Here is a 72,089-nt window from a genome sequence, read left to right on the forward strand (position 1 = left end):
AGGCTCATGTGAGTGCACTAGAAGCTCATTTCTTTCTTTTTTTTTTTTTTTACTTTTTTCTTTTTTTTTCATCAGGTTTAAAAAAAGTCTGCTGTTTTCAAAAGACCTTGAAACATAAGTGTGAAAGATATGCGGACTAGAAACATATGCATTTTGCAAAGAATTGTTTTGTGTACCACTGCAAAGTTTTCACTAAGAAATCTATAACCAATAAAAACATCCTAAGAACTCACTCCCTCTCTTTTGAAGCACTGAGGAAACCAAGGCCCATTCTTGCTGAATATAAGTTGATTTATGCGAGTGAAGACAAATGGTTCTCAGTAAGCAATCATCAAATTCAAAGTGAAACTCTAGAGCTTTGAACCCACATGACCTGAAGCAGAAACTAGTGTTCACACCAACCTTTGCAAGACAAAACTGCTGAGTCTGTAAGAAATATCAGCCATTCATCTGAATACTCGGGAAGAATATTGTTTTGTGAATATCAGCAATATAAACTCGTTATTTTTAACTTATGAAATTTACAACTGCTTTATTTGGCATCTTCCCATCTCTTGCATTAATTTCATGTAATGAAGTGTTTTCTGAGAAATAGATTGATACCCATTCACCTAGTCAAAAGAAAAAGAAACTAACAGAGTGCATGTATGATTGCATTTTCTTACAAGAGGGTATGCAGGAATACAAATATTCTTTCTCGTACATATATATGGTAACAACTAAATCAGTTTCTGTACATAGATTCCATCAAAAGTAATCATGAAGCCATATATCCAGGTACTGGAAATTTAGTGATGATCAGTCTGTTCTATGAGAGGTAGGCTGATCAGATAAAACTGGTATTAATTTTTAATGGAATTATAAATTTGCTTACAGAGCATTTCTATGTATGTGTGATACATATGACTCACCCTCGTAATGTATTCTATTGCCAAATCTTTTGTACAAAGTCACTATACACCACTTTCCCATCTCCCTACTCCTCAGATTCTTCCAGTAGTCCTGTTACTATTTATTTTCTCCATTACAGGAGGTCCTTACCATCCTTGAAGCTGTATAAATGGCAGCTATGGCAGATTTCTATTTACCACCATTCCCCAAATCCTATTGTTTCTTTCATCTTTGTTTGGGAAAGAATGTCATTCAGGCATCAACATAGTAACCTCTATCTAGGTGAGGAACTTGTTTGGTCTCACAGTATTGATTTTTTCTTTTTTAACAAGTGAAAAAAAATTAGAGTTACTACAGATAGTCAAATATTAATCCACTTTGAAATCATTGAAGAAATATAAATGGATTGAAACTAGACTCATTGAGTCTGAAATAGACCAGCTAAAATGAGTCATAGATGTATGCTGTGATTTGCCAAGGAAAACAGAGCTTTCTGTTATACTCTATCCTTTTAAAGCATTTTAAGGTGAAAGCACAAGACTGATAGAACTTTCTTAGTGACTAAATTGAATTTCTTATAAGTATGTCCTGCTCTTCTTTGCACAGCTCTAGGAAAAAAAAAAAAAAAAGAAAAGAAAAGAAGTCTAACTTTGATTTATATTTTGGTTTCCAACCTTTGAGTTCTTGATCCCAGTTGAGGTGCTATCATTCCTGCTGGTTAAAAATGTAGTGAATTATCTTTCTAACCTGTATGGACACTTTGGTTGACCCTGGATTCTCTGTTTCTAACTATTGCTGCTGTTTCTTTACCTTATTTTTAGAAACCAAAGCATTTATGCACTGTACGAGTTTTTCTGTGTCTTGAGACTTTACTCATGTCAGGACTCGGTAGACACATTTCCTATCAAAGTTACTCCTTTATTCTTCCTGATGCCCAACCTCATTTTACCAAAGCTTTAGTGAGGCCGTGGTCAGCCTCCGTGATCCAAAACTAATGGAAATGTAGAATAGTAACATTCATGTCTGTAGAGCTTGAGGGCATGTAGCTAGCAATAAGGAGAGGCAGAGTGGTTCCTTCAAGCTCTTACCACCCATCAGTGTTACACAGGAGGTCTTGGGCTTCTGAGTGTGTGAAAATGACATTCAGCTTCCAAAGAATGCAGTTTATTTTCTCAAGTGAGGACTAGGTGTAAAAAAGTTGGGAGATACTATTTCTGTAACTACTGAGATCTGTTACAAGGAATTGTGGTCCCTTTCCCCTGAAAGAAGATTTAGGAAAGTGAGAAGTTGGAATCTGAGACCGGATAAAATCTTGTCTGAAATAAGGTGTTCATTTTTACTGATGATAACTATTAAATACAGAAGTGACTAATCACAGGATGTGCTAGATTTTATACACCTGAAATCTTTCAGGAAAGATTGAGTATGTTAGGGGTTGTGTCTTGTTCATGCAAAAGTTATAGGCAATATTATGAAGAAAATAAGATCAGAAACTCATAAGAGGCCCTTAGGGCTGTACAGGTATATGGCATAAATTTGTGAATGTTAGTGGTTTTATTCTAGGCTGAAACTTTTAAATTTAGTTTTCTGCTTTCTGTTACTAATGATGACATGTTTAATTCTACAGAAGCTGAATTCTGGCTGCAGTTAGATTGATGCAACTCCAGTAACTTCAGTGGAACTGCAGGATTTGATGCAAGGGCATTTCTGAGCTGGCTGAAAAAATTATTGCTACTTAATCAAAAGATTTACCTTGAGAAATTTGTTATCTCAAACATTTATTCTGTGGAGTGTGTACATTTTCTCTAGGGAAGAAAAAAAAAAAGGAAAGGAGCATTTAAAAATTACGCCTAATAGAGGAATACGTTTTGAAAGTATAAAAATGTCTCATTCAGCAGTCGAAGACAAATGTTTTGTTCCTAATAGTATAGCCCAAATTCACTCACTAAAGACTGATAAATTCTAAATAGCGCTTTGTTTGGGAAGGAGTTTGTATACTTCACTCTCATTCTTTCAGGTTGCTATCCACCATACTGAGCAAAATCCCACAACTTTACAGGTGGATCCACATTGCAGCTAGTGACACAGACAGATGACATATTTATTACCTTGTCAAAGCTTCCTCTGTTTATGGAAGACTCACCCAGCTAAACAAAACAGTCTGCTTCCCATTGGCTAATTGAGCTGGCCCCTGTTGAGAGTCTCAGCAAAGTGCTTGATGAGGCATAAAATGATGATTAATTAATTTACTGCTCAGTTGATCATCAAACTGAGAGGTTTATGATTCTCACAGCGGTCAACACTCTCTCTTCAGTGTGCAACAGCATGAGCAGCCTTCATTCTGGCCTGCTGCTGCCTTTGCTATGACCTGAGATATGGTGGCTTAACACAGAGAAAATGGTGAAAAATAAGAAAAACTTTCAAAAGGGAAGTACTTAGTAGTCTCTTTGTGAGAAGCTTGGTTGTGCCAAACTACTTCTCAGAGAGGGGCTTCTCTTATCTCAGTTTTAATGAAATCTACTTTGCTGGACATTATTTTCGTTCAGTGTGTTACACAATAACCTCCCTAAAAATCAATTTTGTTCTCTGATTACATGTATAAATGGCAGAATTGTAAAGAAGTTATGGAGATAGGGTTTTACAGTTGCTATACAGGTATAGGTGTGTTAGAAGAAATCAAAATGCCAGTACAAACACTCAGAAGGGCTTGCTATTGAAAAAAAACAAAGAGAGATTAATGTTAGTAATTAAAAATTCTTTAAATCCTCAGGGAACTACAAAGAATTATGAAGATTTGAAGATTTAAGAGATCACGTTCTGTGTATGGTGGGCAACACATTTAAAGAGCATTCAAAATCCACATTTTTTTTTGCATTTGCATGCATTTACATCTTGTGTGCAGTCACAAAGTGTTTCACATATTTTTGTGTGTATGTAAACTTTTAAATATTTGCATTATGGCAATATATTAGATGTTTTTTCTCTGAAATTTGTGTGTGGTGTCTGTTGTTTATTACCAAAGTGAAGGTAACAAAATTCTCCTTAGTCACAGTTACTTACTGAAGAACAGTGCCAGGTGAATCAATATACATATAAAAAAGTAATTGAATCCAGTTCATGTATAAGTTTTATATCGGTAGTTTGGTCTAAATTTGCATATCAGATTGGTGGCAGAAAACATGTTTACATAAGGACCTGAATGCCAATCTATACATGCTTAGAAATCACTTTTTTCTCTTCTTTAAGACTGTACCAATGTTGACAAATGTAATGAAAGACTCAAGTAACAGTCTTCATGTCTGAGCATTTAGGTGAGAAATAGTTTGTGTGTGTAGCAGGACCGAAGAGAGTGTCCATTTGCAAATAATATTTTTCACCAAATAGATATATCCACATATTAGAAGAGGTTCTGGTTATGAGGAACCCAGGCAGAAAGTTAAGTTTTTAAATGTAGAATCATAGAATCACAGAATCATAAAATGTCTTAGGTTGAAAGGGACCTCAAATATCATCTAATTTCAACCCCCAGCCATAGGCAGACTTGCCAAACACTAAATCAGGCTCTAGATCAGGCTGCTCAATGTCCTTCAGGGATGGGACATCCACAACTTCTCTGAACAAACAGTTCCAGCACCTCACCATACTGACAGTGAAAAATTTCCCCTTAACATCTAATTTAATTTTCCTCTCTTGTAGTTTAAAAGCATTCTCTCCTGTGTTATTATTACCTGCTACTGTTGACTGTTGATATTGCTCAGGTCATAAAGAAAGAGTTTTTGAAAACAAATTTCAAAACTACACTTCAGATAATGAGTTAGATTTACTGTCATCTGATGCAAGCTTCATGCTCTCTGATTTTTTTTTAGGTTTGTTAAAGTACTGTTGAAAGAATAACAAAATTTAGTAGCTTGCTCACACAAGAGTATAGGCAGCAGAAAAAGCAGACTTGGCTTTGTCATAGCCAGGCACTGGTGGTTGGATAGCTATATTTCTTTTGGACAACTTTATTCCACTGGTTTTTTGCTTTGTTTTGTTTTGGTTTTTTTTCTATTATCCATATAGAACTCTCTACTGTGTGAATGCTTTTTGCTTAAAAACTTTTCCATCTCTGATCTGTCTGATTTTTTCCCCACTCTTATACATTTCAGTGGTCTAAAATTCATCATTCTATAACTGTATCTGCTTTCTCTCATACTATTTTTTATGATCGTCTTCTGAAGGTCTGCATAAAAATGCATAGTGCTTTATTTTTATAGCTTCATAAAATGTAATGGAAAAAAAAAAACATTAGCTAATCTGGTTGACTACCTTTGAAACATGGGTTGTAGAATTTCACCTGGTTATCCCTACAATGAGCTGAATAATGTGTATTTAACTAAAGTGTATCTTCCAGATGGATATCTAGTTTTGATTTGAAGACATCAAAGGCTACTTCCCCGACAGTTTTGAATACATCAAAGAGCACTGAGCTTGTGGAAGATAAAAGAAAAATGAGCTAATTGCTTGGATGCTAAAGGGAAATTTACAGCAAATATTTTGGTCTTATTCTGGCTTTTAAAAATCTGGATTAGTGGAAAGATTACAAGTCATTATTACACATGTAAAAGTCCTCACATGATACAAAACAAAATTTTGAAAAAAAAAGAAAAAAGAAAAAAGGAAAAAAGCAAGTAAGATCTACCATAGTCTACCATTGGTAGCCTTTGTAAATTACAGGCTGAAGCAAAAGAAGAGGTACCCTTCCCTTCCCTTCCCTTCCCTTCCCTTCCCTTCCCTTCCCTTCCCTTCCCTTCCCTTCCCTTCCCTTCCCTTCCCTTCCCTTCCCTTCCCTTCCCTTCCCTTCCCTTCCCTTCCCTTCCCTTCCCTTCCCTTCCCTTCCCTTCCCTTCCCTTCCCTTCCCTTCCCTTCCCTTCCCTTCCCTTCCCTTCCCTTCCCTTCCCTTCCCTTCCCTTCCCTTCCCTTCCCTTCCCTTCCCTTCCCTTCCCTTCCCTCCCCTCCCCTCCCCTCCCCTCCCCTCCCCTCCCCTCCCCTCCCCTCCCCTCCCCTCAATTTTTACAAAATTGATCTCATATTTTAAGAAACATTGACTCTTACTTATGGGTCTGTTAAGGCTGTTACTGGAAGAAGACAAGGAAGCAGAAAAGAAAAAGGAAGCAGAAAATATATGGTTCTGTCTGATTTGGGAAGAACTGTGGTTAAATACACAAGTATAGTATGTTCTGTTTGAAAGGAGTATGTTCAGATCTTCTGAAGATCTGGAGAATAAATAAGTTGGGAATACAGTTGATCTTTGTCAAACATAATTTTTTCATTATATATTCATGAGTTGAACTACTGACTATGTCACATTCTTTTCTATTCCTTTAGTGACATTGAATCAGTTATAAAAGCATTCCATGAAACTAAAATCAAGGTGTGCAAAAAAGTGTAGGTTTTTTTTTTTTTTTTAAAGCCAAATATATTAATTGAAATAGATTTTTTGTCAGTAGCTAATATGTTTAAGTAGCATTTCATTTTGCATGGATTTTCTTGATTCAGATTCAATAGGAGGATCAGAATAGAAGTGACATAATTCAAAGCAAATCACTAGACCACTTTATCAACTTCTTTCCCCATTTTTATGAAACAGTCAGTCTTTGGACCAGGACATCACTTAGAAAGGTACACTGTAGTACAGAATTTTATTCCATCAGCAATTAATAAAACAAGTACAGATTCTAAGTAAATTATAACATCAGTTTTTCCCAAATATGAGTGTAGAGCTGGTTTAACAAGGGAATTATTTCTTAAAGAGATGACCACCTTACTGTGACAGATCAGGACAGCCTCACCAGTTAAGATGCATGATATATGAATCATAAATCTCTTTTTTTTTTTATACAAAAATGTTTTTTGCATGAACACTGGCATGTTTGAATGCACTAAAATACATTCATTATCAGCAATAGAAGAAATCATTCAAAAATATGCATATGCTTATTTTCAGGAAAGCACCTAGTTTCCTCATAGTACCAGAATGAGGATTATGTATGTATAACTATGAAAAAAACACCTCTATTTTCTGTCACCAGATTAAAAATCAGGTGCCAAAACTCTTTACATCCACAAAATAATTTATTTCCACATAGACTCTGCAAACAATCCCCATAAATTTCAGGGGAATTAATAGAGATTGCAAATTATGCCTGTGAAAGACTATCATCTACCATCAAAGACACTAACTTTTGTAGAAATAAATCTTAAATGGCTGATAAAAGCAAATAAAGTAAGAAAACAAATAACAATGTATATTGAAAAGAATAAATGTAGTGCTAAATGAACACTTATTGACCAATAACCTGCAACTAATGTAACTATGGATTTTTACTTTGGCTATTCATAGCTTTAAATAGCAGTCATTTGAAGCTGTAAAGACAGTAGAGTGAAGTGATGGTTAACAGAAATGTGTTTTATTAAAAGCTAAATTAAGTAAGACTAAATTGAAAGTAGATGAAAAAGCCTTCTTAGTTTAATATACCCTTGGCTGTTCATACTGTCCAGGCTTGATAGCATTTTAACACGTAACATAGGAAATGACAAAAAAATTTCTTTTTGCCATTGCCAGAATTTTTAACATCACAATTTTAGTTTGCTGTCACTTATAAATAACCTGTAAGCTGTCAGTGCGATGTAGTGAGTAAACAGGTGACCATCTAAATCCGTAAAATACTGAGGATCATACATTGTAAGATGTACAGTTTATGAGGACTATATTGGATTATTTACACTTATCTTACTATAGATATTTTGTCTTAAATAGAACATATATGGAGGCATAGAGTTTCCTGTCATTTATGTGAGAATATAAAGAAAATGTTAGTAGCTAAATTTCTGCAAAGATTTAAGGTAGATTTAGCTATTGGAAAGATCAATTAGAGCACATTGTCCAAGAACGGCTTTTCTAATATGACATAAACCACTGAGCACAAACACAAGCCAAATTACACATTTACTAGATCAAATTGCATTGCTTTTTTGTATCTGGTTAATAAGCTTGATTCAAATGTTGCAGGGCTGAATAATTATTATAAATATATGATCTCATTTACATGTGCAAGCCATGAAGGAAAACCCTGCATCATATGTGTTACTACATATCTCAGTACCAGATTTGGTATAATAAAATAAAAACAACAGTGCATTAATAGTATGATGATGGAGCCACATGTTGAAACAAACAGTGTATTTAAATGCAGTTTATGTTTAATTTCTTATTGATTGGAAGAGTAATGAGCTGAGAACAAAGATTTTATGTGATCATTTATTTTACATTTGTAACAAATAACTATTTTTTGTCAGAGAGACCAAATCTATAAGAATAATTTTGTCCCTGAAGCAGGTCTGGCTTACATTGAGGAACACATTTGGGATTTCAGCCCAGTGAAAGAGAGGTCAGTTTTTATTCTTATTATTTACTTTCTGTGCACCTGATCTGTTGATGCACAAAAAGTCCTGCTCACTCCTCAGTAGCATTTGGAGACAAAAAAATGTAAAGAACAGGCAAGAGGTTGATTTTATTTCCTATATTATTGGTGTTGGTTTCCACTATAATACAGTTATCAGGATTAATATCCATTCATGTAGCATATTAGGCTATAGCAACGGGTAATTTTTCACATCAACTATAATGTTCTCCTGAGGACATTAAATACATTGGAAGACTTAATATTTAGATATACTGTAATTCTAAATCTGAAGTTTGTTTTCAGAAAGTTGTGGCATTCCTTTGAGTAGACAGTGAACACCTGAACCACATATACTCTAGTGAATTGCTTGAAGAATCCCTTTTTGAAGGAGAATTCCTGGGGTGCATATGCTAATGTTAGAAGAAAGATTATCACTAGCATTGCTGTTTCTGTTGTACCTACAGTAGGTTTTTTGCATTTTCTGAGGGTGAAGAATGAGGTGTGATTTGAAAGGTACTTAAAGAGATTGATTCTTAGTACCGTTTACTATATGAAGGAAGAAAAAAGGAAGAAGTGTTTATGAAATTCTCATAAGGTAGAATGAGTTACCTGCCATTAGAAATTTTCTCCATGGAAACCAGAAACATGAAAAGAAACTATATGGAAAAGGTAGTGCATAATTATAATTTTGAAATGCACCAATGTTTTAATAAAACTATTATTTTTCTTTTTTTTCCCATCACATAGAGTAGAGCACAGCTTTCATAGAATTTCATAGAATGGCCTGGGTTGAAAAGGACTCCAATGATCATCTAGTTTCAGTGCTCCTGCCATTGGCAGCATAGTCAACCACTAGACCAGGCTGTCCAGAGACACATCCAGCCTTGCTTTGAATGCTTCTAGGGATGGGGCATCCACAACCTCTTTGGGCAACTTGTTCCAGAGTGTTACCACCCTCTGTGTGAAAAAATTCCTATTAATATCTAACATAAACCTCCCCAGTCTCAGTTTAAAACCATTCCCCCTTGTCCTATCACTGTCATCCTGTGTAAGAAGTTGGTTCCCTTCCTGCTTATAGGCTCTCTTCAAGTACTGTAAAGCCACAGCGAGTCTTTCCCTCAGCCTTCTCTTCTTCAAGCTAAACAAACCCTCAACCTTTCTTCATAGGAGAGGTTCTCCAGCCCTCTGGTCATCTTAATGGCCTTCTGCTGGATCTGTTCCAAGAGTTCTTCATCTTTCTTGTGCTTGGAGCCTCAGTCCTAGATAAAATACTACAGATGGAACTTCACAGGAGCTGAGTAGAGGCAGACAATCATCTCCCTCTCCCTGCTGGCCACTTCTCTTTCAATGCACCTTGTTGAACCTCATTAGGTTCATGTGGGCCCACTTCTCCAGCTAGTTCAAGTCCCTCTGGATGGCTTTCCTTCCCTCCGGTGTATCGACTGCGCCATTCAGCTTGATGTTGTCTGCACCTCTTCCTAGGTGCAATTGATTCTATCATCTATAGTTGATGAAGATGTTGAAGAGCACCGGTCCCAAGGCAAAGCCTTGGGGGACACCACATGTGACCTACTTCCACCCAGATATAGAGCCACTGTGACCAGCCACCCAGTTCTTAATCCATTAAACAGTTCATCTTGCAAATCCATACCTCTCCAATTTATAGAGAAGGATACAGTGAGGGACCATGTCAAAGGCTTTGCAGAAGTCCAAGTAGATGACATCTGTAACCCTTTCCTCTCCACCAATGCCGTCACTTCATCATAGCTTAAGAAGATGATGCAGTGATGCTGAATTTGTGCACTTTCAACTTAGTGAAGATTCTCATCTAAAAGTTTCTTAGTAAAAATTCAGAGATGGAAGGAAGGTGAAGAAAAAATCATCTAATCACTGTCAAATGGGCCATCATCATTCCTAATACAACAATGCAAAATTTAGGAATCAAAATTTATTTTAAGCTGTGTTACTGCATGTACGAAAATTAATTGATACAGTCACCAGATAAATGCTACATTTTGTAGCATTTGAAGGCCATATTTGGTGAAGAAGCAGCATCCTTTGAAGTCAAATACATCAAAAGAAAATTGAAAGAAAAAAAAAAGGAAAATAAAAGGAACAAAATCCAACGGGGAAACCTAAGCTTCAAATATGTTCTTTGCATTTTTATTCAAAGTGCAATGAAAATTAGTGATCTCTTTCATTAAGTCTATTTTCACCACTTACTATCTTAGGTACAGCTCCCCTAAAAAAAGTATATCTAGTGCTCTGCCTAGATTGCTCTTCCTTGCTGCACAGAGTGGAGCACCCAGAATACCTCTAAGAACTAATGGCATCACACAGGAATTTGTCCAGAGGGCAGTGCAGGAGATTTGCAGGACTGTAGTGTCTGAATCCTATTTAACTGCCCAATAATTTCTATGTTGAGAGGGCTGTATAACTCAAGATTCAGCAGATCAGGAACAAGAACTTGGCTCATCTCTTTCTGTATAAGTACTTTGTCCAGTAGGTTAAAATCTTTTTTTTTCTTTTTTTTTTTTTAACTCCATCCCACCAATTCTGATTTGTCTGTGCAAACATAGCATCTACCAGCATGATGATAGAATAACAGGAATCCCCACATGCAGTCAGTCATGGCTTTCACTTGAGAAATCTGTATTATGAACTGAAAAGATGGGCAGAGACTGGTAGCAAAAACTTGTTTGTTGGCTGACAGCAGTTGTGTAACAGGACATGACTGCCACTTTTAAATCTGTGGCAGACTTAAAACTTTGTGTGAATGAGCTCTCATATGCCTAATGTATAAGAAAATTCTTGGATGTGACTGGTGATAAATCAAACCCCAGGGAAGTTTGGGTTTTCAAGTATAATCTCCTGCATTACAGGCTATTTATTATTTAGTATAAACAATTTCTGATGAAGGTTGAGATAGAAAAAAATTCTGTGAATAGCTCTCTTTCTAAGAAACCAAATTCTATTAAGAAGAGAAATAATTTCCTGGCCATACAGAGCAGAAAAAAGACTCAGGTCCCAAGACTGATCTTGTCCCATAAGCATTCTTCTTTGGAAACATATTCTGCTGTAATTTCACTGAGTACTCTATATTCGCTTGCAGTAGTGTCTTGGAATCATGTTTTAGGCACCCATTACTCCATTTTTAACCTGATTGTGAACTCTGGTAGCTGGATTTCATGAGGCTACCAGGTAGCTAGATATTTGGCATCCCCAGTTTTGTACTATTGTTCTCAGCCAGTGTGCCTCCAAGAGTTACTCCCAAGGTGGTAGAGCTTGGAATAGCTCCTCTCAGAGCCTCTTCCAGTAGATACTTGTAAAGCAGGAAGCTGAGAGAAGAGTAATATCTTTTTTTACAAAGCAGTCTTTAATGCACAGATTTCTTTCATGGAGTATTTTCCTGTAGTGTGATCTTATTTGGCAATTACACCCACAGTGAAAAGGGAGCTTTCAAGAAAAAGAAAGAACAAACAGCTTTTAAAACTAAATACACATAGATTTAAATGACAAAAAAAAATAAAACTCAAGGTGAGCTTCCAGGCACCAGTCGGTGGGAGGTGGAGAAAAGGGATGCAGTGAGACATGGCAGTGATTGAAGAAGGGAAACTGAAAGGAATCATAGGGCACAGACTACCACACAAGCTTCTCAATAAGGCTCTGCAAAGCAGGTGTTGGCTTGCCCCCTCCCCACCAGCCCTCCTCAGCCATGAATGCTTTACTTGTCCTTTAAACATTCAAAAAGGGTGGAAGCCTGACATCTTTATATCCTTTCTCTGTGCGGAGATGATGGAAGTGAATGAAATGTATGTTTTGCTAGAATTTTAAAATTAATGTGAGAAAAACATTAAACCATGTTTTCTAAAGGTTTATCTCTCTTTTAATGTAAACAGTCTAATTATGCATAGCTGTGAATATATATCTATTCTGTCACGCCCTTATGGTGACAGAGAAGTCAGTCCAACACCATCCTCACTCATACAAACCTTCCACATGAGATTTGTTCACAATACAGTAGAGGTAATTTTATGATATTGTTACTGAAAGTGTATATTTAATATTCACAGTAATAAAAAGGCAATGAAATATACTCTACGTGAAGTTTATTCTAATCCTTAAAATGCCAAAGAACTGTCAAGTTTCTAAAAGTGCCTCTCAGGACTTTATTACTTAATAATTGAAGTAAAAAATGACTTTCCAGAAGAAGAATATTACCATAGCATCATAGTACTATAAATCCTAAAATCTTTCGTACTGGTGAAAGTATGTCTCTTAGAAAGACATTCTAATATGTGTGTATATATATATATATATATACCTACATGTCTCAGTGTAACCCAGAATCTATGAAAACTATAACACAAAGCTACGGTAATATGAAAGGAAGTAAACCTAGAGATAAAAAAGGATATTAATGGAAAACAACTTAGTAATGCTTCTCTTACTCTGCAGAAAGACTTCTAGCTTGAGTGCTTTCAAAGACCAAATCTATTGTAATGTAATATACAGAGGGAGGCATTTAGACTGTGCATTTAGACTGTGCGAACCAAGCTACTATTTTCTGTTGGCATCTATGAGAAGGAGGCAAAGAGATTCATGTGAACTGAATGGCATGCACTCATGGACAACAAAATGCAGTGAAAGTATTTCTAAATTGCCGAAGTATTTCTAGAGGGATAAATGTACAATAACACCCTATATCTATTGGAATTATTGTGATTATTTTTTTTTTCATTTTGTTCTGGTAAGTTTTAAAAAGATCACAGAATCTTTCTGTACAAATATTTACTTTTGTCCTGGTGCAGATCCATACAGATACATCTAGATGAAAATAAGGTTCTTGCTATACATTTTTTTGTTCCTGCAAACACTTCAGAAAATAAAGTAAGCAGCAAAAGTGTTTAGTTTAGGGAAATAACTCACAAGAGTACTGCCGATTTGCAGAAACAGGGTTTTTAATTGCAGTTATGCAGCTTGACAATCTGATTCTAGCATTTGAAGACGCACAATTAACTAACAGCAGGATCATCTCATCCTCCAGCCAGTCTGGTCAGTTGCCCAGAGATGCAAAATCACAGGGGTAATGTGCCTGGAGCACTTTCCAACACAGTTTCTGTTTCATTGGTTGTTAGCCAGTCACATACATAGAAGATGATTGACGATGTTTTTTCCTGATATCAAACGAACATGGGACAGGTCTGAGTGACCATCCTGCCACATTGGGTAGCTACATATCAGATAATCAGTGTTGGCAAAAAACAAAGTTCATATCAAAGAATGAAGTGATAATCAGAAAAGCACAAGTAAATTAATGGAATACTAGAGAAGGATTATTGTTGCTGAGGACGGTAAATCTAATGCAGAAAGCAGCTTCATAATGCATCATAAAAGCTTTCTAAGAGGTTTTACTTGTCAGGACAAAAATCATGACTGTATTTGCAGCAAAACTGAGAAGAATTCAGTTTTTTTATTAACTAATCCTGGAAATTAGTCACAAGGTTATCCTTGTCATTTGTTTTAGAAATCTATTAAAATATGTTGAGCTGATTATTCAGGTAGACATTGGTTCTTGCTATTGAAATCTCAACGTCAAAAAGAAGTAGGATGGCACATTTGTGAATTATAATAAGGCTGGCATCCAAAAGACATTGGAGGAGAATAATTATGGAATGTCTGTCATTTCTTCATAACAGTCTGTCTTTGATCAAAGTATATTGTAAAGAGAGATGTTCAGAAATTATCAAACAAAACAAAGTTTTGTCAAAAAATGCTTCATCCAATCTGAAGTCTTACAATTAAAACATCTTGGTTTCAGTGAGGTTTTAGCAAACTCAAGACAGAGTTCAAAGAGAACTTTGCCTGGATTCCTGCAGAGTCCGCCTGCACTACGGACATTGGAAACAGCCACTACAGGTCACATCAAAACTAAATTAAAGAGCGACTTTTGGGAAACTTGAAATCCCAGTTTTGGACCAGCTTTACTTGTAAGGGATTTTTACTGCTATTTAAAAAAGAAAACTTTGTATCTAAAAACTACAGCTCAAAAAGGTATCTTTTTATAGAACAGACTTTTAGATTCAAGAAGAACCATATGAACTATTTAAAATTGAAAGAACGTGATTAAAAATTGAAATGAATTTGCCCATAGTTATATGAATATATATTAAACATATATAACAAAAAATTAAGTTCTTAATGATAGAAATGCCTTTCAGCACTTCATTAGCTATGTTTTGTTCTGAAAACAAATATCAGATATAATATTCATTACCAAAGTGTGAAGTGAAAAATGATTGCATGCACACATAAAATGTGAGTAAAGTAGTTAAACACAACTATACTTAGAATCAGGGTCTATTCAAGAGAGAAGTGTCTAAAAACTTATAAGATAATTTTGCATATCACAGTTTACTTAAGTGATTTCAGCTATCACTTGCTGCCATTCACAAAGTGATTGAAGATTGTAATATACATGGACTATCTTTGTAAAAAATCCAAATTACTAGGTAGATTTTGAGAAATATAGAGTACATGGTAACAAAAACATCATTGAAATATGAAAAGAATAATTTCTTTTCAGAAAAGTAACTAGCAAATATCAAGCAAAAATTATTTATGTGTTTCCTTCCTCAGATCCTGATGGACTAGCAGACATGCTAACATATGCAAATAGGTATATTCGTAGACCATGTGAAGGGCATACGCATTTAAGCAGACATTGTAGCATTACCGTATTTTATAAGATATTTAACACAACTCTGTCTTTAAAGCTCATAAAAGTTTTTAAATCATTTTTGAAATACAGAATTCTTTCTGTTCTAAAAAAGAAAGAAACTGTGTGTGTTTTATTATCAACTTATTTGAAAGAAGACTCCTATTGAAAACTAAACACATTTCAGTTACATGCTGAAGTGATTGTGCTAAAGGGTTTTACTGTATAAATGGAGAACACACGCCAAAAACAATACAAACGTTTAGCTGCTGGCTTTAGCCAGTCTCATTCAGGGCAAATCATAATTGCTTTAGGACTTTCTGAATCCACTTTTGAATTCAAAGCTTCAGACAAATAATTGGATTTCCTGAAAACATGCTGAGCTATGTTGCTCTCCCTGTCTTGCTTTATGTCCTCAGGGCTGCAGTCTCTGCTTTATATCAAGCTGCACCTAGTAGGCTAATTGGAGGGATGGGTAGATCACTCTGCATTAACATGTCCATCTGTATTAAATAAAATCTCTTCAACAGTCTTTATCATCTTCAACAGAATTATCACTTCAGAGCTGAAGAAACAGGAAATCAAGCAAAAATGACTGTGCAATTTACCAATGGCTTGGGTGCCTTAGCCTGGTAGACTTATGATCCAAGCCAATTATATTCTAGCTGACTTATTTTTACAGTACTTTGACACTGTATACTTACTCCATGTGTCTCACTGACTGCAGGGCAGCTCTAAATATGCTCTGGGCTATCTGCCTAGACATTTCTTGCTTTAGGTAAAGTACAGTTGAAATACCATTTGAGTTTGATCTGCAAGGCTTGTAAATATGTAATATCAAAGATTAAGCCCTTCAGTTTCCCAGCATTGTGACAAGTGTACAAAGGAAGTTATATTAACAAATGAAATGTTGCTTTTTTATTGTTGTTAACATTTATAGCATGTTGTTAGCCAGTGGATGACCCCCCTATCCCACACACATATATATCATTTTGAAAAAGAGTAACCAAGCCACAGTGACTGCTGATAAAAAAACCCCTCAGTTGCCTATGAAATCTCTAGGGTCAACGTTAAACTAAGAGTTCTCCCGGCATAGCTGTGTTTGTTCAGCATGTGAAAAATTCACACCTTCTTGCTGACCTTACTGTGTTTGAAAACACTAAAGCCCAGCACTGTGAGGACACAGTATTGCTCCCAGGGAGACTTGGATGGCTTCACTTAAGCCATTTAAAGAAATAGCATAAAAACACTGCAGAAAACTTTTTCTTGTGTTTCAGCACTTCAGCACTAATTTGATGGTACCTTTCATCCCCTCCCTCTTAGCATACTAAGCACAACATTCTTTGTCACATTTATCAACTGTATCTCTTTTCTCTGTGATGGAAATTGATTATTTTCTCAATTAGCCTCTTTTTTTTTTTTTTTTTTTTTTTTAACCGTGGAAAGACTTTCCTTATTCTGCTAATATTTCTCAGTTTTCTTCACATGCTGCCTGATTCATGGCCTACTCCTCTGACAGCAGATCCTCAGCAAGCTTAGGTTCTTTTGGCATGGCGGAGAATCCTCGCTCTTGGTTTGGCACAGCTGTGATACTGTTAGAATATCTGCCAATTATGGATGGATCTTATTACTGAGGTTAACTTCTAACCCACTCAGCCCTACCATCACTTGAAGATGTGTAATAATTTTGACAAAACTTAATGGCCATTCCAGATGCCCATTAAATGTGGAGTGACCCACAAACTATCACATTACAAATGATCATGAAAACCAACACACCATCTGTGTTGATGTTTGAATTTTCTTAGCAGCTCTTGACCTATAAACCAGGAATCCAGCTATGTCCAATAACAGAAAATATGGTCAAAGCTGCAATTAATTCTACATATTAAATAAGATGTAGCATCTTCCTTCTTTAATAGCTGATACCTTTTTCAGAATCCAAATTTGAATTCAGTGAAAAAGACCTCTGTGAAAAATATAGATGTAACCATTACAGATCAGGCTACAGTTTCATGCAATGCCATGTATGTTCAGATAAGATGTATTAAGATAAAGCTGTGAAAATTACATCTGTATCATAACACAGGATGACAGAGGTGAAGGGACATCAGGAGGTCTCTAGTCCAACCTACTGCTCAAAGTAGGGTCAGCTCTGAGGTCAGACTGGGTTACTCAGGGCTTTATCTTGTCCTGAAAACCTTAAAATACTTAAGGATTAGACCACTGTGTTTTAAGTGACACTTAGGGAGGAGACTGCTTGGTTTAGGAAAGAGGCAGGATTGTCCTCATATTTCTGCTTTCTCATGACCTTGTGTAAATTACCACTTTATGACCATTCTGGGTAGAGGTTAATTAACTGTTTTGTCAAGAGAAAAATGAGTTTCTCCCAGATTTTCAGGAAAAAGAAAAAAATGGCTTAACATCAGAATGAACATGTTGCACAGTTCACATTCCTGTAGCCTGTAGCTATTATTTAAGCAATAAAATTCTTACAGATTTTTGGCTTCAAGCCTTATATATTTATTTCTTTATTTTGTGGGAATTATTTTTTATTACTTACTTGTATCACAAAAATGGTATCTTTTTCCCAGTTGATTGATTGTATATATGTCTACAATTCATAGTTGTAAATTCAAAGAGCCTGTGATTTCTAAAGGTTTTGTAACCAATCCTCTCCAAAGACTCTTCCCAAACTTACTAGTACCATTCAGGCTACTAACCAGTGCTTAAATATCACTACTTAAATGCCTCTGCCAACCACTTGATAGAAAACTTGCCTGTACTGTTGAAGTAAGGATGAGTCACCTTTCTTTTTCTAACAGGAATGCATTTTATAAACTTTTTTAAAAAGCATCTTTACAAGGACTTTTATGTAGTCTAAGGCTCTTTCAGTAGTGATGGTGGCTGTAGTTATGTTGCCACTGCTAACTCTGCTTCAGACAAGAGGAATACGTAGATACCTTACAAAGTACAGTTGCTAGACTTGAAGGAGAATGACTTGAAGCATGGAAATATTGTTTAAATAAAGGGAATGATTAAATCCCAGTGTATGCTGATCGATTGGCATAGTAGGGGGCACAGAAAGAATGGTACTGGCAGAATATTACAGAACTGTGACAGGGTATTCTGAGCAACTTGCAGAGATTGCCTCTTAATAAGTTTGCAAGACTTAACTGAACTGTAGAAAGCTGCTCTGTTGCCAGCTATTGGTCACATTTCAACCAGGAAACAGTGCTAGTGTCTCACTGAGGACTCTCCCAGCCAAAGTTTCTGTAGGTCTGTCATTCTGTGATTCCAGCAGCAGTGGTGAAGACATAGCGGAGATCCTGAAAACATCAGGATATCTTAATATCTTGTCATGGTTTTATGATTTTGGGTTATCAGTATTCCACACCATAACATCATGTAGTACACTGGGGGTTTGACTACTGATGTTCAAGTTCCAGCTGCCTGTCTGGAGGAGAAGAAGAACTACATTTCCCCAGGGGGCTTTGCGGTCAGCAAGGAGATATAACTCCTGGCAAGGTCAGCTGATATTCTCTTCTTCGCCTGCTCTTCTTCACCTGTGCTTCTCCATCTGCTCTTCTCCATCTGCTTTTCTTCATCTGCTCAACTGGACTGAACTTCTCACCTCAGTGTTGTGGTGAGCCTCTCCACTTTTCAGACACACTCTCTCTCTCTCGTTATATTTTGCTGATACTGCATTTAGTAAATCAGTTTGTTTCACCTCAGATCATTGTCGCTGTTTTCAATTATTTTGGGATCCCCTGTTTCCCTTTCCCAGAGGCGCAAATCCGTGGATCCCTCTGCCCCACTGGTCATGGAACCAGGCTGAACAAGCCCGTAAACCGTTGACATATCTTCAGAATGGTGTCCCTCATTTACTAGTCTGTTAGATGCTTTTCGCAATTGTTTTTCCTTATCACATTCTACTTCACTGTTCCTTAGGGTGCAAGAAAGCTTACTTGCACCCTAAGGAACAGTGACGTCTTGTGTTCCACTTAAAATACACATACATACGCAAACAAATCTTAGTTCCAATTTTGGTTTCTTTTTGGTAGTAAATGAGTATATTTTTAAAATTAGAATATTTTAAAAATGTCTTCAAATTAACTCTAGTTTTCTTTCTGTTTAAGAAGCAAGTATTAATTTGAATCTTTCTTATATTTCAGCAAGAAAGTCAATCATGTGATTATTAAAATATATATAATATAAATTTTAAATTTGAATGAAAAAAAAATATTTTGATCTTGATTGATAGCAAAAAAATGTCTTAGCTTAAATGTGGTACAATCAGAAAAATATAAGCATCTTTTTATGAATGCATGTTTCACATTGATCTCTGCTTTTCCTCAAGGCTTTTTATCACAGAATCACAGAATTGTAAGATCTAGAAGGGACCTCTAGAGATCATTGAATCCAACCCCCCTGCAAAGCAGGCCCCTTACAGTGCACACACAGATGTCCAGGTGGGTCTTGAATATCTCCAGAGAAGGAGACTCCACAACCTGGGCAGCCTGTTCCAGTGCTCCATCACCCTCACTATGAAGAAGTTCCTTCACATATTGGTGTAGACTTTTCTGTGCTCCAGTTTATGACTGTTTCTCCTTGTCTTGTCCCCACAGACCGCTGAAAAGAGGTTGGCCATGTCTCTTTGACTCCCACACTTAAGATATTCATAAACATTAATAAGATCACCTCTGAGTCTTCGTTTCTCAAGGCTGAACAGACCAGTTTGCTCAGCCTTTCCTCATAGGACAGATGCCCCAGGCCTTTAACTATCTTTGTGGCCCTCTGCTGGACTCTCTCTAGGAGATCCTTATCTTTTTTATACTGGGGAGACCAGAACTGGATTAAGTACTCCAGGTGAGGCTTGACCAGGACAGATTAGAGGGGGCATGCTGGCCATACTCTTTTTAATGCATCCCAGGAACCCACTGGCTTTCTTGGCCACCTGGGCACTCTGCTGGCTCATGGCCAACTGTCATCCACCAGGACCCCCAGGTCCTTCTCTGCAGATATGTGTGTTTTTTATTATGTATTATATGTCACATTAAAGTTTTTCTGTGCATTTGAAGGTTCGGAAAAGAACCTTGACATCATAACTATTTACTGTGCTTTGGTACATGCTGAGAAGTGGTCTGAAAGCACAGAGACTAGATGCTGGATGAAATTATGCCAGAAAGTGCGCTGCAGGAGCATACCACACAAGCTGCTATCTCTAGTACTCTAGTGAGTCTCTCCCTAGTCACTGAGCTTATCTGAAGAAATAACACTAATATCTGTTTGACAGTGACTGTGTTTTCAGCACAGATATTTTTGTTCTATAGGTCTTTGCCTATATTACTGCACTTTTTGTTAATGTAGGCACAGGCTTTGATATTTAAGACATATAAAGATCCAGCTGAGATGGAAAATAGAGAATAAGTTATTCCTCAAGCTGAAGTGTTTTCTTCTCATGCAACTTGAAAAATAATAATACTAAGATGTAAAAAAAATATACAACATTCATTGTTTCAGTAACATTTTTGAATTTGTGACTCATTGTCAAGATTGTACAAGATTTTATGCACTATTGATTTTTAAGTACAAAATGTATAATCAAAGTATAATCTTTGAAAAAGGGCATATAAATATATTCTTTTAGTATTAGTGTAGAGATCTGATTTGCTGAGGAAGTTGGATTATTCCAGTTCAGATGCTTCATTCATTTAGTTTGATAAAGTATAACAAAAATATTAGTAGGAGTATAGATAAGAGTCTAGACAGATATTGCCAAGAGAAATGTTGTGATTTCTTCTGTTTTATACTCCAGAAAAGCCCAACACGTAACAGCTAAAATCTATACAATTGCATTTGCAGTGCAAATTCTGTACAATTTTCTTAATCTATGTACCGTAATATTATAGTTCATGTTAGAGTGAGAATGTTCATGTATGTCTCTAAATTAATCATTTCCAGATGTCATTATCATAAAAAAATCTTTCACAATGTATTCTTGATGTCAGACTTTTGTCAAAGTAGCCAATATTATTTAATTTGGTGTTAAGCAAGTTAAAAATGATATCTTAAGAGAAATGGGTGATTAGTCATGAGTGGCTTGGTATAACATTTTGCAATATTATAGTAGAATATTCTTTAAATATGAAAAATTTACTGGTTATTTTAGCTGAATAAGTTGTATATGTCAAATTCTAGTAGCTAGAAAATGAACTTTGCCTAAGTTAAAATATATGGTATAGAAATTAGTAATCTTATATTTTTTATAAATTATGTCATAGTATTAATTTGGTCCACTGCTCTAAGCAGCTGGCTTTAATTGACCACATGGAATGAAAAAAAACCCCAAACACATATTCTCAGTTAAGCAGGATTTTATAAGCTAGTTATATTTTACTATATTCATGATTTTCTAAACTTTATCTTTCATCCACAGTGAAATGCTAATGTAAAACATAATTATTTTTTTAAAGTTAGGTAAGGTATGTGTATGTCTATATAGTTCTTCCACTTAAACCTTTCTCTGTTAAAAGCCAAACCAAATTGCCACCAAATCACCTTCTCATGCACACACACAAGAAAAAGACAAAAAATAACAAAATCGAGACAGAGGAAAAAGGGTTTTTTTCAGCTTAAAGCAACTGTGTAGGCGTTTTCCTATAGGAGAATCAGTTCTGATATGCAGTACTGTACTGGAAGAGAAAGTCATTAAAGACATATGCTTATGAAAGCTGGAATCTGATATGATAAGATGAAAGCAATGGTATGATACCAGATTTGGACCACAATCTGAATTCTAATTGTTTGAGATATCACGAGCTACTGATCATAGTGATGTTAAAAATATGGTGGCATATGCTTTGCTAGGCTCCTGAGGCTTTCTCCTGCCCTACAAGAAGGTTCATTATATGGACGCAATATACATATGCTTAAGGTGTTTGCACTCAGAGCCTTGTGAAATTTTCAAAGGAAGTATTTCTAATTTCACTGTAAAAAACGCAATAACAAAAATTGTTCATTAATGAGTGCATTAGGAGTCTGTCAACTATAAAAAACTGATCTGGGTAAAAGCCACACATGCATTTCAGTGAGCTCTGCAAAGGATTTCTTACGCTTTATTCCTCTAGCTTTTTCCTAGGGATCAGCCGATGGAAGATGCATTAACTCTTCTGAGCATCATATACAAGTGACACCAAACCTCACACATAACATGAATCTTTCATAACAAAACCTGTTAACTTCCTTCATCTGTACCTTCATCACTAGTGAATTTTATGGTTGTAACAACACTGGCTTTTTAATTATCATATCAAGATACTGGCAGTACTAAATTCAAAATAACCCAGTGTCCCAAAGAAGGTTTTCTTTTCATGATTTGAGATTCAGGCATTCAGTTCTTTCTTTTTTTTTTGTTCACAGCTATAAGGGCCAGAAGCTGATTCTTTTAAAAACTTTAAAAAGAAATTGCAGAGAGAAATATGGCACCCTTAAAAATATTACAAGTTCACTGACCTAATACTGGTAGGACAATTTTAAGCCTTGAATTTATTCCGGAGAAAGAAGGCTTCCTGGAGAACTGTTGAGTTAAAATCACATATTTAAAGGCATTAAAAATGGAAAAATTAAAGGAGAGGCACAAAAGCTTTCTTCTGGTCCCAAGAAGAAATAAGACATGAGATGAACTCACTCATAGAATCATAGAATCCTTAGAGTTGGAAGGGACCTCTAAAAGTCATGTAGCCCCACATCCCTTTCATGAACAGGGACATGTACAGGTAGATGAAGTTGGCTGGTCCGTACTTGAATGTCTTCTGAGACAGGGCCTCCACAACATCTCTGGGCAACCTGTGCTAGTGCCTCACCAACTCTCACTGGAAAATACATTTTCCTTATATCCAACCTAAATCTATCCTCTTTTATGTTTGAAATCATTTCACCTTGTTCTATCACAACAGGCTATGCTAAAGAATTTTCCCCCTTTCTTTTTATAGACCCCGTTAGATAACGAGAGGCTGCTCTCAGGTCCCCCCGGAGCCTTCTCTTCTCCAGACTGAATAGCCCCAGATCTCTCAGCCTATCCTTGTAGGAGAGATGTTCCATCCCTTGGATCATCTCTGTGGCCCTCCTCTGGGCTCACTCCTACAGGTTTATGTATCTCCTGTACTGAGGACTCCATGTCTGGATGCAGTACTCCAGGTGTGGCCTCACCAGAGTAGAGTAGAAAGGCAGGATCATCTCCCCAAAAAAGTGCTGGCCACACTTTTTTTGATGCAGCCCAAAATAAATTTGGCTTTCTGGGCTGTGAGGGCACATTGCTTACTCGTGTCCAGCTTCCCATCCACCAGTAACCCCATGTCCTTTTCTGACTCACTAGAATCAGAAAGTAAAAATGAGGAAACTTTGAAGCTGCAGGGAATATCTCTAAGAACAGGTCTTACTGGTTTTTTTCATTATAAAACAAAATATGTAAAAATGATACCATATGCTGATGACATGAAAGGCTGTCAATATAACGAAGGATTAAGCTGCCTTTCAGAATGAACTGGAATACCTTGAGACTATAAGCAGTGGAAATCAAAAGTAATAATATTACAGAAATGTTACAAAATATTACAGAAAGCAAAGTCATGCTTTAAGATTATTGCCATGAAGAATTTCTGTTGACATGTAATTCACCAGTTGGAAAAAAAAGAGGGTAAGAAAGAAGGACTGTAAGAAAGAAGGACATTAAAAACTGCAAAGCAAGATATACACATGTAAAAGCTAACCCACAGTGTATCTTAAAAAATTTTCTCCACTCACGATTCTTCAGGAAAAGGCAAATGTAAATCCATATTTGTGTACACTTCTGGACGGCCATGTTCAAGAGAGAAATACTGACATTAAAATGTACATAGAAATGGTAAGTATTGACTTACCATTAAATGGTAAATATTAGACTTACAGCATAACAGAAGCCAAGATAAACTTGAAGCACGCAGTCTAGAAAATTAAAGCTGATTCATATCAGTGGAGGAGTACAAACACTGGGAAAGGAGAAAAGCCAGGTACAGAGAAGGACAATTTTCTAATTTATTTTTATTTATTTTCATTTGTATTTTTTAAAATTTATTTATTTATTCATTTTGTGAAGGACAACGTTAGCATGGGAGCAAAGACAATTTTCACTGTATATGAACAAATATGACTATATGCTAGGAAGAAGTTTTCTATGTGAGTGTTTAGAATTAATCACTCTTGCAGAAGTACCAAGGCACGGGTATCTTTCCAAAGCAAACAAAGGAGAAGCTGACAAATATAACATATGAACATCAGCTTCAGTAACTAAGCCAAAGAACAAGAATGCTAGAGGATGAGAGGAGGAATCCTTCTTTCTCTCCAAGTACAGTCCTATCAAAATCATGATTAACTATAGAAGTAGTAATCATAAGTTAAAAATAAATTCTTTTAGATATAATTGCTAATGTTTTTGGACACAGCTGAGGTACCTAGCAGTCCCTTGAAGTAGAGAATCTCTTTGTGCCTAGCAAGTAAGAGCTCCCAAGATTCTATAGAGCTTTGAATTTAAATATGTAGGATAAATGTTTCCCTCAAGTCATATATCTCTTCAGTAGCAAAATGGAGAGATTTTAAATCAGCTTTCTTGAGAGCAGGGATTGGTATGCTGGAGTGGTTTGTCTCTAACCAATTTTTTTGAATTGATATCACCTTAAAATAATTTTCTAATTCCTCCCATCATTCCAAATTTTTGAAACATCAAAGTTCACCTTACTGTTGTGATAATTTGTTGATAGTGTATGACATCGACTTTAAAAAAAATTTTTTTTTTAATTTTTTTAAAATCAAAATACTTTTGGAAATGGGAGGTGTGCCATCTGAAATGACTAAGATCACTCTCTTCTATTTTAATGTGAACCTATTTCTGCAGTGCCTTTTTCTGACACTTGTGATATCAACTTCTGAGTTATCTCAATGCCGAACCAGACCTTTTAGAAAGGATTGTGATGAATTTTTGAAACAGAATATCTGAGAATAAGAACCTCTAAAGCCTGCATAATGATCTTTGTGGTTTGTGTAAGCTTTTGTACTGGTTAGTGAAGTTACATTTTGATCTTACAGTACTCACCCACATTGCACTTGGCTGCTGCCCACCAGTGGATCATTGTAGGGAATACATGAAGAAGACAGAGCAAAAAAAATAGCTTTTTTTATTACATTAGCAGCAATAATATCTGTCAGAGCTAAGATATGGTTACCTACTGTTCTGTGTCTGAGAAAAAGAATAAGGTGAATATTATACTATTACATATACAATAATTCTTACTACATCTTTCAATGCTGCTTACTAATTTTTGTTCAGCAAAGATACCTTAATTTAAAACCATAAAATTGTTGATCTTGAATGCAAAAAGAATAGTTAGTATGTTTTCTTTTCCATATTGCTTGCCTAAGAATGATGCACACACTTCAGTGGATCTTTGAGCTGTCATGCTGCTTGTCTTGAAAGGCTGAATATTTTATTTGCTGCTTAAATCTTGGAAGTCATCATACTGTTGTATTAAAGCAAATGTTTTAATACCAAGGAGACTAATAAATTTCTTAAATTTTGCTACACAGATGATTTAGTAGCTCTGTATATAATTGTACTAATTAACCATGGAAAAAATAATCTGCAAAGTAAAACATTGAGCAATAAAGGAGAGCATAAACATTTTACTATACAAATTGTTAAGTCACATAGAAACAAATTATTTATGGAGGCAGAGAAAGAAATATGAGATTTCCTGCTCCACTTACATTTTAAAATCTTGAAATACGTAAAGAAAATCCAAATATTTACTGTTTTGAGGAGTAAGGGTTCAGGCCTGATTCTTTAATGTGTTGCAGTATAAGTAATAACTTGCATCATCCCTCTTGTCAAAGGACTGAACTAAAGGCAGGAATGAGTAACTTCACATGAAAAGTGTTTTGCAGCTTTCAGTGGCTTTGAATTGTCTGATTCTTTTCATTTTTTATTGTCATACTGAGCACTTTCTGTCATATAACTAGCACTTATCATCTCTGGTTTGTTACTTCTTTCACATAGTTTGTAGGAAAAATGGCATCTAATGTGAATGTTTACTTTGGACTGGATCTTTATTTGCTTCCGTTTTGGTGAGAGATCCTTGGCTTGGTACTTGTCATCTCCCACATGCCTTAAAGGAAATGCATTTTGTATTAAGGGTGAAAGATGTTAGTATTTATGCTGGTCTGTATTTTTATAGAAGCCATTCCGTTGACCAAAATGTTATGTAGAAGTGCACAAAATTTCTTTTAAACTGCTATTAGACCTATTATAGCACAGAGTTCAGTCCAGACAAAATTGCAGATTGAACTGATGAAAAGTGAATGTAAATGTACAGCTGAAGAAATTGTGTGACATATACTATTTCTCTAAGTAATTTTTTCCATGACCCTAAACATTATTTGCATTTCATTTAGGTTCAACTTCAATAAGCTTTTCTTCATGAGGTGTTTCTCTACAAACATTAGGCCATCTTAGCAATCAAAGTTGAGGGCAAAAAGAGAAAAAAACATGGGAATGATAAATAAGGGGCTGAGTCTCAGGGAAGTGGTTTCTATTTTCCCATAACTATTTTGGCTATGTCCTACTAGGAAGAATGTAAAACCTTCTAATTCAGCAGGTTGTCTCCAGCACCTTTGTGGAGAAAGTCCCCATTATCTTCCACTGACCAAGCTGATAGCTCCAGATGATGAGAGTTGATATCTTGCACCTATGCACTGACAGATGGCTATCATCTAACAAAACAGCTTCTACTGCTTCTACTCAGCACAATGATCTAAGCCTGCACTGTCTCAAAAATACAGCCTTTGTTTCACCCAAGTGACCTTCCAAATGTTTTTTTTCCTGGCTTCTATAAATTCAGTCAGAAATGGAAGGTTTGACAATAAAAAGTGGATACATCTCTTGTGTATTGCCTGCAACATATGTGAAAGAGAAACCTTTTGTTCTCTAAATTAAGTACTGGTTGTCTTGGACATGAATGTCTATGGCTGTTCAGGACTATATTTCATGAGAGAGAGGGCAAGATTGGATTCACAGTCTAAAGTCGATTACAGATGTCATATAAGGTGAAACCTTTAGACTTGGATAATATAAATACATTATTACTTGACTAGTATTGATGAAAGAGATCTACATTATCTGAGAAGGCATCTGAAATGTGTGCCATCTCTGTGAAGAAGGTTGACTTAGGATCAGTGTGGATTTTATTGCTTAGTTCTTTGGCACGTAGGTAGGACTTCAGAACTGACAGTATGGATTAGTGTAGCTCTAGCAGGTTAATCGGAAAACTTTGTGTTCTTAGTATTTTGCTCCAGAAGTAATGCCTCCTATTTATTCCCATGGAAATTAAAACAGATACAAAGAGCACAATAACACTATTTGATAAAGCAAATTCTCAGCTACAGTAAAATATTTTTCATCATAGTCACCACTGGGTTTTCACCAGTGATGAGCAGGAGCCTGCATGCTGCTCTTGTAAAAATCTGTACCAGCAGAGGCGAACCACTGTCACTGTCACCACAACTGAAACACACCACCCACCACCATACCGTGGATTCACATTCACTGTTTGGTCTTCATAAACACTGACAAGTGTCAATGAATGTCAAGGAGTGCCTTTTTTTTTTTTTCGTTTTTTCATGGAGGAATTCATTTACACAACTTTGCTTCATATGGATTTCCTTGTAAGAAGTCATTTTGTCAGACTGCCCCTCAGCTGCCATCTGTCACATGGACACACACACACAAAAAAAAGAAAATGCAATGGAACACTGGTGGGAAGGTTCAGCCTCTGCTTCCATACTGTCAATATCTGTCTCTGGCATCATAGACTAAGATAATAAAATAGGAGGCATTACTTTTGGAACAGATCTCATACACTGTGGTCCACTGCAGTAGTTAAATATCTAGGAAATATAAATTTTGCATGTTTGATTACAGATATTGCAGTTGTAATTTCTGTGCCTTTTCTTGACTATTTCAGTGATAACTTTCACTACATGATAACATAATCTGCTCACATTTGTCTCTAGTGTCCCATGTGCATTATTTTTCAATTTCATATGTTGTAACATACTTAATTCTGTTACTTATTTGTTTTAAAATGCCCACATTATTAACAGTATCTGTAGTGTTTCACTTGTAATTTTCTTTATCGCATTTGAATACTTATTGTGATTTGGATGCTTCTTTGCCACTTCTACATATCGGTTTTCTTCTTTTGTGTTTTCTTGTTCCATTTTTATATTTCATCTGCAGTATCAATTCTTTCACTGGATCTTGCAATATGTTGTTTTCATTTCAGTATAGGTATTCTTTTTCTGACATAATTCCAATAATTATCCTGTCAAGATTTTTTTGTTCTAAATTTATATAGACTTCACATTATCTCCTTATTAGGAATTATCTTCCCAGAATGAAAGATAAGCTTTGATGTCTGTGTTCTGTTTCACTGGATTTTTCTCTTAAAACCATTTGCTATATAGTCTTAGAACTCAAAATTTTTTGTACACCCATGTTCAATTTATATTTAATACATGTTTAATTTCTGTTTAATGTAGTGTTCCAGTCAATGGACAAGGGTTTTTTTTGAACTATTCCCATAAACTAGTACTCTTCATTAATATAATTGCTTCTTTTTCTAGAATAGATCAAAAATTCTCTACTCAAACTCTTTTCATTCTGGACAATTTAATTTCTGTGCAGAAGAGCACTTTTGCTACCCTCTCAGTAGTTAAGCAGGACTATCCAACCTTTCCAGTCAGGGTCCAGGCTGCCATGGCTCATAGAGTCTATCCATGGTTCTCACAGGACCTGTTACACAAGGCTGCTCTGTGCACTTCCCCACCATGACATTCCACTCCACAGTAGGTTTCCAAACTGCTTTGAAAATGCCAGCACGCCTCCATGGATGTAGGTGTAGACAGCAAAAGATACAGCTGCCTTCTTCCAGTCTGCAGACCCAGAAGATAAAGCTCACGAGCACAGCACTGCTTTCTTCCTTGCTCCACAGGACATTACTAGATCTAGCAGAGTCATTCACAATCTTCACTTGATTGGGAGTGGCAGTCCTATCCACATCCTGCTTCTGCTGTCCCACTCCATGCGAATGGGAGAGGGATGGCAGACAAATGTAGTAACAATTCAAGTAGCCTGTATGAGGACATGCAACAGGAAGGGCCTTGTCTATGCCAGATGCATGAAAAGCTATTTAGGGTTTATCCAAGACATCTATTTCCTTTTCCAAAACTTTATTTGACAGAAAGACAAACTGTTATGTTTCTTCCTGAACCTGAATGTGGACTGCTCCAAGTACTGTATTTCTTTTTTTGGTACTGACCTACATACATACGTAAGGGGCAGATGGGTAATTCTAATTATTTCCTGTCATTTCAAAGGCAAAATGTTTCTCCTTTTCTCTCCTTTCTTTGTACATTTTTTTCTTCTCTCCATTCTTTTCTCACTCTCCTATTGTCTTGCTACCAGCCTGTATCTAACCTCTTCTTAGTACTTTCTGTATATTTGTGTTCTGACTTGACTTAGTCCACTAAAATGGCAAAACCAACGAATGAAGCAATCAGTTCATCCCCAAAATCCCCATAATGGAAAACAAACAAACAAACAAGCAAAAAACCTTCAACAAAACAAATAAATTTTTTGTTTGTTTTCTGGATTTTAGTGCACCACATTAGTTTACAAATACATCTGGCAAGCACTGGCATAAGTTCTGATGCAGAAGCTTGTATTTAGGAACAAGAGAGATGAGAAGGAGGAATGTGAGTTACCCCCGTCAGTGGTGGTGAGCTGTCAAATCAACTGAAATGGAAACCTTAGAATCACTAGGTTTGAAGAAGCCCTTGTAGGACAGCTAACATAGTGCTGTGCCCTGACTGCAGTGTGGGACTGCAGACATCTTGCAAGATTACCTCATTCCAGGCACTGACCGTATCTCAGCTGATAGCATAGAGAAGGAATGTTATTGATCACAGTCTATGTCCTACTACCAATGGACTTGCTCCCTTCATTTCACAGAAAGATAAAAAGCACCAAAGGACTCAAGGAGTTTGCGGCTGTTCCAAGGTGAATGATGCTGTTTTAGTTCCTCTTTGCCAAAAAGGCAGTGTCGGAGCAGTTTGCTGGTGTGACCAAGGCACTGAGAGATAGCTGTGAAGGTGAAACATACATCTGGTCTCAGGCGTGTATGAACCTCTGATTAGGCCACAGCTTGTCGCTGTGCCCTTCACAAACAGCAAGAGTAGCCACATACGTTTTCTTCCTCTTTAATAAACCATTGCATAAATTCTTAGAAAACAGCGACTTACAACAGAACAGAGGAACTTAAATCCACTTCTGACAAGTGGTGACCTTTCCATGCAGGCTTCTGGATTTTCCAGTCTTACAAAGACTGCAAAGGGCAAAAAACAAGCACTTGATGACAATGGCAGATGCTTTGATTGCCTTTTGGATTTTCACACAATAATTGTGGATATAGTACACAATAATTAGGTCTGCTTTAGCAAGTCTGTTCAGAGCTGAAATTACTCTCACATGTATCAGGAAAAACTGGACTTTCTGTCTTGCATCATCTCATATAGTCGTTATCTCTTTTGTTCTCCCCCCCCCCCACACTCTTCATTTTCAGATTGTGATCTCTGTGATTTGTATACGGCATTCAGAAGGAACACAATTTTTTCCCTTTCTCTCAAACAAATGCAAAACTAATCAACTGTGGGAAAAATAAAATAATAAAGAAAGCAAGCAGCAGAGGGAGAATGACACTAATGCTTTTTCATTTTGTTCATAATTTAGTGAGTGTATTCTTCATAGATTAATTCTGTTGAGTGTTTTTTAGAAGATAAATACATATTGGAATGCCTAAATCATCTGAAAAATCCAATTAAAAGAATATAGAATTCAATATTTAAAGCCCACATTTTGAAACGATTCTTGAAACTCTCAAGCAAGAACAATGTCCAAAAAACCACTCTGTATAAAAAGCAACTTTCTTCACTAAATCATCTGCACATCCCTAAACAGAGGCTAAAAGAAAAATTGTTTTAGGTTCAAAGTATTTCATTGTTCACCTTATGAGCAGTCTATTTATGCCTTTATTCTGTTACATAATGTGTATATGATAGTTAAAATACATTTTCCCTTTTTACTTCTAAAAATGTACCACTACATCTATTCAAAATCATGTTTTTAAAAATATCAAAATCAAGATCTGAACAGTAGTGGTCAAGCATACTTGAATGCTAGTTCATAAAAAAGAAAGCATATATTGTTTGTTTTTTTTTTTTTTTTTTTTACTATTCCTAGGAATTTAGAAGATATGTGTAAAATTTGTGAGTTTGAGTGATTATTTGTTTTAAACTGAAAGACCGATGGCCCAATCTGTTGGTAATAATAATCACTCATGTAACTGATGCAGTTCCTGACTTTGCTTTTACTGGAAAAATTAATGTCTGTCCTTCATTCTTCTAAAAGTAATTCTTCTAAAAGTTTTAGTATATAAAAATCATTACTGAAAAGATTTTTCTATAGCGTTACATGCAGGATCTTTTTTTTTTTTTTAATTAAATATATTTTATTACACTTAAGCACATGTTGGGATAGCACTTTAGCTGTTTTTTAGTGCAACCAGCGACTCCAACACATGGTACACTACGCTCAGTCTCCAACATTCTCTTGTTAAATCAACTTTCGTCTATTAGTGAAGGATCATTTCTTTCTGTTATAATTAGTAATAACATTAATATCCAGCCTTGCATTTAATGTGTGCTTCCAAAAAGCATTTTGTCCCCTTGATTACAGTTCTTCGGTATTACATAAGTTTCTCATAATGTATTTACTTGCTTTTTTTTTTTCATGAAAAAGTGCATTTTTCACTTATTACGTGTTAAAGAATCTGCATAAGTCTCTGTTCCAACTGCATTATTTATTTTTGCATTAGCCACATATGGAACATTAATATTCCATTTATCTCCAACTGCAAATAGTTTTATGAAGAGACATAAATCATAAGACATCTGGTTATGGATAGACAAAGTTTTAGAAACTTCATCATATTCTCAGAGTAATGGGTTAATCTGACAGGGCAAATATGTGTTGTTATAAAAAGTGTCCCAATATCTCTAAGTGGATTAACTGTTGAAAAGTGCAGTTTGACAAAAATTGGAATGTTCATCATTTACAGTCAAAATATTGAGTACCGCTTGTTAAGAAAAGAGGAGAGAAGCTAAAACTTTTTTAATAGAAAGTGTTCTTTTCTGCTATTCCATTTTATGTTGCCATACCAAGGTAAAGACCACTTTAAAATTTGAAGAATTAAATAAAAGTAGTCTAATTTCCTCGGACAGAACTCAGCTAAACTTAACAACTACTGAAGTACGAATTCCACCTTGATGTAAAATTGTTTCTTTTTCATTCTTTCAGTTCTCCTTAAGCCAAACATAAAAAAAACAAACAAGTAAACTAAAAATCCACAGTTACTCAATGGAAGTTTTCAGTTTCAATTTGTACTTTTTACAAGCTTCATTGCAAAAGTGAAAATATTATGCATGAATACATGACTGTAGCACTATTCATATTCACTCAGCTGGTGCAGCATTCGCTTTAGAGGAGATCAGCTACAAGCCACATGCCCTCTCTTATCTCCATTCCTATCATTTAGGCTGTTTTTGAAAATTTGATGCCAGTTGATTAAACAAGCTCCAGCCAGGTTTTGTGCCTTTTGATATATTGATTCCAGTCTTAGTTGCTTCATCCTCTGCCTAGCTCACAGTCTGAAAAGACCTCTTATGTTAGACATTTCTCTTCAGTCTCCGGATTTGAAACACTTAACATGATTACTACTGCCACTATTAGAGAGTATTGTTTGTGAACAAAATATTTGTCAGCCACTCCCTTATTTCTGAATTTCTCATCCCTAATGCAAAACAATTCCTGAGAGATTCAAGGAAGTGTTATTAAAATTCAAATCATGGAAGGCATCACCCTCAAATTCAAATAAACTTCTACCTTCCCTAGGAGCTTTAAAGTGAAATTAACAGCGTATGTATAGCATATTTTTAATAGCGTATATTACTTTTATGTAATTGAAACATTCTTTTTTAATCTATTGTATGCTGTTGCTGGGGAAAAAAAAAGTTATTATTTCAGAGAGAAAAAAATCAATCCCCCATCACTCTGAAAAAATAATGTAGGTTTTTTAATTATTATCATAGTTTATCATATCATCAGTTCTGATACCATAAACCCCCCTCTACAGCTTTTTCGTTCACATTTGGTAAGTCATTCCTCAAACAACAGAGGTAGTAAAAACCCATTTCCCCAAACTTTTGCCCACATTGCATATAGTATCTCCCTGAAATGTCTCTAATTCTTTTCCACCTCTCCTCATGTCTTATACTGAAATCCCAGATCCTTTTGCCTTATGGTAACTGCTGGTAAAAGCAGCAGCAACATGCTGTGGCTAGAGTCAAATGGAGTGCGCTGGCTCTCAGCCTGTATGTGCAGTCTGGTTGTCCTCCAGCTAAAAAAGAAGCAATGGTGAATTTAGGCTTCAGTCCTTCTGTCAGGAGAGCCTTCTTTTAAGTCTTTCCATGTATACAGTGACTGATTTTCATGAACTCTATATCTCTGAGGTATCTATTTTTTTCTCAGTGGATATAAACAGGCGTAAGGCAGGCAAACTATTAAAATCACTATTTTCGTTATGAAACCAATGTGAAAATCTTAGTGTTTTTTAAATTTTAACTCCCTTTTTTTTTGCTACGAGTCATTCCGGATTTCTTGATTTCAACTTTTGTTTGTCTGTTGCTTTTCAACTGAACTCCTTATTTTATATAAAGTCCTTATAAGGACTTTACTCCTGAAAAGTCCTTATACCAATACTGGGTTTATTGTTTAATATTGTAAAGTCTGACAAGACCTAGAAATGCTTCATTGAGGGTCAGAATGGAGCAAGAAATTAAAAAAAACAGTGACATGAATCCAAGTAACACACTGGAATCTATCCTGAATTTCAGGCTCCGCTCACCTTATTTCATCCTTTAGCATCTATCAGTAGTGGAGCTCTGATTGTATTTGTTTCCATATGGCAGGTCTTTGAACCACACTTCTAAAACAGTCTCTGAGTACAAGCCATATTCGTATAATATAACCTTCTCCCCAGAATTTCATCCCAAGACTTCCAGTGCAAACAACTATACTTTTGCTTGTTTGATTGTATGTTTGTAATCAAATCCTTCCAAAGTCCATGTCCAAAGCACCCACAGTACAAACCTAACTTTCCTTCAGAGTGATGTGAATAAGCTGTCCTGTCAGAAATTGCAGATCTACATGTTGTTTTTATCACTTTTCACTAGACTGAGAACAGAGCACATATCCTTCTGGTTGTCTCTTCTGTGTGTAATTGATTTTATTTTCTTTCTAGAATTAAAGATTTCCTGAAGTGATGTCTACAGAAGAGTTCTTCGTTTTGGATGCAGTATAGAGAGCATGATGAGTGAGATGGATCAACATGTGGAGAGATTTGGACTCTTCTTTGATATCTGTTTCCATGTGTCAGAACAGGAAAATAGAAAGTAATGTGAATAATGTGAATCCACTCACATGTAATAGCAATCTCCACTGTAAGGACTGCCAGAGATGACTTTGGCGCAATCTGCTGGGGCAGGTATCCAAGCCTTCTTGTTTCATATATCTTAACTTAAGGAAGCCTGCAGGCACAAGCACCCCAGATGTTTTTCTTAGAAATGAGTTCCAAAACATTTAGCATTTATGTGATCCTAAATTTTGAAAATGTGTTCATTTTCTTCCCTTTTGAACAGGGTTTCCTAATGGTTTAACTGTCTGATGATATCAAGGAAATTTTATTTGACATGCACAGAAAAATGCTGAGAAATCCCACTCTCAATCTTCTCCTTTTCCAACTCCTGCACAAGAGGATATTTTAATGAAAACATAAGTTTTAAGGTAGACATAAAATTTAATATTTAAAACACATATTTAAAACATAAGTTTTAATGGAAAGATATCTTAAAGGGATCCTCAGTCTAAACAAAAGCAACGTCTCTTGTGTTTATATTTCTGAAACTTAGTTCTGCTGTTTGAAGGAGAAAAAAGAAAACAAAACAAAAAAAAGTTGTGCATTAATTACAAAACACTCCTCTTAAATTACACCCTTCTCCTCACCTCCTTCCTTCTGCACATAGTCAATCAGGAGGTGTTTCATGTTTCTAGAATAGCAGGGACAAGCAGGTCTGAGAAGTTTGTTCCATTTCACCTCACATTATGAAGCTCAAGTGAGTAATTGTTTTTAATATAGATCTTCTGTATCACTTCCACAGTACAACTACTTCCTTACATAAGCCACATCCACTTTACTATTAACAGTAGACAAGGAAAGATACATGCCAACTTGGTATATGTTTACTATGATTGAGAGAAGAATCTGCTATTTAATATACCTAGCTACACAACCTGTATGTGCTGTAATTGTGTAAACTCTGTTCAAGAGTAAATAGCAATGCACTTTTAGGTATATAGCAGCATTTCCCTGTAGTGTGCTTATTTTTGTCAGAAATGAACAAAGTAAAATCATAGAATAAACAAACAAAAAAGCAAACAAATATTCCTCATGCAGAAATTTGTTAAAAATCTATTTTTCAAGTTCTAACTATCTCTTTTGTGATTTGGGAATATTTCGAGTAATTTCAAGTAATAGTATTTTCATTAATGTTAATGCTGCTCATAAATTCGCAGCAGCTTTTGTTTCAGATAGAGATAGGAATTCTACTTACCATAGGAAATGTATCATATTTTAGCTTCTCTTGTTTTGAGATACAAAAAATTATCATCTACACTGGGAAATGTTTGCCTGCCTTTGGTTTAGGAAAAGAAAAACATGATATTCACCTTGCAGATTGACATCTAAATCTTTAGAGGTTGTAAATGAGTATGGATCACTTGTCTTTGCTGAAGCTTCACTGATTTACATCATTTGAGGAAGTGTCTTGGAATGTGTAACTGACTGCTACAGTCTGTTACTATAGAAGTGACAACAAAACACACAGATACCATTCTAACCTTCTGACTTTTTTTGTTTTGTTATGATTTGTTATTTGTTTGTTTTTTTTTTTTTTTTTTTTTTTTACACCAGTAACGCAGTGCTGTTGGGTTGAGAATGTCCTCAGGCAACACAGGGCTATTGTGGAAAAATCTTTCCAACTGATCACCAGATCAATGAGTACTACCAAGAAGAAAGGGGCAAGCGAACAAAAACTCTTATTTCTCCTCTTGCCAGAAAAGACTCTTATAAGAAGGTTGAACGGTACAGCTGTACAACTTCACTTTCTCTAATTCACATCCAAGTGTAGTTCTTGTATACATACTTCTGTTTATACCTGCTCAGTAATCAGACTATTTAACACCAACTTACTAACTGAATAATTTAACATATTATATATAAAATAAACTAGCTCCCTTTCACAGTGATTTTTTTTCTACATAGTGATTCAAATATTTGAAAGTGCTAATTTTATTACAATAAATAAACCAGAATAAGTCAGTTTTGAACAATTGTTCAATTTTTCATTTAATTTTATGACATTGAGAAATGCTTGTTTTGTTTCAGCTCTTCGACACAGAAGAATTTTTCATTTCTCAGTTATTGTTGATTATTTTTCCTTCTTGTAATTTTTCCCAGCGTATCTGAGCAGAGAACTACAATAAACTGCTTAGCAGAACTTACTTGGCTGCTTAGGCTGCTTAGCAGAACTTACTTGCATTTCTCCTCCTTGACTATTAACAAAACCAGTATAAATTGAAAGATAATGCTACATAATCTTAACTCTGACTTAAGGTAGGATACTTATTCTCAGCAAGTTCTTTTGCCATCTCTTTTCAACACTCTTTTCTTATGCATCGCTCCAGAAAACTCTGGTCACTCGAGTTTTTAAAAGGGTTTTCCAGTCACAAGGAAATAATTTTCCTGAAGGATAGGCACTGACACATCACTGAAACAGATTTCATTTTGTATTTTGTACAGAATTGTGCGACATAAAGTGGAGGTTTATCATGAATTAAGTTGGGTTTACAGTAATCACTGCATAATTGAGCTAAAATATTTATCAAACTAACAAAATTTTTAGAATCAATTTTCTTTCCCCTTAAGGAATAATGCAAAATCAATACAGGAGATTAATGCATGGTTAGCAATCTTACATTGTGTTTAAAATGAGAAAGGTTTTCACATGGATTTCTCTGCACATCTTGATGAAAATGAGTTGTAAAGATAGAACGTGTTTGGAAATATTTAATGAAGTATGGTTCAAATACTGATGTCACTTAAAATTAGGAAGATAGAAGTGATCTAACGTAACTTCCTCTTGTACTTGTTTCAGCTATGTTCTGACTGAAACAGATGTCTCTTCTTTGTAGGAGAGAGGGAAGGTTAGGGCTTAATTTTGGCATGATTTAGATTAAGAGTGTTGTTCTTTGCCGGTGGAAAGAAAGTAGCTGGATTCATCCATAGTCTCTACGATGCAACTCTGTAAAATAAAAATTATAATATAATATTTCCTTTTTGCCCAAACTTTTTGTCAACACAGATTTGTATATGTCTGTGTGTGTATGTGTATCTCCATGTGTATGAGGGCAGATCCAAAAGTAATGCCTCCTGTTTTATTATATTAGTCCGTCCATCATGCCAGAGGCAGATGTTAGTGGTATGGAAGTAGACAATGAACCTTGTCACCAATATTCCATTACATTTTGTTTATGTGTAACAGATGGTAGCTGAGGGGCAGTCTGACAGAATAGTGTCTGACATGGAAATGCATATGAATCAAAAATGAGTAAATGAATTCCTCCATGGAAAAAAAAAAAAAGGCGCTCCTTGACATTCATTGATACTTCCTGAATGTTTATGGAGACCAAAAAGTGGGCGTGAGCACAGCGAGGTGGTGGTTGGTGTGTTTCATCTGTGGTGACAGTGCCAGTGGTTCACATCTGCTGGCACAGATTTTTATAAGAGTAGCGTGCAGGCTCTTGTGTTCATCCCTGTGAAAATCCATAGTGGTGACTATGCTGAAAAATATTTTTTTGTAGCTGAGAATTTGCTCTAATGAGTAGTGTTATTTTGCTCATGTAGTTTCCATGGAAATAAGGAGGAGGCATTACTTTCAGAGCCACGTACTTATATGTATATGTACATGTATATGTATACTTACAAAAAAATTTTGTTCTGATTTTTTTTCCCAAACATCGACTGTATATTTATACTTGTCATTCATTATTTTGCACAACCCAAACCACTAAAACAAATATGACCCTCGGCTGAAGCAATAAAATTGCATGTCCATCTATAAAACACTCTTTTGCTCGGGGCAATACATCTTGAGCAAGTGTATAGCAAATCTCAATGCATTTTAATATTAAAAATTTAAGCTCAGAGAATGGTCTCATCCGGTTCCCATGCCCTCTTTTCAGCCCTTTGAGAAACATCTTTGCTAAAGTACTGAAAAAAAGTAATCATAAGAGAAAAATTTATATATATAATTATATGCATTACTAAATGGATGAAATATCTCCAAATACAACTACATCATATTTGATATATATGCCTGACAACAAATAGCGTGTCACTGAAATGGAATCATGTATATTTAATCTTGTCAGAGTTAGCCAAACCCTGCCTGACCAGTGCATCTTTCATTAAAATGTAAAATTCATAAGGTGGGGTGACTCTGGGGTCACAGTTTCCTTCTCTTGGCTCTTCTTCAGAACTGGGGTCCCTTTCTCAAGGTACTGAGTCACTCTTTTATTCCTGTTCCTCTGAAAGCCTTCTACTTTTGTTAAAGTCAGTTACAAGTGATGCTGTACAGTCCAGCCAGCATCTGAGTGTTCCTGTGTCTGGGATCAAAAGAGTTTTTTTCACACCAAGGTTGTGAATTGAAGGTTCACTCTCAACTTAACCTGTTACCAGCAGCAGGCTTGTGCAATAATAGTAGTTGTATCCGGAGCTCCAGTCTCCAGTTTCTAGAGGTTCCTAGGAACATTGTTATGCACTAGAAGTTTCCAAGTCTCAGCTACTCAGACCTATCAATCTTTTCTGACCTTCCTCTGTCTATGCTCCAAGCAGACAAGAGCTAAGCTTTTGTTCCCAAGCCTTGTCAAAGCTGTATAAATATGCTAATGTCATGCTGGCCTAACCACATCTACATGCCTTCTGGACAGATAGGAGATCACTTTCATTTGCTTGAAAAAATCACCATGTACACATAGCTTCATGCAGTATCTGGAATTTACAGTTATATATAACACATGAATGTGCATATCTCTTCTATTGTCCTTTCCCATCCCATTCTATTTTCAGATATTTTCTCTGTTCTGGATGACAGCTTGAGCCATTAGGTATTGCTTTCACTAGGATCCAATCAATTTCTGTACATATTCAGTTCACTTATTCTATCTGGGTAAATATACTGCATAGCTAAGATTCTATTAAATACATTTATCACTTCATAAGATTCTTCCTTTAAATATTTCATATTTTTTTTCCTAGTATAGCCCCCTCCCCCCCTTTTTTTTAATTTAATAACTTGCTTGTTAACCAATAGTATAGCCAATGTAAGAAGCGTTACGTTTCTTCAATATTTCCCATTGTATATGGAAATACATAAATTCTTGCATGGTATCATGATTCTGTTTCCAGATCCCTTTCTCAAAACTTTTTGCCACTATGAGTACATATTTATGTCATCCTTTTGCATTATCTGATCCTGGCTGAATGTCACCTCCTTTGCTTTTTTAGTTCAAATTATAACAAACAAATAGTCCTACTGTCATAGATTGGAACTAATCACATAATTTTTGAAACTTGGCCTGCCCAGACCACACTGAACTCCTTTATAAAATTGTCCAGTAATATGCATATGCTAAGAGTTAGTGCATCTGTTTGTCACTTTTTTTTTTTTTTTTTCTTCTAAAGGAAAGACAGAAATATGAGATTTTCCTCATCTCCTCTCCTGCCCTCTCCTCTCTTCTCTTCTTCTCTCCTCAGAAAAAAAGCAAAAAAAAAAAAAAAAAAAAAGCAATTGTTAAATGTGGCATTGCTCATATCTTGGAAAAAAGCTTCATTCTCATTTGTATCTTCATTTACTTCTCACAGGATCTGTCATGTTATTTGATGAGCAGTATTTGAACTCTGTCAGTCACTATCTGTATTACTAGGTTAAGAATAGAAACAAATAATTATATCACTATAAAGTTGTCTCTGTGGGGTTTCTTTAAGAAGCAGATTTCATAATTAAAGCTACCCATCTTCTTTCATTTATGAATGGTTTAAGCAATCTGAAATGTTGCTTCAATTCAGTCGTGATAAGCAAGCACATGCAGAAGTACTACAGTACAAAGCTCCTTTTTATGCTGTAGCTTTTTACTGATGTTTAAACTATGGAGACTAAATGACTGTATTAAAAGAGGAAGAATGCCTCTTCCTATTCATAGCAGCAGTCTTTACTACCTGCAGTAGACAGGACACTGACCTCTACCTGAACAGCCTGAGGTAAGAGGAGTAGCCACTGGAAATTATTTATAACCTGACCAGCTCATTTAGTTTCATCCTCTGAGGCCTTCAGAGTCTTACTGACACAGCAATAATGGCCAGCGAACTTTTGATCCAATTAATTGTTAATGAGAGGTTTGATTAGCAAATAAAGGACCTATTAGGTTAGCTGATTGTCTTTCTTTCACAATACCAGAGGTCAACATCTATTTTTTTTTCAACTGAAAGAAAAGTACACTGTGTACTCTAGTTAAATTAATCACATGCTCACAGGTGTTGAGTAAAGTTGATTCAGAACAGTCAGCTTAGACATCTGTTTGTAACCATGAGAATGCACTAGCTATTCCTCAGTTTATTTTCTTTTCTTCTTCCCTTCCCTTCCCTTCCCTTCCCTTCCCTTCCCTTCCCTTCCCTTCCCTTCCCTTCCCTTCCCTTCCCTTCCCTTCCCTTCCCTTCCCTTCCCACTCTGTTCTGCTCTAAGAAAACATAGATTCTCATACCATGAGACATGAGTGTGTAGGAGGAGAGCAGTGTGAACAAGGGAAATAAAGTAAGAAATGCCAGAACAGTTGTCTTGCTGTGTGTGGACCACCTTTAGTTCAAACCATATTAGAGCTCATATGAGGAATACCTGCTAAATGTATGGTAAATGAAAGGGTAATACCAGAATCTTGGAGGATAGTATCTGATTGTGGTGCTTTGAAGCTGCCTTGGAATCCAAAACCATTCTGAGGTTTTATTGCTGACAGAGACTTCACTGGTGGCCTTCTAATGGAATCCTTGCCATTGACTTCCCACACTAATCTTTGTGCTTTTAACCTCATTTCATTTCACAATGAGTATTTTTTTTTGCACAGTACTCTTCTCTGCTTTCTTCTGTTCTATAAAGTACTACATATACATGTGGTATTGTGGAAAATTTATAAATAACAATAGAACTAATTCAAAAAAAATAAGTGAATCAATATTACAAAGTAGCTTTGCTAGCAGTATGCAGAATAACTGAATAATGTAAGTACATATATCTATGCTACTATAAAAAACTTAGCTATGTCTTGATATATATAATTCCTGTAAAACTGTTTGTGGTTTTATATTATATAAATATTAAACATAATACTTTTTATTTGATAAAATAGTTCTATTCTTTTGTAAATCATAAAGTACAGTATTTTATATTTTCTATTTCAAGATTCATGCAAACACAGATAGTAAGTAAAGTCATCATTAAAGTTCACAGTCATTCCATATGTCAGTGTAGCAGCTCCACTGCATGAAGCATTATTATCAATTTTTTAACACTAAAACCTATCAAAAATAGCACAGAATTGTATGTTATATGCTGTGCTTAAATAATTGTTTTGTCATCAGCCTTTGTTGGATTTTCTTGTTTGCCTGTTTTTTTTTTTCCTAGCCATACTATCAGTGTGATTTAATCTCACAATTAAAATGTCTAATGTATTTCCTTGTGTTTCCACTGTTACTGAAAAAGGCCAGTGCTGCTTTAGCATTCATACTAAAGCTTTAATAAACTCCATAGTAACAATATATTTTGTATGAATTTATTTTTTAATTTTCATTAGACTAACAGTAGAAAATATTTAACTAACAATCCAAGAGTAATCTTATTACTAAACAAGTTTAGTAGATAAATGCAAAGTTGATTTATAGAAATCAGTTTTTGGAACATGAACATAAAATATATATATTTTTAAATAAAGCAGTTTAATTTCTATGAAGAATAGAAAGTGATAATGAGTGATTTATTCTTGGACCAGTTCCAGTGAGTTCTCAATCCACTGGAGAGTTTCCAACCTATTGAAAGGACAGAATTAGAGGTTTTATAAAAGGAAATGAAATATATTTTATTTATGAGAAGAGGGGATGGAAGGGCCAACAGACTTTTCATCTAAGCATTATAGGAAATACAGAATGTATTTTCTTAATCTTTGCAAAGCTACAGATGAGTAGCTTCATAGACAGTTGGAGCTGTGATTACAGATATTAGTTTGAAAATTACTTGGTTTGGCTGTAATCATGTATGGCTCAACACTGGCTATAAAGGAGTAGAGTCTAGATTGACACTGCCGTGACTTTAGATTCTCACTAGCCTCAGCACCTTCATAAAAGGTTGTTATATGTCTTTCTGTGGATGAAACATAATTCTGATATAACGTAGTAAAACACTCACACAATCTGAGGTTTTTAGAAAGTTGTGAATTGTATGAAGAAATGATTATTCAGAAAAGTTGACTACAGGCTCTCTCTGTGTTAAGCAGATAAGCATCCCTGAAGGATTGTTCAGACTTAGGTCCTAAGTTTAGATGTACAGAAATATTTCCACAAATAGAATGCTATAGACTGGAAAGCTTACCTATAGAGAATAACAAATTCTGCTGGACTAAAAGAGACCTTTGTGGATGTCCCCCAAACACACTGCACAGAAAATATAACCTGACTCATGAAAACAATATTCCAAATGCTTTCAATGTTTACTCTTCATATTAATGAAAAAAAGTTTTAGATATTAAAATTTTATGTTAATTATGTTAATCCTTTTGATTCATTAAATAATTAATCTTTCATTACTATCATGTGAAATTTTGTGTCACGGAAAACTCTCTTCTCCTCCAATCTCTTGAATTTGCACTTGATATTCCTGCTCTGAGAAGAGATCCTTATTCATATTTATTTTGCTCTAAATTAGCTACTTGCTTATTGACCCTAAATAGTTATCATCTCAGCTGGAAATATATTAGAGTTCTAGTTGCCAAACAAATATTCAGCAAAAGATGAATAAAAGCATATGGGGAGGATAAACCCACAAAGTTTTCACTGCCAATATAATGGAAGGCATTCTGGCGGACAGCCATCTGCACCCGCTGAACAGAGGGATCCTGGGATGACATTGATCGATTTAACAGTAGGAAGGTATTAATGATATTCAGCACTGATGGCTGAGCCACTTCACACTCATTTGCATTTCCATTCATCATCTCAGCATTTATCATTATGAGGAGAATGCCAGAACTAATTAAAGTCTGGGATAACAGGGTGACATGGGAGTCCAGCCGCTACTTATACTAAGGAAATATGGGAAACTTTCCAGCAGGAAGCACACCAACCTTACACCAAACCCAATTAACTTAATTCCTAACTAAACCATTTGAGGGTCCTTCATTTGAATAAACTAAAAAGATGGGACTGAAGTTACACAATGTTGCTTTTTTTTTTTTTCTTCTTGTTTTCTCATAATTTCTTGACTCAAAGACATTGTCTTATAAAGATATTTGAGAGATTTTCTTAGTGTGATCCCACTTCTCCTCAACTATTCTGTTATCTTAGTAAGAAGAAATGCCATTTCAAAAATGTACAATAAAAGTTGAATTTAAAAAATTATGTAACATAATTTGATCTCAAAGGGACATAAAATGTATTGAGATTTCTATGGTAGTAAAGACAGTAAATGTCTGGAACACACTAAAATCTATTGTTTCTGCTCATGTAAGAAGGCTGATAAACCACCTCTCCAAAAGAGACATCAAAATTATTTTTATTTGTTTACTAGGAAAGAAATATGATATTTTTCTTCTTTACAAGCAGAGACTCATTAGCTATACTCTCATAAACAGTCTCATGAGCTGTACTGAAACAACTCCTGTGAGCAAAGCAATTAGGCTTTGGTGCTAGATGTGTCTTGGTAGGTATTTTAGTTTCAAAGACATTCTTGAGGAAAGCTAAGATAGTAACAAGGGTATTAGCAGTTAAACTCTACTTAGGTAAGTTTCCTAGCATCTTTAAGCTCCCTTGAAATTTCCAGGCAGAGGAAAAATATTGATAAGAGAAATGTGTAGTAGTAGAGAAAAGTTTTGTGGATAGTTACTTCTACATTTTAATTTTTATCTTTCAGGGTATAAGTACAAAAACAATCTTTTCAAAAGCAGATTTTAATAAACATTAGCCATGCCAATAGTTCCAAACAATGTTTTATATTTAAAAGAGCATACTCTTTTTATTTCTAGAGACAAAAACAGACATTTCAGCTAAGTTCTAGATAAAGGGCATTGTTTCGTTGTCCTAGAAATTTTCCTCTGTTAGTAATCACCATGTGAAATATCAAGTTCCCACATCCAGAATGAAACATCTGCAGCTTTCTCTCAGCCACACACTTGGGAGAAAATGTGACTTTTTTACTCTCCCACAAGGGTCTTAATAATTTTAAAAGTTAATTCAACATCTTTGTCCATATAGTGACACCTCTCCATACATATCCACAGACCTGAGAAAAAAGCAATGCTTTAAGAAGTGCCCCTTGTGTCTACAGCTATTGGTTCCAAATAGTCAAGAGAACCACACATTAAAATAATATCTTCATATGCCTCTATTGAACTAAGTGAAAGAAATAATGAGTTTCTAGTCTTGGTGTGACATCTTTTAAGCACCTTTTAAGAGCGAATACAACCTTGCTTATATTAAGTTTTCAGTGATTTCATTGTATAGCTCCAGCTGGAATGCTTAGACAAGCATAGACAAGCATGAGTGAGCAGATCAGACTTTTTTTACTGGGCATTGATGAAAAATATAGGCATTTTATGAAAGCAAAATAAAGAGATGCAGAAGGTAATTGCATTCTCCTTTCAGTGAGCCAATTTTAATTTAGTCCTCCTTTGTGGTAACAGATTTATCCTCCTCCTGATACATATTTCTGATCCATTCACATAGTCAGGCAGATTGTAGCCTGTAAAAAAGATCAGTGAACAACAAAGGGTTAGATTATATTGACTTAATGTTGATTAGTTTACAGAGGATTGTCTGCTGCAAAAGATGTTAGAGCTTTTGTAGTTCATTAGCTCTCATCAATTGAACACTGGCTTAAATTAGTACATGTGAATCTTCCCTTCTGTAATGCAATTTCAGCTTGCATTTCATGCTTAGCTTTCCTATATGTACATACACATGGTAGCTGTAGGCAAGGCAAGGCAAAGTCAAGGCAAAGTCAAGGCAAGGCAAGGCAAGGCACGGAAAGGAAAGGAAAGGAAAGGAAAGGAAAGGAAAGGAAAGGAAAGGAAAGGAAAGGAAAGGAAAGGAAAGGAAAGGAAAGGAAAGGAAAGGAAAGGAAAGGAAAGGAAAGGAAAGGAAAGGAAAGGAAAGGAAAATGAAAAATTCAGAATCTTTCAGTTAGATGAGCTTCCTCTCATTTCATCTAGAGAAGTTATCCCACCTGTTACGATCAATATAATCTACAGCACCAGTTTTATCAGAATTATAGCTATTGAAATCCAGTCTCTATAATCACCTCAGGAAATGGCAGTATATTATTAAGAAAAAAAAAAGATTCACATACTTTTGATAGTAATTACTTAGGTGATGCACTTTCTCTTAAGAAATCAGTTGCAATTCTTGGAATTTAAGATTACAGATTTGAACAAACCAGGATTTCTTAAAAATGTTAGGTTTTACCTAAATGTATCAGAAATGTTGTTCTGAAACAGCACTAATATTCCAGCTATTAGCATTTTATTGCCTTTAGGGAGACAGAAATAGCACAGATTTAGAACCATGGGATGATTGAGGTTAGGAGGGACCTCTAGATGTCACCATCCTGCCTGTCACCCCAGCTCAAGTAGGGTCACCGAGACCTATTTGCCCAAGATCATGTCTAGATGACTTTGAATACGTCCAGGAATGGACAGTGCATACAGTGCATAGCCTCTCTGAGCAACCTGTTTCAGTATTTGTGTACTCTCAGAGTAAAAACCTCTTTGTATTCAGGAACAGTTAGGAGTAGAATCAGTTCAGAATAAGAATATTACAAGATTTTTTTAAGTTGCTTCCAATGGAAATGGCATAGAATCATGTAACACAAAATGGCAGTTTTTATCAGTTGGTTTTGTATTACATTTGTGTATTCTTTCCTTGAAAAGTATTCTATTTTTGACTAAAATTCTAGGAAGAAAATAATACAAAAATGAGTTGTAATTGATATTGATTTGTTTCTCATATAGGAAAAGATGTAAAAATAGAGAAAAATGTAGAATGATAATAAAAAAGTTGCTTGTCAAGTCCCTTTTTTTCTTCTTCAATAATTTAATCTAGTCAAAACCCTCTTTCACGTTCAAAATTATTGGATTAGGATAATTCTTACCCTATGCACCTGCATCACCTAATTACCGTTCCTACTGTTGTCCCCTGTGTTCCTCTGGCTGTTAAGCTCATCGACCCATTCATGACAAAAATGAATGTGTTAATACTACTTTAATATAAGCTTTACTAGTAACTAAAGGTGCACATTCTCAGTGTTTAATGTCTCTTGTAAACAACCTTGCAATTTACTGCCTTCAGGTTTCTGATGAGAATAAAACTAGTGAATACACTGATACCAATGATATGTGTATGTGCCGTTCACAGCTATAGTCCACCTGAAAGAAATGTTGTAAGGAAGAACAAAGTGCAAAAACTTGTCAGCCTGTCTCAAACTATACAATCACTATCTTGCCTCCTAGAAAGGTATAATAATCACATTAGTAGCTTTTTTACAACGATGGTAACTTTTTAAACGTGTATTTAAGACCTAATGTGTCAGGGCACATCATTTAGTTAGCTAGTTAGTTAGTTAGTAAGTTAGTTGTTACATGCAGGTACAAGAAATTGAGAAAAGAGTAAAAGTAATATGGTAATATTTTTCTTAAAAAAAAAAAAAAATCCAGCACATTTTATGACTGTAATGGTTTCATTTACATACTTATATTTAACTTCTTAACTAATTAAATATTAGAAAATAAGTTTATATTATTAAAGTAGTCTTTAATAATAATGCAACCTTAAATATGCCTTTTTGCATCTCATCTCAAATAATGCCATAGAACAAAGGACTGAATAAGGTTTGGAAGTTTGAAGGGTTTCTTCAGGCCAGTCATGAAAATAGTCAAATATGCTAGTGCACCTGATTTTGCCTTTTCTTTAATCCATACGGATTATTCATGAATTGAATTTTTGTACATAGATGTTTTCAGGTTCTGAATGTTTAGAAGGTTTCCATACTGAAGTAATCAAAACTGTTCTGTATGATGGTATTTATTATTCATGGTCCTAGTCTAGCAATAAAATAGCTAATAAAACAATCTTAGAGAAAGAAACTCCAGCAAGCTTTCTGTGGCTCCGTTGTAATGGCGAAGGACTTCAGAATCACTTCTAAAGCAATACGCTCAGTGTGCTCCTTCATATGTATTTACAGGAACACATAATAAAGATTATTTTTTATCTCATTTTTATGTCTTTTATAAGAAATAAACAGCATAACGTAACTATGAAAAATAAGATTTCTGGAGAATGGAAATGAAGTTGAACTCAGTAAACAGAAGTATAGCAATCATTATCATTGTAAAACTGAACCACAGAGAATGACTAAGGGGCATGTCTCCACAAAGCATACACTTGAAAATAATTCTGGAAGCTACTGTATTCAAAAGCTACTGTGTTGTGCAGTTATCAGTTGTAGCAAGCCAAGGAAATAATAATAATAAAAATTTGAAAAGCCAATCTCTTGGAAAAAAAAATAGAAGAATAAGGGAAATGGAAGGGGAAAGGGGAAAGGGGAAAGGGGAAAGGGGAAAGGGGAAAGGGGAAAGGGGAAAGGGGAAAGGGGAAAGGGGAAAGGGGAAAGGGGAAAGGGAAGGGAAGGGAAGGGAAGGGAAGGGAAGGGAAGGGAAGGGAAGGGAAGGGAAGGGAAGGGAAGGGAAGGGAAGGGAAGGGAAGGGAAGGGAAGGGAAGGGAAGGGAAGGGAAAAAGAAAGAAAAGAGGGAAAGAAAAAAGAAAGAAAAGAAAGAAAAGAAGAAAAAAGAAAAGAAAAGAAAAGAAAAGAAAAGAAAAGAAAAGAAAAGAAAAGAAAAGAAAAGAAAAGAAAAGAAAAGAAAAGAAAAGAAAAGAAAAGAAAAGAAAAGAAAAGAAAAGAAAAGAAAAGAAAAGAAAAGAAAAGAAAAGAAAGAGAAAGAAGAGAAGAGAAGAGAAGAGAAGAGAAGAGAAGAGAAGAGAAGAGAAGAGAAGAGAAGAGAAGAGAAGAGAAGAGAAGAGAAAGAAAAGAAAAGAAGAGAAGAGAAGAGAAGAGAAGAGAAGAGAAGAGAAGAGAAGAGAAGAGAAGAGAAGAGAAGAGAAGAGAAGAAAAGAAAAGAAAAGAAAAGAAAAGAAAAGAAAAGAAAAGAAAAGAAAAGAAAAGAAAAGAAAAGAAAAGAAAAGAAAAGAAAAGAAAAGAAAAGAAAAGAAAAGAAAAGAAAAGAAAAAAGAAAAGAAACAGCTTGTTTTCCCTTAGCTCCTTTCTGTGATAAGGGAATAGTCTTGTGAATACTGCCAGCCTTATGCCATATGTTACAGGAAACAAGGGACCCTTGAAGAAGAGGCTTTTGAATTATTGATCAATGATTAGCAAATGCAATCGAAATTGTAGACTTGATGTTGTGCAGGGATTCATAATTTATGAGTGGACAAAATAGTAGGTAGCAGAGGTAGTGGTAGGTGATTTCAGCCCCCATATTGATTACTTAAAACAACAGGAGGTAAGTGTAGTGTGACAGACAGTACAAAAACTGACAGCTCACTGCCTGTCCATCACTACAGACAAAGTGCTGGGGGAATAAAGCTTACTGTAGAAGCAAATATATTTCTATTGTGTGTCTTTGGTCATTATGCTATTTCAATAGACCAAAGGACATATTTGTTTATAATTTATGTATTCTCTTAGCATAAAAGATTGATAGCAACCTATTAGAATCTGTAGTGTCTAAATATCCAGATAGTTTGTACATGTTACAGATTGAGAAGCAATGTTGTTTTCTTAGTATATCAGTAAAGTTTTACCTGGAAATGAGGAAGAGGCGAGTTATGCATGCCATTAGTAGCTCTGTTTTCCAACCATTACTGCCTTCCATCAGCTTTTGCTGGGATAATAGATTACTTTACAGAGCTGTTCATGATAGTAGTAACTCATGAGCAGGCTTCTGTCAAGGAAGAACCTTCACTAGAATTCTGTGGGTTGATGAGAGGAAATAGGTAGATAGACAACCATTCTTCAGACTGGGGGATGATTTCTCTGCCTGAGTAAACAATCTATGAATTTAGATAGAGATAACTTTAATGGTTGAAAACATTCTGAGACTGCACTGAGTGATCTAGTGACTTAAGTGTCACAGGAGAAACTTATGGGACATTTAATGGCAAATGATAACCTATTTGGAAATGTGCTATTAGACAATCACATGGCCAGCTGGTGGCTCTTTTCTTAATCTCAATAGATAAATGTGTGCACACATGGAGTCTGAACATGCGATTTCTTTTTCACAATAAGTCAACATTATACAGAAAATTACACAATAGCCTTATTGAATATAAACTACTATTTTTCAACAGCAGAAGAGAAACACAAAGAGCTAACCACATGATTTTGAAGCCAACAATTCTTTGAGTTACACCTGGCTATGCAATGCTGTGTTCATCTTGTCAGAAAATCAAATTGAAGAAGGCAAGCAAAACGGCAGCAGAAGATTTCATCATTAAGTTGAGGTTGGAATAAAAAAAAAGATAAAATGGTTTCTTTGAAGACCAAGATAGAGATCAGAAGCATATGTGGAAAATAGAACATGGCATGTGGATCAGTCAACTCACATAAAACTAGAGGATAATGCAAGGGATATTGAGTGATGAGGGTTGCCTGAAGTCTGTGCCTAAATACAACCAACAATTAACAGAATTTCATTTCAAAATTTATAGTAACCTGTTTACACTAAAACTCCTAGATTTTGTCAGACTTTTTTGTCCAGTAAAAGCAAGGCCATGTTATGCAAAATACAGCTTTACACTTGAAATAGGCATATTTAAAATACAAAGTTATCATTTGTACTAGAACCTTATTATACAAAGAATTACAGATATGCACTAAAGATTTCCAGGGAAATGAGACTTATATCCCCACTGGAGCAACTGAGATAGGACACAAGAGTTCAAACAAATAAAAAATTTGCTTGTTGAATTACCATCAAAGACTGTAACAGCTTGATGCTTTTATCATAAGCAGCACTACATAGTATAACTTCTCAGTTCAAAAAACTACTGGAATGATGACCAAAGAAAATGAGTATTCTGCAAGAGAAATCATCTAGTTCTGTCACCAAATAATATTGCTTCTAATGAAAACAGCAAACTCAGCTGGAGAAGGAGCTAGACCAAATGCAAAGACAGAAGATTAATCAAGTAACAAAAACTCTCCCCTGGAAAGTCTTCAGGGGAGAAAAAGTATATCTTTCTCTGCTTCGTTCTGAATGAACCAAACTGAAGTGTTAAGAGGGAAAATAAATTCTCTGAACCTGTCAACTCTATGTTTTACTGCAAAGAAAAGAGCTATATCCTCCTGCTTCACTTCATCTGTTAGAACTTTGGAAGATCCAATTCACTTTGACCATGCAGAGCTGGTGACATGCTGATGCTCTTTGGAAGGAAAGATTTACTATTTTTTTTCTCAGTCTCCATCACACATCTACAAAGGATAAGTTAGCATAAGTAGTCTGGAACTACAGATTTAGAAGAGTATAAATTTAGATGGAATAAATTCTTAAGTAGAACATAAAAATATAACACGTTTTTAATATAAGTGAGATTTCTTGCTTGAATTCCATGTTAGGTAATCTTAAAGCATGTGATTGATACAATGAGGGTGCAAGTGAACAAGAAATGTAGAATGTGGCGTTAAAAAGGAAACATAAAAGAATATCTAGGCATAATTCTTTGTATAATAATGTTTTAGTACAAATGATAACTTTGTATTTTAAATACGCCTATTTCAAGTGTAAAGCTGTATTTTGCATAACATGGCCTTGCTTTTGCTGGACAAAATGTCTGAGTAAAAGATGCATGAATATTGCTTTTTTCTTATTTATAAAGAAAAGCAAGAATTTTGTCCTTCATAAGTCATGATCTGCTCAGTCTTTGTAGCTTCATTTTTGATGGGTGATATATTCATCTCAAACTCATGTTATTAAATCCTACATAGTGACAAAATATCATGTATTTCTCCCTTTTGTTCTGAGTATAATGGCAATAAAAGTGAGGCTGCACTAAGATTTATGTATCTTCGTGATGATAATGAACTTCCCATTGCTTAAGTTTGGCTGTCCCACTTCCCATTGCTTAAGTTTGGCTCTTAATTCACAGTAATTATTTGCAGAATAAAATACTTTCTATGTCAATTTGTTAGTTAGCTATTTTTTCTCACTGAAAGCTGAAGGGAAATGTGAAAAATGCTACACAGGTTATCTCAGATGAGTTGTAGCTATTTCTGATAACCACCGATCAGCTTGAACTATGTGAAATTCCTTCTGCCTTGTCATACTCTCTGATCGACCAACAGTGTCAAAGAGTACATCCTACCTCTGTGTTTTTTTTTTTGTTTTTTTTTTTTTTAACACATATGGGTATTTTCTTCCTTTATTGAGTCAAGTTTCAAGTATCTGTATAGAAATACAGAATATCCTGTGTTGGAAGTGACATACAAATATCACTGAGTCCAAATTCTGACTCCACAAAGGATGATCCAAATGTGAGAAACACATATCTAAGAGAACTGTGCAAAACCTTGAACACAAACAGACTTGGTGCCATGACTATTGCCCTGAGGAGCCTGTTCCAAAGCCTTCTCTACAGAATCTTAGCATGTCCTGAGATAGAAGAGATTTCCCATGAAATCTGGGAAAAAATGCCACAAATCATAGCTCATTAGAGCAGTTTTACATTTTGTTATTCACCAAAGAATGCACTACAGTCAAGCAAAAGTTTACAGGCAATTTGGTGAGGCAGGAGGATAATATTTTCATGGATCTTATAACAGTAAACAAATAAAGAATAAAAAAATGACAATGATTAAATATAATATTAACTATTTCCCTCACAACCTCACTGTTGATCCAAGAATTGCTATTCTGCTTCTTCATCTACTGAATGGAAAGCACATCTGATAAAAATGATAATATGAATGAGTTTGAAACTTAGCTAGTATAACTGTGAGAACATATACCTGTGGTCTTTCCTTCTTGGAAACTGTTATGTGAACATGCATTGTCCAGAAACAAAGCAGAAGAAGGAACTGAAAGTCCCTTGGAAATGTAAAGTGAAAATATAAAGCTTGACTTTGCTCATCCATATCAGCTACTGTATATTTCTGTGGAAAAAAAAAAAATAAAAAAATGTCCCTTTTGCTTTACTTAGTTTTGCACTAGGGAGAGGAGAGAGTGAGCAGTGAGAAAAAGGGGGAATATCCATGGTGGGGCAGCAAGGAGGTGTGAAAGTAAGAATAGGCAAATGTAATTTGATCTGCTAAAAGAGCATTTTGAATGCAGGAACAACATAGTCTGAATGGTACAAAAGAATCTCAGAAGAGAGGAACACTCATGTTGAATGGAATGTTTTTATAATAGATGTCTGGGTTGCTCTTCATTTAAATATTTTAGAACTAAATTATTGACAGTCAGGGAGAGGGTAGCTCACTGACATATATTTCACACATTCTTTAACAAAACTACAATGTGATGTGATGATGACACTTCCAGAGAAACAAGTAAGTCGGAGTGATTTTACTAGTAAGTACAGAGGGCTAAATAGCAGCAACGTGCCTTGGATGTTGCATTCAAGACTCTGTTTCAACATTTTACTGTAGTAGGCTATGTCATGCTCTTGCATATCAATATGCACCTGTCAAAAACTCCTCACGTTGTCAGTTTCTTCTTATTTTTTTAATACATGTGATGTGAGAAAAGCTTAGGAGAACAAGACTCTTACAGTCTGCAGTTAGTAGCTATTGGGAGACTAAGATTAGTCTTCCAAAACTGTGAAGAGGTTCTCATGAAGATAAATCCAGGATTTTTACTGAGGTACATGACAGCAGAATGACAGACAATGGTTATAAATTGCATCAGAAGAGGTTCTTATTGGATATTGGGAAAACTAAACAAATAGTTTTTCCAAGTATAATTGGAGCATGTTATTCAGCGAGACTGTGAAGTCTCCATTCTTGGGTGTTTGCAAGACCAGATTTAATAAAGCCCTGAGCAAACTGTTCTGTCCTCACAGGCAACTTTGCTTTGAGCAAGCAGTTGGCAATAAGACCTTCGACAATCCTTTCCCTTCTCAGCTCTTCCCTAATTCCAAGATGTGCAAAGAATATTAAGGTTAAATCTATACTTTGATTTCTAGTTGTGGTCCAGCAAAAGCCAGTTTTAGGAGCCAGAAAGATTATCTTGCACTGGCTTATTCCATTCTGAAGCTTATATAAAGAATATTGCAAATAAATTTTAAATAAAATTTACATTCAAGAATATGCTAGTATCTGATGAGCTGCACTGAAAATCTGAATGAAAAATAATTCAAAAGATAATGTGTATGTTCACAAATATATGAGCTTGTGTGACTTACACAAACCCACTCTCTATATAAAGTCCTAAGAGATGCTTTTGAAAAGTGTTGAGTTAGGTGTGGTACAGGGTTAATCTCAGAAACATTTAGAATGCCTTTGAAGGTTCTAATGCTTGAAGTGAATGGTGAAAAACTTAAAGACAAATAAATGAAGAACGAGGCTCTGTGTCAAGAAATAGTCTCATTCACAAAGGGGAAAATTAATTTTCAAATAAACAAATTACTGTGATATTGTAAGTTTGGATCAGGCCTGAACAACACAACTTGTACAGTGAAAAAAAGAAAAGTTACTTTCATCCTCAAGTGATCAAATGATCTTTTGTTTGTTTAGGGAAAAGTAAATTACACATATGCAAAAGAGTAGGACTTTCACATAGAATTATAATGGATTTGGAAATGTTGCAATAAAAAGGAAAGAGCATCACTGTTTGATAGCTAATATTCCTGTTGATGAATGTACTTAATGTGTCTCTATGTACCAAAATGAACTCCTGTGTCTGTAAAGATGCTTTTTTTTTTTTTCCGGGAACAAAGAAAAATATGTTCTACCTCTTCTTGTCATTTAGAAAGCAGGACAGTAACTTTATTCGAGTTGATCAGAAAATGGTGATCAAAGAATCATGGAGTTATAGAACTGGAGAATCATAGAAGGGCTTGAGATGGAAGGACCTTAAAGATCAGCTAGTTCTAACTCCCCTGATGGGGGAAGGGTTGCCACCCACCATGTCAGGTTCCCCAAAGCCCCATATAACCTTGACTTGAACAATTCTACAGTTGGGGTATCCACAAATTCTCTAGGCAACCAATTCTAGTGCCTAATCAACCTCTGAATAAAGAATTTCCTCCTAACATCTAACGTAAATCTTCCTTCTTTTAGATTAAAGCTATTCCTCCATGTCCTATCACCTTATAAGTAATTGACACTAAAAATGTGTTTTATTTCAAGTAAGCTGTAAAGTTTCCAATGAGCTCCGTGTGATTTCAAGCTTTGTGAAGTAGAACACAAATCTGGTCAATCTTCTGCGATCCTGCAGATCAAAAGTATGGTTTTTATGCTTCCTGAGATTAGCTAGACTTTCACACTCCTTTATTTTCACTTTGAAAATTTGCATTTTCTTATTTTCACTTTGACCAGTGCCATTTCTTTTTCAATCTAGAACTGACTGTTTCCTTGAAGGCCTTGTGCTGAGATGATTGCCTCTACATTGGTGTATAGGCAGTTAAAATCCTAAAATAATATGAATCATAAACAGATTAAGAGCTTCCTCATATGTCCAAACAACACATCCTCATTGTTTGGCCTTTCTGGATCATGGCTTTAAATAGCCATTATTTTCTCGTATTAGGAAGCTAAACTTTTTACTTCTTCCACTCATCTTTTTACTTCTGTTCTGCACACTTAGAATGGTGAGAAAGAATCTAAACCCAAACAATTGAGAATTGTCTCTTTGCTGCTGCAGTCCTTATGAGAGAGGGACTTTGCATAAAACAATCTGCCCTTCTGTGCAAAATTAAAGGAAAAAATATATTTTAACTTTTTTTCTTATTGTTTTCTTAATTAAAGAAACAAACAAACAGCATGAGTCAATGACAAAAGTCAAAAGGAGAGTAGAAGAGAAAAAAAATCGGAATACTGAAAATTAGATTTAAAGATTTTCATTAAAATAAAAAAAAGAAATGAATTATTAACATACTTGAAAATCTAACATGGCAAACTTTACTGGAAAATATCATTAACAATTCTGATCTCTCTTTTCCACTGGGGATGAAAACAGGCATGACCCACCCTGGGGTAATTTTAACTAAAGGGCACCACTTGAGAATTCTCTTAATAATCTCAGTCTCAAGTCCTTCAGCCAGCACCAGTCACCTTGTAATGAGTATTCGCTTCACAATAATCTCCCTTTTCCTGAAAAAATGGTATAAATAGAATTACAACACAATTGCCTCCTTTTATCTGATGAATGTGAAGCAGCAATATTGTGTTAGCGGGCATTTTTGGAAGATATATTGGACTTTAATAAAATTTGATCAATGCATTTAAGTCAAATTGAATTATATGTAAGTGGATAGGGTTGACATATGTTTCAATATCTGCGAGTGATACATTATTCTCCAGTGAGCATAAAATTTAATGAAATATAAATACCCATTAATCCTCATGTTTCAACCAATCAGTCACCGTTGCTCCTGCCTGCTGTTAGCAGAAGCAGGCCCAGAAAGTCATCTGTTTTATCTAAGCAGGAGCTCCAAACTGGAAAGACATCAGAAAGCTTGGGGAAGTGAGAAGGCACAGAATAGGAAAAAGTATGCCAACACTTTTGTTGTTTATGCTCTCTAAAATGAGATAGGGTAATGCTGAATTCTCTCTTTTTAACAGAAATTTAAAGAAGTAAGCATTAATCAGAACCTTTTAAATTGGAATTCTACAATAATAATATTCAGACAATTTTTAAAAAAATTGTTTTGTTTTCTTTTTAACAAAGTCTATCATATTCTCCATTCCTATAGGGACTTTTTATGGCATAGTTTGAATTTTTGCAGAGCAAATGTGTGAGAAAAATAATGCAGAAAACCAAGATCAATTTTGCCTGGTATTGTCTCTAGTACTAGCAATATGATAGAGTCAGACTTTGAAATCTGTGCTACACAGAACATGAGAAAATATGCCGTAGATTAATATGTAAACAACAAAAAAGATCTGACATTGGAGTTTCATATTTTACTGAGCATTTACTTTTGTGCAACTGCACTTCGAAATAGCTATAACTTTGATTAAAACTTAAACAGAGTAGCACTAAATTGTACCAACTCCGAACTAAAGAAAAAAAGAAAAAAATTAGAAAGTTTATTGTCTAACTTTTCAGCTGATATTTTTAATATTATCTAAGCACCAAATTGTGAAATCTTTTTAATTTTCATATGGAATGATTCTATCAGTAAAATAAAAAAACTGAATCAAGTTAACAGGCACAAATCTTAGGTAAGCACCAAGTCAATCTTCCCTCAGAATTTTTAAGTAATTTAATAAAAAAAATTATATATAATGAAGTTTTATTTCAGGACTATATTTTGATGCACTTGTAACCCTTGTCACAAAGCCAACAAGTAATTTAATATGGAAAATGCACATGTTTAGAATCTCTTATCTAACTACTACAGAACACTGCTTAGAGGCAGTCTCAGATATTTCAGTACAGTTTTCTAATCACTGGATATAACATAACCTTCTATAGGTCTCCTTCAGTTCCCCATTTCAATAGTCAATTAACTGAACACTTGTTAGGAACTAGCAAGAATTAAAAAAAAAAAAAAAAATTTCCCTGTCTCATGTATAAAAATACAAGATAGGAGACAGTGTGAACATCCTCTGTGATACACGAATGGTGATATGGGAGGATACAGGCTTATATCATGTGCTTTGTGCTCCATTATGTGGAAAGGTGCACTACACACTTTTTCTTAGATTCTTAGAATGTGCTTGGAACAGCATACTGACAAAACTCTTGCTTTTGCATTGCTCTCTTAATCAATGCAGTGCTCTCTCAAACTATTCTTATTTAGAGATTTATAACATTGAGAGATCAGTAGGCTTACAAGCTTCCACATCCTCCTGCTTTGAAATCTTGCAAAGGAGAGATTTCTGCAATGGTGTACAACATGAAGAGGAAAATTAAATTGCATATTCTGCTGATAAGATTTTAATATGCCATCGTGATGATAGATCATTTTGATACAAGTTGGAAGTTTTCAAATTTTGGTGCTTGTATTAGAATTTAATGTCCTGATATTTTTCAGTGAACCACAGTCTTGAAAATTTATTAAAAATTTACTTAAAAATTTACCTACAATTCATGAACAGAACTATAAGGAACGTCTGACTCTACCATACTTCAGATTGCATTACTTAGCATTCGGAGAATGCTAACAGAATAATTTTTTACTTTAAAGAGATCAGTTGTATATCTTGTCATGTTTGGAAACCTTTCACTTCATCTTTGTATTCTACAAGCCTCAGATATCAAGTGCTAAACTGGGGGTGTATTTCTTAGTCAGTAGCTTTTGGAAACTTATGTGATACCAACAAAGAATGAGGTTGATATTTTTCTAGTGAGTTTATTTAACAATACATCTAATATGGCTACAATATTGCTATAAATATAAAGGCAGCTCCTTTGGAAGTCCCTTTTGTCTTCCAGTACAAGGTGGCTACAAACTGAAGCCTACAATGAGAAAATTTTTCAGATTCACTAATGGCTTTGGATGGCCTTGAGCACTGGGTGCTCAGTTCAGCACAGCAGTTTCAAATACTACTATGCCTCAAATCTGGCCACATTTCCCCTGCTCCTCATTTTCTTCAGACCGTAAAACTGCACCTAACTGCACCTAGTTGATCTGAGTTGTGAAAGTCTTGAAGAGCTACCTTCTGATAAGCATGTCTCTATCAGTGTTCTGCATTTTAGCATTTTGACATATCCCTTGCTTCTGATTTTTTTTCAGCAGGTTATATCTTACTTTTGGTTATAAGCTTGATGAATTCCCTGCAGAGTATTCTTGGAAATTTCTGGCTGACATTGCAAAGGTTCTAAGATATCAGTAGACACTTGATGTATGCATTTGAATTTTCCATTTTCTTGGTATGAAAGTTATACTGTCATTTGTGCAGTGTGAAATACGTATGAATTGTTTAATAGCAATTCTTTCTAGTAAACTGAATAAACTCGGAATAAAAAACTGTCTTAAAACATGGTCTGCTTAACTGCAAAGCATGTTGTAGTTAAAAACAGTGCCCCTCTAGTCTTTAACTCAGAAGCAGACTAAATTCTCTGATGAAGTACCAAAGACAATTATACAATCTCTTTTCTTCTGAAAACCTTGTACTTTTTCGCAATGAGAAATGGCTTGAAATGCCACTACGAGATATGATTTAGTAGCTTGTGGTACTGGGAATGGGAGGGTGGTTGGACTAGATGATCTCGCAGGTCGTTTCCAACCTTGCGATTCTATGATTCTATGATTCTAAGCTTTACTCTAGAAAGGACAAAAAGCTGTATGTGAAAAGTATTTAGAGATTTGCAAATCGGAATAACTTACGAGAAACAAAACTTTCTAGGTCAACCAGAAGTTTTAAAAAATGAATTTTTAACATAATGTGGAAGTAAAATACAAAATAATAATAATAAAAACAATAGTAATACCATGGTGGACCAGATCAAAGATCAAACCAGATCCCCCTGAAGACTGTGAGTATTTTTCTTTTGTTAGGAAGTTATTTTAAATCAGAACCAGAGAAAGAAAATAACAAGAAAAATAATTTTAAGAATACCCTTATATAGAGAGATTTCCTCAATGTATGATTAAGGTAATCTTTAACTCAAGGGCAGAGGAGGGGGATTCACAAATTCATAGAATCAGAATTTCTTAATGTGGAAGAGATCACCTACTTGCAACTCACCTTTTGGGCAGGGCTGCCACCAACTAGATAAGGCTGCCTTGGGCCCATTCATTCTGGCTTTGAATGCCTCCAAGGATGTTTTTAACAGAGATTACTCTGTTAAAATGAGATTCCTCTGATCTGGAGCTCAATTATAGTTTTATTCAGGCGTTGTCAATTGGAGATGCCTTTACTGTGCTCTAGGAGATGTAGAAACCATCTTTCATAGTGCTTTTATATTTGTTTGAAATAAAACTCTGTAGACAGCATCCCATTAGTAGCAATAAGAATAATAAATATTTACATTACAGTAAAAGTGTGGTATAACTCACTCTATCAGTGATGTCAGTAGGCTGTCAGAGTAACAATAGGTAAGTAGCTCCCACTCAGTCACTTTTCTCTCCTACAGACTCATAGTTGCAAACTACAAGCTGTAATTTTATTTAAATTGCATGATAAATAGACATCACTGGATCATCTGTCAGTTTCAATAGAACATAAACAGAAGAAGCAGAACAGCACTGAAAGCCTTAAATGTGTATGCATTTGTCTATACAGTATGGCAAGACCTTTGGAAGTGGCCTGAGTTTGGGACAAATGGCTAAAACATATCAAGTTGCTGTGATTCTAAACAAATCAAAACGATACTTCCCATGAAATGATCAGAGATATGATGGCCAGATCTTTATGAAAACATGAGCATCAATGTTACTCCTGGTACTATTAAAACAAATTCAGTGCTTTCAGTTCTTGGACTGTTTTATCAGCAGTCTCCTTCACTTGCACTCCTCGGATCTCCTCAGGGGAAACTCACTGCTTGAGTGAGGGAAATTTCCTGCCTGAATTGAGGTCATCTCAGCTTCTGGCTCATCCCCTCATGGAAAAGCTTCACTCCTACTACTCTCTAATAAATCCATCTAGACACTAGCTACAGTAAATTTTGTCAGTAATATCTGATGAAACAATGGGAAACTTACTGGGGACAGACTTATTCTGTCAAAAAAAGTTTCCTTCTGTTGAAGTGGATTTTTTGAGGGCAGGAGGTTTAATGTGTTAAAATAAGAGCAAAATACTCGTTCATTATTGGGCTACATCACTCTGACAACTTTGTGTGGTGGGTGTCACCTTTACTAATGTAGACTTGCATGGATGGATGTGAAAGAGAGGATCACATTTACCAGAAACAGTAGTGATTCCGTGAAAACAAATATGAACTGTCCCATACAGAGTAAACTTAGCCTCAGAATAACAAACTCTTTAGTGATTACAGTACTTATTTGCTCTGAAAGTAGCTAAAGTTCACAGCTCTGAACTTATTCATGAAAAGCAATGTGTGAACCCTTGGAATATCGGCTGTATGATGAGATTGAGGAAAGACTTTGCATTTCTTCATTGTGTATTTTGGTTTGGTTCATTTCTCCCCCCCAAAAAATGCAGATCAATTTTTTTGCAGAATGGAACTGTGAAATCCTGAAAATTTCAGGAGAGCCTAAAAGCTTTCTTGACCAACTCATAGTCCTTAATTAACTTGGCCTTGAAGTGATAGGTGTGACAACTCTTAATTAGTCTTGAAAATCAGTGCCGATATGCTACTTCTACAGACATTAATCACATATGACAAAATCATAAGCCTGACTTTTCATTTACAAGAAGTAATTCAGATTCATCTAATTCAGCAGAAATTGACTGCTTGGGTCTTTCTCATACATGCTGATCAGAAGCATCTGTTAGTCTCAGCGACAAAGAACACGAAATATTTTTCCTACCCAAGTAACAACTCACTAAGACATGAAGAATAAAGTCACTGTTAGAATGAGAGTACAGGAATTGCCTTGTAGATCACACTGTATTGACATGTTCTATTCTAATTTTGATTTAGGATTTTTAAAAGAAAAGGCCTAAATGATATTTATAGGCTATGCAAATACATCTTTCTTCTATTCCCTGCCAGATCTTCTCATTCTTCCTTTGCTCCTCCAGCCTAGTATCTTCCTGAGTTTATTTTGTGAAATTAACAACGAAAGACTGGTATATTCCTTTAAAAAGTGAAATACAGATTTAAGTTTATATTCAGAATTAATATTAAATCAAAATAAGCCAAAAATGAAATTGAAATAATAGAATGAAGAATTAACTGATCTTTGAAAGCATCTGTTTTACTGTATTTCTCTTTCTCATATACAAAGAGCAGAGGTACTTCTGGAAAATATGCTATTGATGTAAATCTTTACAGTAGCTGGCTTTCCCCACGTATTTGCAACTGCCAGGGCAATAAATTTTGAACAAAACAATGTACTGATGGATTGGAAGATAAACAGACTTTAATTTATACTGTCAAACAGTTTAGTGTTATGGCATGGCAGCATTACCACATTGATAAATTTAAGAATAATCTGGCTTTGCAATAAGAATGAGTTGGTTTGGTATCATTCAGAATATACATATTTTGTAGTTCATACATTATTGTAGAGAATAGTCAAATTAGAAGAACTCCGGTGAAATACTTCTTTAAGATACAAAATGCATCAATAAACTATAATATAGTTATTATTTATTATACTGCATTACAAGTAAATATTAAAAGAACTTTAAATTTGTAGCTGAACAGAAGTAATAATGAAAGAGAAACAGCTTCCTTGTGCAAACACAGTACAGTATGTTGGTTAAGAATTACCTTCGTATGTAGAGATATTGAAGAGTGCTTAAGTACAGAACTCCTCTTTTTACTGTGTTTCTGCCCTTTATCGGCATAGCCAAATGCTTTATAAGTTTAAAGTATATGCCCACTCTAAAAATAATTGAATTTATTTGATTTTCTCATACTACTAGTGAATTGGAATGGTATGGTCTTCTGAGAACTTAAATGATCTTCTGTACAGAATACAAATAGAGGTTGCTCCAAAAGTAATGCCTCCTATTTATTTCCGTGGAAATTGCAACAGATGCAAAGAACACAGTAATACTATTTGATAGAGTGAATTCTTAGCTGCAAAACACTGTTTTTCAACATAATCACCACCACTGTCTGTACATTTTTGGTACTGGTAAACAAGAGCTTGCATGACCCCCGTGCAAGAATTTGAACCAGTGAAGGTGATCCACTATTATTGTCACCACTGCTGAAATGCACCACCCAAAACTTCACTGTACTCATATCCACTGTTTGGTCTCCATAAACTCTCAGCAAGCATTGATGAATGTCAGTGGGTGCAATTTTTTTTGCAAAAGGAATTCAGTTCAGTTCAATTCAAGCCTTTGCTTGACATGCACTTCCGTGTCAGATGCCACTGTGCCAGACTCCCTGTCTTCTGCCGTCTGTCACATGGCAAAAAAATGTAACAGAATACTGGGGGGAAGGTCTCTACTGCTGTACCACCAGCATCTAAAATCATGAGCCAGTATAGTAAAAATAGGAAGCATTATTTTCAGAGCATCCTAGTATTGTGAATGTATGATTTCAGGTGGGTTTGTTATCATTTTAACAGGAGTAACAGTTCTTGTTTCTTGTTATTAAAGACACCTACCTAGATGGAATATTTAGATGGGAATATTGTTTAAGATTTTTCTTTATGATATTCTTGAAAATAAAGAATGATGCATATCAAATGAAGCAAAATTTTGTAATGAGTTGAAGCAAGAGCTTCTCCAAAGTATGTTCAGCAGAGAATTCAGAGTGGGATTTGTCTACTGGGATTTCTCAGGGATTAGTTCTAGACTTGCATTTTATTTTAGTGTCTGGAATTAAATATGAACTAAAAATTTGGATAAAAATTACATATATTACATATAACATGTGGCAGATTGTCAGTCATAAGCAGTCATTTGAAGTGATTCATTTCATTGGATAATATGTGGGCATATTCAGTTTAATGGTCCATTCATATGAAAATGTGATTTAGCACAGCTGAAAGTAGCATCAGACATCTATGACTCTATGCAAAGAATTTGCTGCCACAGGTTTTCTTCTGGGAGAACAGGTCAAAAAAGATTTAAAGTCTGTAATAGAAAAACAGTCCACTGTGAACATCATCAATGTTCACAGCTGTATCAAAATGAGCTCAATTCAGATACTCAGAAAGAGTAATAATAATCTGGAAATAATGACTCCTCTGGGCAAGATATTCATGATGTTGATGGCGAATCACTGCAATATATAGATGAAATGGACACTTTTTGAGGACCGTTGAAAATAAACAAACTGTTAAAGAATTATAAGGAAATAATTAAAGATTTCCAACTGTTTATAGTGTTAAAAATGTGACTTGATACTGGTATAAATCCTGAATTTAGCCTACAAAGCAATATTATGTCCTGAGCAAGACTTCAAACAAACAATATGGGAATATTATGTATTTTTTGTTATAAAATCTTTCTATTTAGCAATGAAATCTGTCTGTATCTAAGCTCGATATTGTTGGACTCTGAGCTTGAAATTATCTCTAAATGACTTAATGTATTTTCTTGGTTACTATACATTGAATTGACTTAACATACAGCTACCTAATCTCAAAATCTGATATCTCAATTTCAAATTAATGCTGTATGTTTATTAGAAAGATCTGGTTACTGAAGCTCTTATTATTGGAAAATCAAATAATTTATTTCCCTAGTAAAATATCTGCTGAATTAAAGTATAACAATGTTGCACTTGAGTCCTGCTCCTTACACACATGTTGTTACAGCAAAGAACTTACAGTCTAATCAGAAAAGAACAAAACCAGCAGAATTATCCTTGGCATCTTCTTGCACGTACATAAGCAATTCTTCAGCATCTTTACAGTGACAAAAAAATTATGAAGGTAAATAGTAAGATGTAAACTTTGAAAACTGAGTGAAATATTTTCTTAGGAAATTTTCTTCAAATAATATTAATTTTCATCAATTAAGTAATGATTAAAAATGTGTCTTGGTGAAACTTGGTATTGCTAAGATGTAACTCAAATTGTATGGTTCTGCCATTCTTATATTTTTTGTTTCTCTGAGACAAGATTTTTTATCCCTTGCAGAACAGATATTTTGAAAATTTGAAGAGTATTGCACAGCAATTTTAACTTTTACCAGAAATAATTTGTGGCACTGATTAGCAGCTTGAATTGCCTTAAGAGTTGATTGGTTTTGGTTGAGTAGATCACTCCAGGTCTGTTTATTCACAGTGCTCACATCAGCATCAAAATTCCCTTTTTGGTTTTGATGCTTTGTCTCACGAGACTTATGAAATAATTATTTGTTCCTCATTATCCTTGTGTTCCAGATATGTGCATCTACCAACCTGCTGTTTGTAAAATGAGACTGAATTTGTATGATTCCTGGAAAGAGTCACACAGGGATAGATCAGAGTGAGATGAAATCTGCTAGGTAGTTTCTATGAGGCTTTGCCAAAGAAGAGAACAAGAGCCTGGATTATATCTTGGATAAGCACAGTTAGAGAAATATGCTTCCATTCAGTAAGTTCTTCTTGTGAAATCATCCATGGAACCTTGGCAAGATACCTTCAGATCATTAATATCTTGAAAAAGAGTTTGAGAATGACAGAATTGTCATAGTCTACAGAGGATAATTTGTACATCCCTTCAGCAATAGAATTTTCGACAATTGTTGCCCTGCTTAAATCAGCTAATTTCAGTTGCTGTTTAGAATTTCGAAGTATCTTATATATTTTTCATCTTCTTTTTTTTTTCCTTGGGTAACCTGGAATCGTTTATGACTAAATTACATCTTTTCTTTGAGAAGAAAGTGAGGGACTTGCTCAGTTATCACTGAGGCATCATACATCTGTATGCAAGCTAGAGAGGAATGAATACTTGCATTATTTGCATTACTTTTTCTGATAAAATGCATGACAAAATGTTCTATATTGCTGTTTTTAACCATGCATATTCTCACAGAATTTTTCAAGAAAGCTCTTGTTGGTACGAAGTGTAATTTAGCCTTCCACTTCATGGCTCTTTACTTACAGTGATTCTACAAAAATTAACCCCAGCTAGAACTCACCCTTTTTTTGAATTAATCTTTTTATTTGTAGGCATTCTAGGAAGACTCTTCATTTGAAGATGCCAGAGATCAGTTGCAAACTAAAATCCATAATCCACCTTTGTGTCAGTTTAGCAAATTAATTAAGGGAATTTTAATTTCTCCTTTAACCAAAGGTAGTATGGCATATACTCTGAATTACATGATGTGTAATGTAACTGAAGTAATATTAACTTCAGTGTCAAGATGTTTTTTAACAACTCAAAGCTAGTCAAATCGTTTGCTGCATTTCCTCACATATTTGAAATTATATATGACAAAATAAATCCGAATATAAATGTGAATTTCAACTGCTACATGTTTTAAAGTTTTTCTTTTTTCAAATGTATTAATGTAAAATGACTGACACAATGATTTTTTGTTCTTAATTGATGCCGGTACCCTCCTGCATATGAGCTGCTGATGTGAGCACAAACATTTAAAATATATTTGAAATGTTTGGCTCAACAAAAAGGGTCAGAGTAAGAGAGGAAGTGGCAACTCATACCTCAATACAAAAAAAAAACACTGAAGCTTGTAGCCCTGGAGTATGTCCAGAGAATGGCAACAGAGCTGTGAGGGATCTGGAGCACAGCTCTGCAGCAGCTCAGGGAACTGGGATTGTTTAGTGGAAAGACGTGGAGAAACAGAAGAGACCTTAAGGATTTCTGCAACAACCAGAAAGGAGCTTGAAGTAAGGTGGGGGCTGATTTACTCTTCTGATGAGGTGGTAGTGACCTCAAGTTTCACCAGAGGAGGTTCAGGTTGGATATTAGGAAAAAGAAAGAAGAGTTGTAATGCCTTGGAACAGGCTGCCAAGGGAGATGGTGAAGTAACCTGTCCCTGAAGATGTTCAAGGAACATGTAGGTGTGGCACTGAGCAATATGGTTAGCGGAAATTGCGGTAATGGGTTGACAAGATGATCTTGGAGGTCTTTTTCCAATCTTAATCATTTTGTGATGCTATGATTCTATATCATCCCGCTGTTTCACACCTGACTAACTCACTGAATACTGAAAGAATGTAGGTAATCCCTAATAAATACAAAAAGTGGTCTAGATGAAAGATGGAGAAAGACTTTTTATCAGTAAAAGGAGCAATAATTTCAAATAAAACAGGAAAGATTTAAATTAGATATTAGAAAGAAACTTGCCTAACAAATTGGTGAGGTATCAGAAAAGAAGAGGAGAAATTTTGCTGAGACTAAGCAGGGTGCCTTTCTTTGCAAATATTATATTAGCTTGCTGGTTTTACAAGTTTACAGAAAAATTCTATTGTATAGAAAGAAACTTTTATTTTTCAAGAAGATATTAGTACCAAGGCTAGTATTATTAGGTTCCTGCACCATGTAATTGAGTATCTTGGCATTTAATGCTAAGGATTCATTAGCACAGAGGATTCTAGGCTCTTCATATTCCAATGCAGTTCTTATAGAGTCATGAAAGTGTAATGAATGCTGAAGCATCCCACTGAAACCAGAGGAGCATCAAAGGGTGGATAATATTTAAACATTCATAACTACCTATATATTTAAATAACAGCTTTTGAAATGTTTTTCCTTGAAATGAATAATAGGGATAAATTTGGTTTTACGTGCTTTCAAAAAGGTGAGAGTTGGATTTTTGATCTTCTACTTCTTCAAAGAGTTCATTAAGATGTAAATAAGACATAGATAACTCCTACTTCAAGTTTATTTAATAGCAAACTCACCTTAAGGAAGGTAAGCTGAGAATGCAGACTAGATTTCTCTTGCCAGGTACAATATAAGATCATAAATTCTGGTTTGCCAATCCAAGTCACTAGGATTCTGGAATAATTTGGGGGCATTTGTAGTATCAAACACACGATAATGTTGATGGAAATATGGAGATGATCACATCTCCAGAAACTTTGAAAATTTCAATTTTAGATTTGGACAACAATGCTGGATCAATGCTGGACCTACATATTCACTCCACTGGAAGTCTTATTTTTGAGAAGTATAGCATTGGTGATTTTCTTCTGTGTCTTGATACAAGAAAAATCAAATATTCATGCAAAAAAAAAAAAAGTTCCTATTTGATGGACTTTGTTTAGCTATGTAAGTAGTATTCAGACAAAAACACTTCTGTCTTTGAATCAGATGTTGACAACCATTTTACATTCTAATGTCTGAAGCAACAATTAACTAATATACACTGTGCCTACATGTGTGACTGAAAAGTACAATCATCTTAAAAGCTAATGAAATGATTTGCATTTAGCATTGCAGAAGATCATAAACTACAGTAAAAGAAAATATAGCAAATTTAGCATTGTACTTGAAAGAGTTTTGAAATTCCTTTTTCTACTATACAGTTTTTCTATGAAATTTTAATACAGACATTAAATTTCCATTGCGTCATCTCCAAGATTACATTTAGTTTCTTTATAAATGTGTTTCTTATGGGACGTGATGCTTTCTCATTTACTGAAGCTCTACAAAGGGTGTCATTGTAATAGTGTTGTACATAACTAACCTTTTTAAATTGAGTAATTACTACACTTAATATATAATTAACAATATATATTATTATATTTAAATATTTATCTTTTAATATCAACAGTAATTAATTATTTTAATGCACTATTCCAATTAAAATTTCCATCTTCCTCACATTTTTTGCAAAGGAATTAGGCTGTTAATTTTTATTTGGTATATGTTTATGAAGTTCAGGATGGATTATGCAATCTTTTGTTCATGACTGTAAGCATTTATTCAAATAGTTTCATCAGTGGTAATTTTCCTGCAGCCGTGTGTTTTGATCACCTGCTCATCCATTTTTCCTTCAAGCACACTGGTGCCACACACTAGCACCCACAATTTTCTCTTCATTTAAATTCCTCCTTAAGAGCTGCCTCTTTTGTTATGACTACAAATCAGTGTAGTCTTAGTCTGGTTACTCAAGTGGCATGTGGATTTCTACCTTTCTGCTAAGCTCAGTTTCTTCTGTTGCTTCATTCACCAACTCATCCACGATTAGTACACACAGAAAGTTAACGGGTGCTACATATTTCTAATGAAGAGTGCTCAGAGCCTTTCCAAGTTTGAAGAAAATATTTACATTGGTGAGCATAATTTTAATTTGATTGAACTTCGTTAGCCTTCTGAGAATAGTTGTTTCAGTCATTTCCTTGACACAAGAGGTGATACCAGTAGCAGTTCAAATTTAGAACGATACGCTCTAAGTATCTCAGAAAAACGAATTCTGGTTATTTTCTTATATCAGCAGAACAGTGTTGTTAAGGTTTTTTGTAGAAAGTGTGTAATATTTCTGATGTTAGTTACCTGTCACCGAAAATGTAATAAAAACAGCTAAAACTGTCCACGTTAAAAGCGGCAGAAGAATACTTTGCAATGGAAAAAAGTAAAAAAGTTAGGCTACTCTGAACTGTTGGATTCACTGCTACAAAAACCACTTCCAGGAAAGAAAAGCCACACACCTCCACCACCACCACCAATAAAAAAAATCCCACAGGATTTTCATATTAGAAATATAATGTTGAACAAGTTAAGTGAACTTGTTAAGCACAAGTTTATTCTATTGGAAAAAAAAAAGTACATCCTTTTTTTTTTAACAAGTATCTGCAGAAACTTAGATCAAACATTTGGGTGCATGCAATTTTCTTGATTTCAGCTGCAAAGAAGTTTAATTTAAGCATCTGATTACTACTGTGATGGATTAAGTGCAATGTGATAAATTATAGTTTGGAAAGTTTCATATGCTGAATGAGAAATTAACAGAGAAATGAGAAAATATAATAAAATATAATCTAAGGGACCCAGAGTACAATTATAAAGCCATGTCTCTTCAGTTAAAGCTGTCTTGAGAGTTCAATCCATATTTATTTGGACAGAAAAAGGAACAGAAAAGGTATTTTGAGGATAGTTTAGTTTGAGAATATACAGGGAATTCTAAGTGTGTTTAATTTTATCCTAAATAATATTTCTTAGATGGGAGAATGTGTAAGCTAAATGGATGATTTTGTAAGTTAAATGGATGCCTATATTATGAATTGCATTTGGCCTTATCAAGATAACTTTTATTGCAAGAATTTGAGTTATGGAAATAAAATGACTAGTTTCTCTGCCATTTTGTTAGTATTATTATAGACAAATTAGGTTCAAGGTGATTTAATTAATTAATCACCCTCTTTTGCTATACGATCAATGTCTTGACAAGAAGTGAATCACAGTATAGAAATTCTGAAACACGTGTACTCCCCTTCCTGATTCCTTAAAATAGTAAAATGCTAACACGTTAATACAATACTAAAGAGTTAAGGGAGTTATCGGGAGTTCAAAAGTATAGAATCAACTTATTTTCATTGCAAATACTGTCTCCTAAAATTTTCTTGGTCTTTTAACTAAATACAAGGCTGGGGGTTGGAGGAACAAAGCCAGTCATAATGCTTATGAAGTAAAATTACATGTCTTTATCAATCTTTTTGCTTCTTCCTATAAGCTACAGAGAGTTTTTGCAAGAACAATCTTCATCCAAAATTGTTATATTATATAAAAAGATGACATCTTTTGGAAGAGAGAGCCAGCAGTTGAAGAAAAAACTTTTAGCTTAGAAGGCTAAGGCACAAGAAGTATCTTTTCCTTTAAGACGCAAGGAGAACAATCAAAGAAAAGGGGAGAAAAATTGCAGCAAAAATTTGAATTTCTAACTGACTCATACCCAAATTCTGTGTCTGAAGAAAGCAGAACAGGTTCTTCAGCAGACACTTCAGAGACTGGTAAACTCTCTCTGTCATTTAGTTCTTTCACTGCTTTATAACATTGTTAAAATAATAACAATAGTAACAATGATAGAAGTAATTATGAAAATTGATTTCCTCCATCAAAATGCTTTTATTAAGACAAACAGAATAGCAATCCTCTGTAAAAAAAGATAAAAGAGGTACATCATGAAAGACAAGAAAACAAAACTGAAAGGAGAGAAGAAATATCAGTTTTTTATAGTAAAGATTTGATCTCTGCTTAGATCAGATGATGTTTTCCTTCTTGCCCTCTTTTTTTCAGTACATTTCTAAGACTCAAGCCTCTGATCGTCATAAACTTTCTCCACCCGCTTGCTTATCTATAGAGAATCTGAATGCCCACCTTTTCTTCTTTCATTTTCTGACCTGCTATATCTTCTCCCCACCATCACGAGTTAGGACCTTAGTTCTTAACACCAGACCTCTCCTTTTGCCTTGACTGTCAGCCTGTGCAACTTTGGCTCCAATATAGCATGGAGATAACCGCAGTCATCCATCCATGTATTAGTGAAGTAACTAAGCTTTCTAGAGCTGATAGTCCTGTGAAAATTGAATTTGCATGTGATATTTTCTAATCTTACCCCTAATATTATTTACAACAGAAGTTTTCTTATTTTTTAAATTCAAATTGTAGTTTGCTACATTAAGTTTGCTTATTTGTTTTTGATAACAATATTTGCATTTTTGGACAACTAACATATACAAAGAGTATAAAGAGGTTTAATGAAGCTTATTTTGCTGTAGACTTCTCTACTGATTATTACTCTTGTCTTCCCCTTCCCACAATGTCCTTAGCTTCTCCTCCATTTCATTCTCTGTTCTATCCATTAATATGTATGTACTGTTAATAGTTCAGAGCTACAGCCTCAGCGGTGTAGTTGATACTATACTCGTCTTTATGAAAACACAGGTTGATAACTGAAGAACCAATAACAGTATACATTTTAAAAGGAGAACTCTGCTTAGTCTGTATAGCTATAGTAATTATTTTCCAAGCCAGATAAAATGCACACAAATTTGCAATGCAAATGAGAAAATAATTCATTTATTCTCTCAATATTTTTATGTAGCTGCCTCAAACGTAAAAGCAAATTGCATTGTGACAAAGCAATGCCCACATTTGCATCAAGCAGGCTATGTACAGTTTGAAACTTATTTAAACTCCATTTTTTAATTACATGTAGTAAAATAAATATTTCATTTATTAAAACCACTTGGTTTTAAAGGAAAAGAAAAAAGTAATTTGGGCAAGTTAGACCCCAAAGCCATTATGTGAACAAATTCTGAATTAAGATCTATTTGTGTATTTCACAGAACATTATCAAGGAAGATTTGCAGTGTGCATAAGACATATCATCTTTTAAAAACCAATGAGATTCTGTTTTAGGATTTCAAACACCTAAAACAATAATCATAATAACAAGCTGATGCTCAATAATGAGGTCTATTTGCTTTGTGATTTAGAAAAGATGTCTCTTATGTCAATGCAACTTGAAATAAAATTCAGGTTCTGCCTTATGCAGGATCTCACAATGCTGGACTTCTGAAAATTAATCTGCTTTTAAAAATTAACCTGTTTTTTTGTGTTTATTTTTTTTCCCCGATGGCACAACCTCCATTGTTAGCACTGTATCTCAAATCTGAATAAAACTGATGCATTATTAATACAAAATTACTGAGATCACTTAAGGAGAAGCAGGTGTAAAATATGTTATAA

Source organism: Lagopus muta, chromosome 3 (assembly GCF_023343835.1).
Source record: "Lagopus muta isolate bLagMut1 chromosome 3, bLagMut1 primary, whole genome shotgun sequence".
Lineage (NCBI taxonomy): Eukaryota > Metazoa > Chordata > Aves > Galliformes > Phasianidae > Lagopus > Lagopus muta.